This window comes from Mytilus trossulus, chromosome 5 (genome assembly GCF_036588685.1).
Source record: "Mytilus trossulus isolate FHL-02 chromosome 5, PNRI_Mtr1.1.1.hap1, whole genome shotgun sequence".
Taxonomy (NCBI): Eukaryota; Metazoa; Mollusca; class Bivalvia; order Mytilida; family Mytilidae; genus Mytilus; species Mytilus trossulus.
The window spans coordinates 42,237,596-42,309,684 of record NC_086377.1 but is presented as its reverse complement, the minus strand read 5'-3'; the positions used below and the strand labels follow the sequence as shown (position 1 = coordinate 42,309,684).

General features: G+C 33.0%; 1 protein-coding gene across 1 annotated transcript; it reads right to left on the bottom strand.

Annotated features, from left to right (window-relative positions):
* Window positions 1-16,600: 16,600 nt before the first annotated feature.
* LOC134717960 (uncharacterized) lies at window positions 16,601-56,384 on the bottom strand. Its single transcript, XM_063580461.1, has 9 exons — window positions 56,134-56,384; window positions 31,083-31,309; window positions 30,208-30,327; window positions 28,981-29,159; window positions 25,658-26,587; window positions 22,065-23,561; window positions 21,342-21,502; window positions 19,574-19,683; window positions 16,601-19,235 (listed from the first exon to the last, which is right to left on the bottom strand). Exons 1-9 carry the CDS (start codon window positions 56,382-56,384, stop codon window positions 18,628-18,630), a joined length of 4,083 nt encoding a protein of 1,360 aa, XP_063436531.1. The 3' UTR covers window positions 16,601-18,627.
* Between the last annotated feature and the right edge of the window lie 15,705 nt (window positions 56,385-72,089).

The window sequence follows — 72,089 nt, the reverse complement described above, 5'->3', positions numbered from 1 at the left end:
TTATTAATGAACTATTCCTTATACAACTGCGGGTAAAGTGAATAAAGTGAACGAACAAACATTAATCAAGGACAGATTATGAGCTGACACAAAGAACACTTATATAAAGTCTAAAAAACGATATAAATTCAGATTATGCAAATATATTTCGGTTTCATGTACTTTTATTATCACATTCAATCCATGTTATTCTCCTTATGTTTCATATTGTTTAATACTATCAACTGTAATTATAGAAATAAATTTCAGAAGGTAATCTTTAAAATAATTTTCTTTCTCTTTATTGTAATTGGAGATCTTTTTTAATAGTCATTACACAATATGTTGCAATAAAATGTTAAGACAAATTGTCGAATGCTTTAGACTGAGATAACCGTTTCCTGATTTATTAAAGCTTTGAACTTTTCATATTGTTTCTTTCAAGGCAATATGATCATTACAAATCAAAGAAAGATTCTATGGATCTGATCGGTTAAATACATTCATTTGATATTTTATTTGAGAACTATTGTTCTATAAACCAAACATGCTTAATTCTAATATCAATTGCAGAATGTTTCTTGTTTTATCATAAATTCATATGTCAATTTCATACAGATTTAAGTTGTATAAAACAGGCTAGTTTTGACTTTTAGTCATTGATTCTTATGTCCTTATTTTAGTACATTCAATAAACCTTCAAGCATTTGTACTGGCTATACTGTCAAATAACTGTAAGCAATCTTCACAATAAAAAGATGTCAGAAAAACATCTCTTTTGACGTTTTATCATCCTTTTAACTTTTATACCATTAAGTGCGAGGTTTGGCATGCCTTAAAACCAGGTTCAACCCACCACTTTTATTCCCCTTTAAAAGTGTCCTGTACCAAGTCAGGAAGATGGCCATTGTTATAATATTGTTCGTTTCTGTGTGTGTGTTGCATTTTAACGTTGAGTCGTTTCTGTTTTCTCTTATTTTTGAGATAAGACGTGGCACGGTACTTGTCTATCCCATATTCATGTATTTGGTTTGATGTTATATTTGTTATTCTCGTGGTGTATTGTCTGTTGCTTGGTCCGTTTCTGTGTGCTGTTGCGTTTCGGTGTTGTGTCGTTGTTCTCCTCTTATATTTTATGCGTTTCCCTCGGTTTTGGTTTGTTGCCCCGATTTTGTTTTTTGTCCATGGATTTATGAGTTTTGAACAGCGGTATACTACTGTTGCCTTTATTTATAGACATCAATTATACAGTTTTGCTGCACTCATCTAAACTTTAGTTTTACACTTCAATGATACACTAATTAAGTTTATCGTAAGGAGTTGTAATCTTATTAAGTCATAAATATATATTTTAATTTTTGTAATCAATTATTCCATTTTCAATAATATGTATTATATTATATACAATGTATTTTAGTTTTATAGTCATATCATGTTGAAAATATCAATGTATTTTAGTTTTATAGTCATATCATGTTGAAAATATCAATGTATTTTAGTTTTATAGTCATATCATGTTGAACATATCAATGTATTTACTGAATTTATTGTTTTGACATTTTGGTTGGATACCTAGCTATAATACATTTGTTAACTGGCCTACTGTAGCTTTCCTTTTCATTTCAATTTAGTATGTAGAAATACTCATGTCGTGAATTCCTAGCGAAATAGTATTTCGTGGATTATTATTTTGTAGCTTTCAACTAATGAAATTTATAACGCGTTGTTTTATATTTTTGGAAATCTTGAAATATTTTGGAACGATAAAACCAAAATATATATGTCTTTGTTTTCTGTGTTTGTTTTTAGTTTTTTTGCTATGAGGAAATTAAGATGCCCAAGTGGAACAGTCTTGATAATTTCGGAAAAGTAGTATATTCATTCGTATACCTGAAAATGAACTCATCTATAGTAAGTGCCAACTACAAGGTATATGATACAATCCATAGGATGGAAAAAAGAGGTTCCTACAATTCAAAAATTTTTAAAAGACCAATACTTATGAAGATATATGATTGTTATGTTCACACAAAATGCTCTTTGTTTACTGAATGTAGATTCAAATATTGTGTAATGCATGTATACCAAGCAAAGTGTATCTTTCGATACATCCAATATCTTAATAAAATAGTTATTAGAATATTGGTATAAGTTAAAAAGCGACAACTTTCCATCAAAGTCCCAGTGTGTAAAAAAAAAAACACAATTTTAAGTTAAAAAACGGCCTTCAACACGGGACACTATTTTAACCGAGTTTTTAAATTACGTTTTTGACAAAGAAAATATGAGTCATGTATTTAGGGTAGCTGTGCGTTATACTAGTTTTTCGTAACTGCGAGTTATGTAGCACGTGAAGGGGACTGAGTTCTTACACACATGTGAGTGCGCATGGTAATGTATTCTTGTCACTTTTTGTTTTACCTTATATTCCAATCGTTGATAAAACCAATCAAGTTTTCTTGTTGTCAACATTTTAAAAACCTATAAGGTTTATTCAGGAAATTATTTATCATTCAAGCTGCTATTGAAAGGGTCAAATATGTTTTTAATTATCCTAAAAGCTACATGTTTTACTGAATTCTCAATGACAGCGTTAAATTCAAAACAAATGATTTGTTATGTAACCATAAATTGGTTTACAGCATAGGTGAGACTTGTACTTTAATGTTGCGTGCTGTTTTCTTTGGCTTCAATTCGTAATGTCGCGTATGCCATTTATTATTCTTAAAGAGCTATATAATATTACAAGTGTTATCTTTATAGTTCAGCCCGTTACACTAAAATACCATGATCTTTGATGTTTATAAAAGACATTTTTATATAACGTACAGTGAGTTAAAACGTTGCAATTATAATTTATCAAAAACTTGTGATTCTGATATCCATCTAACGAAACATATACATAATGTTCGTCTAGACTTAGAGCGTTACTTGTTTAACTTTGATGAATTCATATATTCATATACTTGATATATTTTTGAGAAGTACTTATTGAAAATAACCGATATTTGTACAAATATATATATATATAGATTCTACCACTGCATAGAGTTTAATATGATATTTATTTTACTACAGACACTTATGTCTTAAACTTTTAAATGTGAGGCTCGGCGAGGATTATACATGTTTGAATATAACTGTCACGATTGAATAAATATTGTATCGTGCTCTATGTAGTGTTAATATCTAAATATATGTTTACATTTTGACGTCATCAGATAGGTTCATACTTTCATGACGTTAACACAGGAAATTTTCGAGATAAGCATTAAAACTTAACGTCACAATCAAATTTAGCCTAAGACAATCTGTGTTCAAATGCGCAACACGTTGAATAAATAAAACAACTGGAAATGATAAGGATCAATCAAGTATATAATCAATGTAAATAACATGGCCTGGTGTGATTATTTAAATGTTCGATTAAAAAATCAATGATGAAGCTTCTGATTAATTTATAGTGCTAATAGGTTTTGATGTGTATACTTGACTATCTACGTGCTAGAATTATACGACATGTTTGTCTCAATTCTTAATCAATAATGTGTCTAAACTTTATATTTGTAACATATTTGTAGGCATTATGCATGTGGTATTTATTTGAAAATATGCACCAATTTAATAATTTTATGTAATGCTTAATATCCGAACATGTGCTATCGAAAATCATGTACAAACAAATGGAGATCAACATAACTATATCCAGGACAACATGTCATCTATTTTCAAATCCTTCCATACGTAACCAATTCAGCGCAATTTAAAAACAGTTTTTTTTTAACTTCTAAGCTTCATATTTATGACAGCAAAATATCATGGATAGCAGTCGAAAAAGTAGATATGCAATTTGAATGAATACTGAGAATATTTAAACTAAGATACGAAAATAATCTGATAGATAAATGCAGACTTCCAGACAACATTACATTTCTCTTTTTGGTACATCTATTCTAGTTAAAACCCAAATTAACTTCATTATTGGTAACATTTCAAAAATCAAAAGGTTAATAATGATTTATTTTCAAATTATCATCTTGAATGAGGACATTTGCTATAGTTATATTAACAAATGAGAATGTTCTGTTCAATACAGATAATAATGTCTTATTAATTATTAATAAATCGTAGTCACTAGAATAAAAGAAAACAAATAACCCTAAAATATCAAAGAATATCCTATGGAAAAGTTCGTGTAACAGAAAAAGACATGGAAATATTATTAATGATAATTATGAAACGTAAATGATTACTAGGAGACATCTTTTCGTCAGTGCCAAAAGGACGAACATTTTTAGTTACATACTGTGTTAGTGACCTAATATGTTATATACAGTGTCAGTAAATTCCATATGGGGTGAAAGCGAAGTTCGAACTCCATATGCAATTTATTTACCCTGTATATATCATATTAGGTCACTAGCACACTATGTTACGAATTTATCTTACCGACTATCTTTATTTGTTGAATTTAGACTAAAGTTGTCTTCTTTGCTATCATAACACATCTTTTTATTTCTGTATAAAAGTGTTCAGGTGTTCAGTTTTAGGAACCTTCTTCAATTTATCTGCACTAAAACAAACTAATGTAAACGATAAATATCTATAATAAACAACCTTGATATAACAACATTAAACCGAGAACTTTTAATATTTTAAATATTCAAACAGTGCCTAAGTCGCAAATTCACTACTAACCATGTATTGAAATAAGCCCCGCCTCCCTTCTAACCTAAAATTGAATATACACGATATCCACGAGGTCGCTTCCTAAAAATGTATATCACATAAGCATAAGATAAATAAATATCTACATATAACCAGACTGCCTACGACATGAAAATAACTCTCAACGTGGAAAATATAAACACACAGACAAGACAACATCAAAAAGCATCAGGCTGATTTAGTCTTATACAAAAAACGAACAGTGAAAAAAAAGCTTGGGTGTGTATCTAAACATTTCCCCAGTGTTAATATTTTAATATGTAGGAAAATGAAGCTGTTGTAGTGTTGAAATTCAACTGACAAAAGGAAAATCATCTTTTGAGGTTAAAGTAAAAGGCTTTGAATTTAATGCTTAGCATCTTTGAAAAACTTTTATTTCTAAATCGCATATCGACATAAAACACATGTTAACGGTGAAAATAAATGAGTCAATTAAATAAACTTGTGGAAGCATGTGATTTTTGTTCAGTAATATTTCTTTTGAGATTCCTCAAATTCTAATAATGAGTTAAAACTAAATCATATAAGAGGAAACAATTTCACTATTTTAAAGATTTGTATTTTTAAATTGGCTTTTAAAGACTTTATTTATATTTCATTTCCAACTATCTCTTTTGGAGAAGGTAGTTAAGTCCTACTTTTATTTCAAATAATGTTACCAGAAAAATGCAAAATTGACAAAAAAATAACATTTAAGATTGAAATTTAGAAACCTCGTACATGTAATGTAATTATTACCGCAATTTATATTTTAGTTTCTTTTTATCAATAAATGATATTGCAAAAATGTTTCGTTAACTTTACTATGATGAAGTACATATGCCGTATTACGAAATATTGCATTACGTTTTGGTTTTATCAATTCTTCTTAAGCCTCCATTTTACACAACAACAGGTTACAAATTAATATGCCTATTTAATTAATCATTGTTTATCATGTTTATTATTCATATTGCTCTGATTTTTTTTCTGTCAATTTTTATTTTTGCAAGTAATTTGTTTGCTTTTATCAGCATGGAAAGACTAATCTACTTATTTTACATTTGTAATTTTAAACTTGACAGCCACAGTTTGAAATTACCGTAAAGTAGGACCATTGATTGCATATTCTTTAAAAGAGCTGATCTCAGAGAAAACCATGCAAAATGGTCCAGAAGCAAGGTTGTCCAAATTTTATATAATTTGCACAGTAAGTTGTTGCATGGATAAGCTTTCAAATGACAAATTATTTTTTCTCAAAAATTAAAAATGGCTGTCTCATGGCGTCCATCTTGGAAATCCAGGTTTTCTTAAAATGGCCTCAAAATAACAGGAAAATGTAGGCAAATAAAAACAATATACTCTTTTACACTGAATTAACTCATACAAATACTATATATTATTTGATACACAAACATAGTACAATTTGTTTTTACCTTATTTCAAACATTAATTAAATTGTCATGGAAGGGAGGCAACTTTTTAAAAATGGCAATTTGCCAAAAAAAATGAAAACAACCAAAATTTCCAATTTTTAAAAGTATGTAGCGCCTAAAATAACACTTTATTTTTCAAATCACTTTTATGAATTGATAAAACTACAACTCCATACTGCTTTCATTTAATATTGTGCTGGGGATTTGAGAACGAAAAATATTTTGCCACTTCAAAATTTGCTGATTTGGGAAAAAATGATGTTCTTTAAAAAATGGTGGGCTCAATAGATATAGGAAGATGTGGTGTGAGTGCCAATGAGACAACTCTCCACCCAAATAACAATTTAAAAATTAAACCATTATAGGTTAAAGTACGGCCTTCAACACGGAGCCCTGGCTCACACCGAACAACAAGCTATAAAGGGCCCCAAAATTACTAGTGTAAAACCATTCAAACGGGAAAACCAACGGTCTAATGTCTATACCTTAACTGATCCACTGAATATGACTTATCTTAAATGGTACTATGATAAAGACACATTTATGTATGTTATCTAGTTCATTTTCCTTTTAAAATGATTTATTCGGAAATAAGCAACAACCAAAAAAAAAAAAAAAAGGGGGGGGGGGTCGAATACACATGAATTTTCTGTATGCAACACCTTTTTCTTTTTAAGAATATTTATATTTTTCTTGTTGTAAGAAATGAATATTAATCATTTTGTACAGTTTAATATCAGATTTATCATAAACTATTCATTTGCCATTGTAATAAATAGTTATAAATATATTCCAAAAATGGATAACGAAAAGACCATAGTGACACTTGAGTGAAAACTGAGATTTTGTTGAAACTTTTCAAAAGATAATCAAAATTTACAGTCTCTTAAAAAAAATCTGGCACTGACTTTGAATAAAGTTATAATTTCAGTTATACATTGTACCATTATTGTCCCAGTCAGAAAAATATTTGTATCCAATTTATATATAATGTGTTAAAGTTTCTATGTACTTGTTCAAACTGAACTCCTAATGAAATGTTAAACTAAAAACCACCTTAATCATGATAATATTTTCATCAGGGTGCATATTTAAATAAAATGCAAATGCAAATGCAAAGTTTAAAATAATTAACTTGAACAATCAACATGATTAATTCTTGCATCCATGTAAATTCAAATTGACAATATACCCTTGGTTTTTGAGATCAAAGGAGAAAAAAATCTGGTTGTATTTCTTTTTCATGAATAATTGTGTTTAATAAAAAAAACGTATCCTTCATAATTATGTTTTTAACATATTATAATCAACAAATGATCTAAAAAAAAAAGAAAATGTTTTCTAACTTTTAGTGAAAATTGATTTGTAAAAATGCATATAAAGACAAAGTCCTGTTTTGTCGTCAACATCTTAGTATAAATAAGTCTTCTAACAAAGACTTTTGGCATACATGTACATTGTATAACACTCATATTCAGGAGATAATAATTTTTATAGATCATTAAACATATCTTTTTCTGTCACAAATTCAAACAACTTATAGACAAAATGATAGAAGGAGATGTGGGATACATTTCCACAAGACAGCATACCAACAACACAAAATAAACATTTTTTTTAAAACTTCATTTTTTATGGGATCATCAAAACTTCATCTACAGTAATAAAAGCAGAACTTTCTAGATATTTATAGCAGAAAAAACCTCTATTACAATACCAACAGCATTTTCATTATAATCATTCATTTCTAACATAGATATAACTTCTGATAGTTTTTCATCATCATCTACATTAACCTCCTGAAGGTCTGTTCGTGGTTTCTTTACTGGCAAAGACGACTTAGATTTTGAAATTATGTTTGCAATTAATCCTTTAATTTGTGGTGGGTTAAGCCATTCTTGTTTTGTAAAAAGCTTGTTGCCATTTTCATCTGTTGTCTTCCTTAGCTCTTCTGACAAAGCAATAAAATCAGGACGTGAGCCAGTTTTTTCACATGATGCACAAATTTCTTGCAAGTAAGTTTTCACTTTATCTGAAAACCGTACATTTGCTCTCTTTGATTTCAAACCCCAACCTCTTCTTGACTTTTCTCTCAAATGTACTGAAATTTCAACTTCATGACTTGCTTCCTGAATGACATGTTCATGGTACTTTTGCAAATCAATACATGAGGAAGAGTATATCTGACCTGCTGTATCCATAGAAGATATGGTATTTTTCCGGTAATTATGATTTCCTAAGAGTAAATGACGGTCAAGGTTATTTGATGAAGCAAACACTTTATCACATGAAAAGTCAGGGCAAGAGAAATATGCACTGGATGCAGAACTATTCATGCTGTTTTCTGACATAGGTTGATCCTCCTCTAAGGAAGGCTCCTGATCATGGGTATCTTCAATTCTGCTATCTAGAAATTTGTTAAGTTTGCCACAGAGAGGTTGATCTTGTGCAAAAGGTTCCAAAACCTGAAATGATAGAAAAATATTATCATGTGAATAATTTTAGTATGATAAATTTATTGTACAGAATTGGTTATTAATCTCAGTATTTTTTTGAGCGTTAAATTTATTTAAAGATAAAAGATACAGGTTTTTAATTACAGTTAGATTAACAAATGGAAATCAAGATTTTGAATTAAACTACATTAAAATTAAAAAAAAATAATAAGAAGAAAATTCTCAAATCTATCATTGTCTATCAGAAAAGTATTGTTTTTGTCCAATTGTGGTCACTTATTAGAAATTTCATTAACAGTAAGGATAATAAATAAATCTGCCTACTCCTCATTTGGTACAATTTCATTGCAGATTACAGTTACAGATTCAAGTTATTGTCTGGACCATATTGTGTAAAAATCCAATTATTTTTTTTAGGTTCTTAGACCACATTCATTCTAGTTCAGAAACCTATTCTTTGTCAACTATTTAATCACAATACATGTACATGTATAGCTGTATCAAGCTTGAATGTTGTGTCCTTACTTGCCAAACTTTGCAGGGTTTGACCTCTGCGGTCGTATAAAGCTGCACCCTGCAGAGCATCTGGTTTGAATTAGAATGAATAAACTGTCCCTAGTGTTATTTATTGTTATATGTTAATTAAGAGATAACTGTATTGTATTTGAAGCTTTAATGACCTCCATCGGTAGTTTTACTGTCGCAAATTTAGTTTACCTGGCCATACATTGACATATAATTGTTTATTGTAACCATAACATCATTTGGTATTTGGGGGGGGGAGTGGTCTGATTGGCAATCATTCCACATCCTCCCATGTTTAAATTCAACATTAGCTGTAGACATATACCGACCTACAGTATAGGTTGGAATATAAATTTAACATTTTCTAAAAATATCAATAAAATATATTACCTATATCTCTCTGTATGATTTTTTTGCCTTCTTCAGATCTTGGCAATTAAGTACAATATTTGTTTAAACAAGTTATTGTAATTTGTCAATTTCTACATTAATTAAAATTAATCTAAACACCACCATTTCATAAATTTTCTAATAATACATTTGTGTAAAAATAACAAGGAAAGGGGAAGGGGGAGGGGAATAAGTAAAAAAGAAATTAGGGAAGCAAGTGTGTAACAAGAATGGAAATAATTTGTTGTTGCTATTGCCACTTGAAATACATGTATATAAGCTGGACTATTCAAACACGTTAAACATTGTTGAAAAGGAATATTAATTTTCAATATATACCCCTTCACTCAATGCCTGAATCAACCCCAAACCCTAATCCATGGAGGAGGATCAAGATACTTAAGTCAGTGGTCTATTCCTTATTGTTATCATACATAGTAACATTTACATGTATATTGAAAATACAAAAATAATTGAAAATAAAAAAATGGATTATACAAGTATTATTTTTTAATTTTAGTTTCTTGTGTACAATTTGGAGTTTAGTTTGACCTACATTTATAATTCTGACATCTGACTTAGACTTCTCTTGAAATGAATTATAATGTGTGTATAGTTATGCGTTTACATTGGCCAGAGGTATAGGGGAGTGTTGACCGAGATCTCATAAACATGTTTAGCCACGCCCCATTTTAGTACCTGTTCCAAGCCAGGAGCCTCTGATAAACATAGATCAAAGTATGTATTCTTCTTCAAATATCAAAATAACAGTTTTAACTGTTTTATATCACATTTACAAGTAAATAAAAGTAAATAATTTACAGCTAATTTCCTACGGCATATATAGAGCAAGACTTTAGATAGCTTGCTTGCTTTGTTTTTATAATGTGCAATCATTAGGATAACACCAAATTAAACTCAAATATTATATATATATACAGGTTAAACTAATCCTATATCATTGTACATGTATTGTTTAAAGATGTCAATCTTATTTACAAATCTTGTTCAAAGAATTTTACAAACAAAGCAAGCAAGCCAACCAAAGTTTTGCTTTACATGCATTAGAAAACTAGCTGTAATAACAGATGCATATACATGTATAAACATCTGTAATGTAACTTTTTATTTGGGGAATCCATTATTTTTATGGTTGTGCACCAGGCTCTGATTATAACCTATGATAATACATGTATACTAAATATACATGTACATTGTACACGTTTATTGTGGTAATTATCAGCTGCCAGTCTGTAACTGATTTTTATAAATCCCTTGGCTTTAACAGGGCTGTGTCATTTGTGAAATAATAATATTATTGTTTGTTGTGTTCTGTCCAGTTTAAAAATACACAACTACATTGTACAATGTATCTATTAAAGTCACAACTACAAAATATATGGGTGAATCTCACTTCTAAATAATAATTATGATAGATACAGAGCTAGCCTACATGAATAAAATTTGCAAGGTTAACAGTATACTGTTCCAAAATCACATTCATGACATTTAAGGTTAAATAAAAAAAAAACGGTTACATTTCAAATCTACTATGTTATACATGTTTTATGCCTCATAGGCCTAGTTATCATGGTTATTCTTTTATTCTGATTGCACCTTTGATTATAAACATTTGTATTTACATGTAGCAATTTAGCATTTTTAGCTTGACAAGAGTGCAGATCTGTCAATTAATTTGTTACAAAAATGTACACTCCTCATATAACATAAATAATAAAACAGCAAAAGAAGAAAGACAATCATTCTGGGAGGAAGTCTTTACACATGACATTCTATATTTTTTGTGCTTAGTCTATGTATACAACTTTTGCATGCTATTTATATATAATAGAGACATACATGTACATGTACATAGTCCAAATAATTATGACGTCTGGCAAGGCTATTTTAATTTTTTTCTAGGACGCCTTCCTACGACAGAGGCGTCCCAGAAAAAAATTTAAGATAGACTTGCCAGCCGTCAGAATTATTTGGACTAATATATACACCGAGGTCATCACCTGTTCACTGAGTGATGTTCATATAATTCACATGAAAATATTTATCCTTACCTGCACCAATAGGAATATGTATAGACTCCACTTTCCATCCGTATTTCTTTTGCAACTTGAACCTGGATACCTCTTTCAACTTTAGCATGGCTATTTGTTGGATGGAATGTTGACTGGCATTTTCTTTGTTGTCTTCTCCAATAAATCCTCCCAGATTGTCCCTATGCTTGGGACAAATATACTTCTCTAGTGTAGAGGAATCCAGTGAAAAACCCATATCTATACAAGATAAGAAGGCCCTCTGGTATCTGTAAATCTGTATCACAGGATAACCCACGAAGATGCTGTGATACTGGCTTCTCACATTTCAAAATGTGTATGACCTCCTCAGATGAAGCATAATATTGGGAGCTACCACAGGGAGAATTATTTTTGAAGGAACATTGTTGTGACATATTAGTATAATACCATTATCTATATTTTACTGTGTAGATAGTCTCTCTATATGTATAATTGTATATACTTTCATCATCTGTGATAACTTTGGCTTTCTCAACTAATCTGCTTTACGTTACTTCTTTTTTGAAGAAGTCATATTAGGGGAGATAACTCTAAGATAACTTTCTTTTTTAAAAGATCCCCCATGTAGTTGGGATATCTTTAAGGTTCGATCGTGAGGAAAGTATTTAAACAAAGAGTAAACCCTTTTAACAATCCTTTGTCATTAATTAACATTTCTAATGAAAAGATTTGATAAAATGGATGAAAAATGTGTTTTTTCCCACAAACCGTAAAATTTTAATGGCAATTTTTTTCTTAAATTTTTTTTTTCTGATTTAAAGAAAAAAAATCCTAGTCTAATGTTTATGGGATTATATTTTGAATCATTTTGACACGCATGGCAAAAAAAAAATCAGCTAATATCATAGATTGTGTAAAAAACATCCTTTAAATTTCATGTATTTCGCATCAATTCCCTTGAAACTTAAACTGTACAAAATACAGCCTATAATTAAATCACACGCAAAAGCTATTAAACATCAATAATTTATCTTATAATGACCCCTTCTAGCCAAAAATATTAATATTTAAAGCGTTACTTTGACAGAAACGAGTCTCAGAAAACACCTCTGGTATTCACTTCTCTAAACTGACACAACTTCCAAATATTAGCAAAGTTCCAATTTTTACACAACAGACAAAACAATGAGTTTTTATTAATCTGTAACATACATTTTGTGATTCTATCATAGAATATATCATTATAATATGTCAAAATAATATTTTTTCTAAGTTCAAAAATTGTGCGATTTCGATGAAATTTCAAAGATTTTCGGATTTCACATTTGCTAAAAATAGAAACACGTGTTACTAAAAAATAGCACAAACAGGTATAATTTGAAACACTTTCAAAGTGTTGCTGAGTCATTTTACATTCCAACAAACAACACAAAAAAAATCAAAAAATCTCAATAGTTGCTTCTGGACAATTTTTCAAATTATGCATGGTTTTCTCTGAGATCAGCTCTTAAAATAAACATTCATTAAAGTCAGTCAAACAACAAAAGGTTCAATGAGAGTAAATGACATAAAGGCAATTGCTTTCTTCAGAAATGTTTATTATTATCAGAACAATGCTAAAACAATATGTAGCCAGCGTGGTTCGAAAAGGGGGGGGGGGGGGGGGGGGGTTCGGACGAAACAAAATAAATTTGAAAATAAATAAGCACTGTTAAAGTCAACGTTCTGTTCGAATTGTGACTGTTAAGTCGAGTTTTTGAGTCCAAATAACCCCTCCTTGGAAATTTCTAGCTACGGGCCTGGTGTTTCTGGCAATCCGTCTTTGAAAAGATGCCTTTTAATGTTATCAAAGACACTCAATGTGATAAAGAAAGATACTGTCACATTTCTGTTGTCTTGAGAATATAACCATTTTATAGAAATCTTAGAATTTTTGTCAAAACACTTTATATATGGTTCATTACACTGTAATCTTTGGACAAATGTTAATGAATGAAAGATAAAAGTGGAGGTTAATGTTTAATTAATGAATTGTGAATAACATTCGTTTAACAATACCTTGGGAAATATCTGGATGAGTTTTTTCTTTTAAATTTTTGCAGTGTTGTTGCTTTAATTAGAATTTGATTGGTTGACTTTTTTTTACGTTTTTAAGCGTGTTTTTTTTATATTCAGAAGAAAATACATAAAATAAAAAGTAAATCTGTCCATTTTATCAATAAATCGCGACAAATAAGCCGACGAAGAAATGATACGCGGTAATTATTGTATGATATCATAATGCTACTATTCTAAAATAATTTCGAGATAATGTAATGGAATTTTAAGCGTTGTATAACATGTCAGTTGTTTCATGTTTCGTCAAATTAATATCGCTTGTTTCATGTTTCGTCATATAAATATTGATTGTTTCATGTTTCGTCATATAAATATTGATTGTTTCATGTTTCGTAATATAAATATTGCTTGTTCCATGTTTCGTCATATAAATATCAGATGTTTCATGTTTCGTCACCTAAATATCGGCTGTATCATGTTTCGTCCCCTAAATATCGGCTGTATCATGTTTCGTCACCTAAATATTGCGTGTTTGATGCTTCGTCACATAAATATCGTCTGTTTCATGTTTCGTCACATACTCAATTCTTTATTACTTTAAGCACATTATGCTTATCAGTGCAATAAATACAAATACATTTTTATAACACCACATGACATAATACATCAGAGAAGCAAATAAATATCAAGTATTGACCAATAACAGTTTGGTCCTATGATTAAATGCATTAAACAGGAATTTACACAAATTACGCAAATCTTTTACATTTTCAGTGCTGAGAAGTTGCACTAATTTACATATCGGCTATTTTATGTTTCGTGAAATAGTAAAGTGATATTGTGATAACCTATGTGCTGAAGCCTATTTTGACTCTTGGTAATGAGGTTGTATATCCTATTCTTAACATTTCTTATTTTCAAATTACTCGCATTGTTTTCAATATGTCATATCTTAGTTTTTATTATATATTTTTTCGCTTTTTTATAGTGAGTGAATACACTACTTTGATAAAGGTCATAGCTATCTTAGATAAGAGCAATAGCTTTATGTGGGTCTCAATTTCTTGTTTACGTCACCCACCTTAAGATAATCATTATTTTACCAAAATAAGAAAGTTCCTCCCTAAGACTATTTAATGTTTTTGAAATCAGCGAAGGTATACGTGAACTTTTATAACGCTGAACATACTTTTCTAAACAAAATTAATTTATTGCATTTGAACAAATATGGACCATTTGAACCGTACTGAGTGGAAATATATGTATATGATGTGGCATAATTGCTATATTACTCAATGTCATGAATAGTTGTTTCTGAATTTGATGGATAAAAAGGAAAACAGTCACTAAAAGGTATAAGATCTTACTCAGTTAAAACATAAATATATATATGAAATGTTTACGTCTACTTCGACTTCTTTACAAACAAATTAAAACACCAATGTCATGCTTTCTTTTATCAAGTCTCATGAATAACGTTCAAAAACAAATATGAGATAGCTAATTACCAACACAGTTGGATCCATTTAAGACTAATTTTGACTAATGGAATTTCAGCATTAGTTTCTTTATCTTTTTTGTTTTGTTTATAATATAGTTTGCATTTCATAATTCTGTTACTCGTAAATAGTATATAAACACGTGTAACGTTAACGGCCATAACTCTAGAAAAAAGTAGATAAAGCATAACGTCAACTCTAATATTATATCAGTGAATGCACATACACATCAAAGACCTATCACGTGACCATGATGAGGAAGTAAATGGCATTTAATTCTTATACAGTTAGTTCGTAATGTTCTTTGTACATTCGTGCATAAACACTCTATCATATCTTTTGATTTATTTTTCTTTTGTTTGCTTTAGGTAATGGCTAATCCGTTTAATGACTTTTTGTCCGATATTTCCCTTAACTTAATATTTTGCCATTGAATTATTGTATGGTTTTGTATAATGGTAGTTGGTGCTGTTTCCTAAGCATTCGTATTAACACATTACACGTCATAATACAGCGGATAAAATATTGTCAGTCATTGTTTCTGATCAGTGATTCTGCTACTATTGGTAATAGATGGCAGATATTTTTGGCTTTAACGATCCATACATCCGTTTTTGATTATAAATGAATTCATAATGTTCCCTAAGATGAAGTTTCAAAATAGTTTTTATGACACACTGGAAATGTTGTGTCAATGTTTCATCAAGTACCATATCTATATTGATCTTTTTACATTACCGACATACATACGTACTTTTTACAAATTAAAACTATAAACAAACTAAAGTATGTAAACAAGGTAAATAGTTGATAAAGTGATATATACATTACTTTTACGTTTAAGTCAGGAATCTGATGTTCAGTAGTTATCGTTTGTTAATGCGGTTTATAAGTGCTTCTCCTTTCTCGTTTTTTTATAATTAAGATCGTTGTTTTTTTCGTTTGAATAGTTTTCCACTAGTAATGTTTGGAACCTTTTATAGCTTTCTTTGTGGTGTGCTCCGTATAGAAGACCGTATCCTGACCTATAACGATTTACTTTTATAAATTGTCACTTCGATGGAGAGATTCGAACTGGGTGTTATATATAACATGAATAATCTCGCAAATTAAACAATAATGCACGGTGATAAACATATGCACAGTTTTAACCCCGGCCCCAAAATCATCCATGCATTAATGTCTATATGTGTTGTTCGAGATCTTCTCATACAATTAAATATTATACATTGTTATATATGTATTATAAAATTCATCAGTTCAAAATTCAGTGCACCAGATTCGCTTTTCGCCATTTTTAGCCAATTTTTTAAAGTTTTTGTCAGTGATGCTCGACGCCTTATTATTTTTAAATTCGAAACTTATCTTAGATTGTATGAGTCGATAAAACCGAAATGGTTAAAAGGCATCATTGAATTGCCAAAGACATTTATATTTAATGCATTCCGTGTATCAGGAAAAGTCTATAATATACTATAAAAGAAAGAACTGTCCATGTATACTTTTTTTTTATAAACACTGCATATATACAAATAATCATAATAATGTAGGCGACATGTACTCCAGGTTAACAGTGTCGGATCCTGAACTTTTCAAAAGGGGCACCTTTTCAGAAATCTCAGCCCCATCCCATGGATCCGCCTATGGACAATAATAATAATACAAAAATCGTATACACATAATATTTTCCAAAGGAGGGCACAACATGATTTGCTCTGGCAGTGCTCTCGAAAGATCTTATAAAAAAAGCCGGAATATGCTACAAAACTTTTAGATCTTGGACAGACCACTTTTATTCTGTCGAGGACAGAATATACATGCTTATCTTTTTCTTATTAGAGGCCCGTTTATTCCCTTCTTTGGATACAATAATTATCTGCAATTGACGCATTCTGAGTTGCTGAATATTAATTGTCACCGGTCATAGGCAAGATTAACCAGCTGGAATCATGCCATTTTTCAAAGTTAAACAGCACCAACATTAGTCCAAATAATTATGATGTCTGGCAAGGCTAATTTTTTTCTGAGACACCTCCCTATGACGTCGTAGGGAGGCGTTCCAGAAAATAATAAAATGGCCTTGCCAGACGTTACATCAAGATTACACCATCAACTTTGTCTCGATCTTATATCTTGTCTTTATAGTTAGATGTTTTTAAATATTTTCATATTTTGACACGCTTAAAAGTTGAATTAAAAAATAGTGCCAATTAAAGTCGTTTTTCTCAACGTCTCAATGTTATAAAAAAATATAAAATTAATAGACATCATCAAAATTAAATGTTGATATCAATGCAATATGACCTACATTTAGACCTTTGTTGTTATTTTACACGTCCTATTTCTTGACCTTTAAAAAGGAAAACAGCCAAATAATAGTGCAGTAGTTATCAAAGGTAGCAGGATTTTAATTTAATACGCAAGACGCACGTTTCGTCTACATGAGACTCATTAGTGCCACCCATATCAAAACAATTGAAATGCCGAAGAAGTACAAAGTTAAAGAACATTGATGACAAAAAAATCCAAAAAAAGTTTGACACAAACATAGAAAACTAAAACTAAGCAACAGAAACCCCATCACAAATTGGGGATGATCACAGGTGCTCCGGAAGGGTCAGCAGATCCTGCTTCACAGGTGGGACCGGTAGACTATTGGAGTGTTTCGTAATCTATAATTACGTCTAGTATGTGTATTACCTATTGAAGCATGTTCTATAACTACGTCTGGTAGGTGTATACGTTATTTTTGCATGTTCTATAACTACTTCTTAGAAGTGTTTGAACTATTGGAGTATTTGTATAACTAAGTGTAGGAGATGTATGAACTATTGGAGAATGTTGTATAACTACGTCTAGTAGGGGTATAAGCTCCTGGAGCATGTTGTATAACTACGTCTATAAGGGGTATAAGCTATTTGCGCATGTTGTATAATTACGTCTTTTAGGGCTATACGCTATTTGAGCATGTTATCTATTAACTACTTCTAGTAGGGGTATAAGCTATTTGAGCATGTTCTGGTATGTGAAATGGTGATGTGTGAGTGAGTTGAAACCATACAAAGACAAAACGTTTGTGTCTAGCATTTTCAAAATATAAATTAATAGATCAAACTTATTTAAACTGCTGTCAATATATTGGTGTATGAACGGCTGTTATTCAAGTGTAAGGTTAAACTAGCTATTTAACTAGATTTTATCAACCAATTTCCTACATAAGGAAATGCATGTACTTAGTCAGGAATATGGCATTTTTGTTTGTTTGATGTGTTTGGGCTTTTAATTGTGCCCTTTGATAAGCGACTTTCAGTTTGGAGTTTTCCTGGGATTTCGATATTTTTGCAATTTCACTCATTTGATAAAATAAAAGTTGTCTTCCTATAAGTCAACTGTTATTATTCACATATTGCATGTATGAAACATATATCTCAAAACGATCGAAATGTTGAATGTACAAACATAATATACATGTATCACAAAACTACCAAAATGGTTAATGTCCTTATATTTCCAGTTTTACACAACATTCCACTTAACATTCGATTTATGTCTTTGGAATACCCGAAACTACTGCTACCTGCTGAAGTCCTGTATGTGATGGAGCTAACGGTGGTGAGTTCTGTACTTTTGATATAGGAGTAACATGATGGACATGGGATGAATGGGAAGTAGGCGGTGGAGATGAATCATCTGAAGTTCCTGTATTGTCGCCTGATGGCAAAGTTGATTCTGAATATTCCAGTGTATTGGCTGAAGGCCTTGTTGGTAAGGCTGGTATACCACGTGTCAGATCTTTACTGCTTTTCGATCCTCCCAGATTTTTCAACTCAGTTTCACTCTTATAAGACATGTCAGCTCTCCCTGGTTCAGAGCTACTTGCATATGCAAGCTCTACCTTTTTAAGATCAGTATCACTTTTGTTAGATTGATCGTCATTAGGAATGAGATAGGTATCTCTTGTTATACTACTCGGACTTAGATAGGACTCGGTATTTCGTGGTGGAGGACCCCTAGTGTCGATTGTAGTATCCTCTACAGAATATGCCCCGTTACTACGACCTTCACGATTATGATTAGTCACATTTGTCACGTGTCTATACTTTGGATCATCAATTACATTGAGGTAATTGTAGTCCTCCCTTACCGTTTCGCCTATAATAAAAAGGAAATAAGTAAGGTAGAAAATAAATTGAATATTAGATCAGTTACTCCCTAAAAGCAACAATAAAATCATATACTGAATAAAAAAAAATAATAAATCAACACCCCATAAAAGTGAAAAAAATAATATTGCCACACCCCTGCACACAAACAAACGAAACACATTTTAGGTTGGTACTAAAAGTAAGTTAACCTTACTTTATAAGCATCTAATTTATGGATTATATTTATTTTCAAAATAAATAAACATGGCAAATAAATCTTAGAGCAAAATCTAATTAAAATGAAACCGCAAACATTTTTTTATATAGTGGCTTAGATTACCTTACCTTTCATTTTACGATAACACAATAACAGGGCAACCGTGGCAACCACTAGACTCAGCACTAAGATTCCAACCACAACACCTAATGCTATGACAGTACCGCCATCCTCATCACTGTAAAGTACAAAATGAAGTATGCAGTAAACATATTTGAATATAGATATAAGATGGGGTATGATGGCCAATCAGATAACTCTCAATCCAAGTCACAATTTGAAAAAAACAACCATTATAGGTCAAAGTACGGTCATCATCTCAGAGCCTTGGCTCACACTGAAAAGCAAACTATCAAGGTCCCCACAATGACTAATGTAAAATCATTCCAACAGGATAACCAACAGCCGTATCTATATGAGAAACGAGAAAGGATAAACACTTATGAACCACATCAACAAACGACAACTACTGAACATACTGAACTTACTGAACTTACTGAACATACTGAACTTAATCAAACATGTCTGTTTATGACTATAAATATTTCGATATATCAAACAAATCGGTGGTTCTTGTCAAAATTATCTTTATCATAGTGCGCTATAAGTAGAAATGTTAAGTTGTTTTCATTTTATGTTTTTTCAAAGCAATTATGTGAACGCGATATTGGTACGAACAATTAATACTTTTATCCGGATTAACCATGTGACTTTAAACTATTCTGAGCATAAATCTAGCGTAGATGTATCCTAAAATATCAATTAGATGACATCAAAACAAAAAGAAGTAAACATACTCTGAACGAGTAAGTTTGATCTGTGACATAATTTACACAAAACATGAATACAGAAGATGTCAAAAAGAAACCGATACAGAATGGTGTAAAAAGTAAAAACACAAAAATATTGAACTCCGAGGAAAATTCAAAAAGGAAAGTCCAAACTCAAAAGGCAAAAATCAAAAGTCCAAACACATCAAACGAATGGATAACAACTGTTATATTTCTGACTTGGTACAGGCGTTTTCTAATGTAAAACATGGTGGATTGAACCTGGTTTTATAGCTAGCTAAACTTCTCACTTGTATGACAGTCGTATCAAATTCCATTACATTCTCAACGATGTATGGACAAAACAAACATACTCAAAGAGTCAAAATGTCAAAAATAGGGGTACAGTAGTCACTATTGTGTTATCATCTTAATCACTGTAAAAACAACAAATGTAACGTAGAAGCACACAAAGGCATACATCAAATTTAACATACTCATTTTGATTATCTTATACGACTGTGTTAGATATTGAAAGTTATACATAATAATGTTGCTGTTAGAAGTATTAAAGAAGGTTACATGGCTGATACTAGAAGGCGGTAGTACATTAGCATGTGACTCATAGAATGACGACATGAATTGGTTTAACTAATACAGAAGAGAAATTTGATACAGGATAATGGACAACAAATTAAAATAAAGAAAAATGCCGTAAATGTGTAAAAATAAAGACCTATATGAAATTTCCTAATCTTTGTAGAATGCACAAGAGAAAAAAAAGTCCCAAATCGACATTCAAACTCACAAGTTGAAAATAAACTGACAAAGATATGGCTTAAAAAGAAAAAGACCACTAGACAAACAAACGTAGACAAAACAAACAACAACATATCAAACTAAAGACTTTTCAACACGAACCTCACCAAAACCTGGGATGAGAAACGTGCTGATCGTACTTACCTGGCAAGAGCAGGGAATGGCGTCAAAATAAATTGAAATGTTTAAAATATACTACACGCTCTTTTGTTTGAACAGACAGACGGCAGATCTATTTAATATTTACCTGACAAAAGCAGGGGATGGCGTTGTATCAATTCCCGTTGTTTTACACATACTACACGCCCTTTCGTTTGGACAGACAGACGGCAGATCTATTTCATCTGGTTCTACTATTCTGTCTACATCCAGGTCAAAAGTTGAACCATCTAAAGGATAAGTCCCTACCTGTAAAAGATTTTATATCTGTATACTTGTTAAAATCTATAATAGTGAGAAATACCACAATTTGTAAGAATCATATAATTTGGAGTTCACACAAAAACATGGCTGAAAGACCAGCAGACTTAACCATTTCAAAGTTTCACTTGAGTAAGAAATGGTAGGCTCTTGCATCTGCGTGACTGGTAATTCGGGAAATCTTTAAATAACTTTTGGATTATCACCAAATTACGAAGTAAGCTCCCATTCATTTCAACAATATTCGATCTTGAAATAACAGAACATAGAGAGGACATTCTGATCTATTAATCACATACTATTTTATAAGATTTAAAAAATCCCTTATCAAACTATATGTTATTAACCGATATAATGAAAAGTAGGGGTTAGGGTTCAAAATTTAAAGGCACCAAATGGATAAAACCTGAGGAGCCGGACAATCTGATAATCAGAAAAGAAAACCAAACATCCTTAAACTGCGCTTTTCCTACTCCGCATTCAAGACATGCTTTATAACTTACCTTTTGCTAAACTACTTTGTGTGCTTTAGTTATTATAATAAACTTACTTTTTGGTACTCTATTTTATTTGCGTCATTTTTATTGCGTTGTAAGTTGTAGATTGTGTAACCTACGTTACCATCACCGTTTTCGTCAAATAAACTGACAAGATTTCCACTTCCGTCGACATCAAGCTTCTGTTTGATAACTTTATTCCGAACAGTGTTTGGATTAAGTAAGTATTGGTCACACAAGGTAGCAGAAGCGGATCCGCATAACTCTTGAAACGCTTCACTAGTTCCGGAAAGTAGTGCCAGCATTGCGCTGAGCACAAACGGTGTCCATATCTCCTGTTCGTACGTTGAAGAACTTGCTAATTTTATATTTGACCCACACGATGTAGTAAATGTCTTGTCGAAACTAGTATCTACATGACAGTTGTATTTAGCAGCGATATATTCTAGTAACCACGGATTATTTTTGTCAGTTAAGACGTCTTTATTTCTTAAAAAGTTGGTAAAGTTGTTATTTGTAGGTAGTTGTAATGCCAAAATGATACTACCTACCAGTTTCGGTTTATTTGTGAACTCATTCGGCCTAAACCCCCATGCCTCAGATCCTATAAACAAGAATTCGCCGTATACAATATTGTCGTTAAGTACTGATGTTATTGGTTCTACTTGGTGGGAACGAAGAAACAAAATGACAATTTTAGCAAATGGATATTTCCGCAGTTTCTCTGTAATAAGATTGAAATTTTCTCCGTCATCAACTTCTATTTCCTGTGCAATACATACTTCCACTTTTACTGCTTCCTGTCGGAGCGCGTCACGACCGGCTTCACCATATGTGCCTTTACTGTAGACGAATTGAATGTATTCAGAGTTGTATTTTGAATGTTTGATGATGCGCATCATAGCCTGAGCTTGTCTATTATCTGGTGTAGAGACTCGGGTGAAGTAAGGGTATTTATTCCGGTCACTTAAGTCGACAGCAGTCGACGCATACGCTACTTGTACGTACCCAAACTTTGATAACACATCTGAAACCGCGCCACTTACACTGCTTGAATAAGGACCTGCTAATCCAATCAGTTTGCTTTTTACATTGACACTTGTATTGTTATCCAATAACAGTCCGTTGTTCAAAATTGACAGCAATTTATGTTGAGCGAGTAAAGGCTGATCACAGCTATTTAGAATTAAAAGTCCAATAGATTTACCCGGAAACAGTTGTCCGTACGGTGATGTTTTATTGTTTATCAGGGTAACAGCATATTCCATGGCCTCAACTAATTCATTCCCTAACGACGTCCTTATCACCCCACATGCTAATGGGTCGTCAGTGCCACCATCATTAACTGGAACTATACCGGCCACAATAAGATCGCCATCCCTGAAGTAGACTTTATCATAAACTTCCTGTAAGATGCACGAGCTGCAACGTCTGGACTCTTTACACTGCGCATAGTTAATATTTGGCCATAGAAGTTCATTTCCGGTGTTATCATACTCTCTTATCTTTGATTTATCCATCATAAGTTCAGTGTTGTTAAAAGTCCCGATCTAAAGAGAGTTAAAACATACCATTGAATAGAAACGATATAGGAGAAGGACAAATTTCCGAACATTTATAACGTTGAAGTAAATACGTGTGGTAATACATTTCATTATATTTGTATTCTATTATTTCGATATCTTTTTTTTATTTCAAATAGTGAGATAAACCAGTTAAATGTTTTCTTGAAGCCTATACTTTGGTGGGTTCATTATTGTATTCTGTCATATATTTTGTTTGTCAAGTATAGTCTACATGTATATATTATGCCAAATATTGTATTTTATCTATATTTTAGCAGCCCTTTTTTTCTCTCTCTTTTTTTCATTTTTTCGACAACATTTTGTGTAATTGTTTGTCTATTTTTCAGGATATACATGTTTACCAAATCCGGATTAGAGAACGTGATATTCCCATCTCGACCCAAGAGTTTTTTGTGGTTAATATGTAGCACAATCAGACGTGCTTCAATATAATAGGAGTCTCCATTCTTATTGCTTCGTCATTTGGTTAGCTATCTGCCTAGAAACATGAATATATCTTTATTGAGCGTGATTGCATAACTAATTTGAAGTTGAGAAATAAAATACAAATTGCTTGAACATATCTATTTTCTTATTGTACTCAGAGCTTAAAACTGAAAACGATTATTAACAAAACAAAACTGTTATCGAAAGAAATATCAGGCAATCATAAACCATGTCACTGTACTATATCAAAAGGAATATCATGCTCTCCTAAAACATGTCACCGTGCTATATCAAAGGGACTATCAGGCAATCATAACACATGTCACCGTACTATGTCAAAAGGAATATCAGGCAATCATTAAACATGTCAACGTACTATGTCAAAAGGAATATCATGCACTTCTAAAACATGTCACCGTGCTATATCAAAAGGAATATCAGGCAATCATAACACATGTCACCGTACTATGTCAAAAGGAATATCAGGCAATCATAAAACACGTCACCGTACTATGTCAAAAGGAATACCAGGCAATCATAAAATATGTCACCGTACTATGTCAAAAGGAATATCAGGCAATCATAAAAAATGTCACCGTCCTATGTCAAAAAAAAAATCAGGCAATCATAAACCATTTCACTGCACTTTGTCAAAAGGAATATTATACACTCCTAAAACATGTCACCGTACTATGTCAAGAGGAATATCAGGCACTCCTAAAACATGTCACCATACTATGTCAATAGGAATATCAGGCACTCCTACAACATGTCACAATACTATGTCAACAGGAATAATATGCAATCATAAACCATGTTACTGTACTATGTAAAAAAAACCAAGGCTATTTTAAAACATGTCAACGTACTTTGACAAAAGAAATATCAAGCAATCCTAAAGCATGTCACCGTACTATGTCATCAGGAATATAAGGCAATCCTAAAATATGTAACTGTTCTATGTCAGAAGGAATATGAGGCAAGCATGAAACATGTCACCGTTCTATGTCAAATTGAATATTAGGCAATCCTAAAACATGTCACTGTTCTATGTCAAAAAGAATATGAGGCAAGCATGAAATATGTTACTGTACTATGTCAAAATGAATACTAGGCAATCATAAACTATGTCACTGTACTTTGTCAAAAGGAATATTAGACGATTCTTAAACATGTCACCGCGTACGATGTCAAAAGGTATACCAGGCAATCCTAATGCATATCATCGTACTATGCACTAGTTAAAAAATACGACTGAAAATATACAAAATGGTTCAAACTAGAGTGAGGCCTGATAGAAACCTGCTAGGCATAGACAAGTTGTATCTTTGTCTGCCTAGAAACTCATCCTCGTCACGACTTTTCCTTTTATCATAGTCAACATTTCCCAAAACTCTGTATGTACTATCATTCGATATCGCTTCCATCTTTTCTACCTAAAGAATAGAATACCTTAGCTGAATTTTGACAAATATTTTTAGAATATATGGTCCTCTTTGGTCTTCATCTTCGTACTTTATTTGGGATTTTTTTTTTCATGCGAACGTCACTGATGAGCCTTTCGTAGACGAAACGCGCGTCTGGCGCAAATACATAATTCCAATCTTGCTATCTATGATGAGTTTATTTCTTACCTTCTCAAAACAGAATGTAGACGGGTTTGATATACATGTTCTATACTGATATACTTGGTAATCAGGAAATCCTGCAGTAAACTGAGCATCACTTGTATCAGTAAAAGAAAGAGAAATATTATGTAATGCTGCTGGAACATTCGTAAAATCTGCGTTAAAATTAACTGACAAACCATTCATTTCTTCTATAAGAGATCCTTTATTCTTGTATAATTGGTATTTCATGTTACTGCACATTCCTTGATGTCCTGAACATAAGCTATCGTGAACTTTTTTTAAAACCTTTGCTGTGACATAAGCGGCTTTGATTGCATAGCTTGTCCAGGAGGACATTTGTGAAGCTTTCTCTATTTGTTCCGAATTAAGTTCTGAACACATTGATAGTGAAGATGAACAACTCGAATATTCTTTAAAGACATTCTCTAACCAAATATTAGTTTTAGATTCTTCGACAACTCTCGAAACATTCCGAAAGGTATATAACCAGTAATCTTCAAATTCATCTATACGAATCTGCGGTGGGGAAACAACGTATGCACCTGTTGATGCTTTAAATACATCACCTGTATTACTAGTAAAGTAACTATCGGAAAGTCCCATGGCTTCCGAAAAGATGAAAGAAATTGGGTCCGATAATGTATCTTTTAAAGCGGATGCAGCTGTAACTATGGCATTCGCATGCGCACCGCTGGTTAACACAACGACTCCACTTATTGGACTCTCTCCGTTTGTAATAATCTTCTGAAGAATGTCTCTGACTTGAATTAAGCTTACCGCACCAATCGGAAGAACGAACGAAGTGGCTACACATATGGAGCTTTTAGCCGCTCTTGTCATCAATGCATCTTTGCCTTCTATTCCGTATATATCATCATCGTATAAGATAGCAATATAGTTCCACTTAAGTTCTGTCATCAAGGAAATCATAACCTGAATGAAACATGAAATATAGACAAAATAGATAATATCGTTAAATTGCTGTTTATGTCTAAATCTAGACAAGACAAGTACATTCGAATCGCTGTTTATTTCCCCTATCTTTACACGTACAATCAACTCACTGTTTATTATTATCTATCTTGACAAGTATCATCTGTGTATTTCTCTGGCTGGATGTTTACACTGCATGTTCTATTTTATTTGTAAACTGAGCGGAGCGAGGCAAATTTTTTTTGGAACCTTTTGGGGCTAAAAAACATAAAATAAGTGTAAAATGCTTTTTTTTAAACGGTTCCTGGCGTGGAGCACGTATATTCTATAGTTGCTGTAAAGTGTTAGGATTGGACATTTTTTATTATGATTCTCCCCATTGATTGTCTATCTTAAATGACAGTATGGATCCAAAGCTATGTACTGATATATTTGATGTGGGACTTGTCAGTAAAAAATAGACATAGCAATTTTGTTGTTGTTGTATGTTAAGTTATTATAACCTCACAGATTTCTTGTTGTAAACAAGAAATAAGCCGGGCTATTCGATGAAATTTACAAAACGAACAAAACGAGGTAAAAAGTCAAACAAGCAATTTTTATCCAAATGTTTGGTTGATATGTTTCACAAAACAAATTTAATGGAGGTTAGGGGTTCCAAATCAACAAAAGGCTACATATGAGTCTGAATTTATGAATGACGGTCGACAAATGGAGACACAAAGTCCACACTCAGCAGTTAGGTTGCAGTCTGTTCTTGAAAAAAGTATTCAATATATCAGCTCTGCGAAACAAACATTCCGGTCAGGTATGCAAACCTCGACCTTAAACAAATACGCCCATTTTTTATTCACCATGTTCATTTAATGCTAAATAATTATGTTGGAAATTTTCTTTTCTAATCGCAAAAAAGTGGACATGATTATAGTTTTCCATTCAGATACGGACATAATTTTCATGTAATGCAAAAATCAGTCAGATTTTTTACTCTCTCAAATACCTTAGACTTCCTCCTCAAATGAAATGGTTTGTACCTTAGCCTTTATATCAATCTAGAGCGTATACTGGCTTGGGATCATTACTCAGCTATCATGTTATTTTAAAATAGGCTGGGACGTTTGGGGTTAAACATGTTTTCGTAGGTAAATAATATTGCTCAATGCTGAGGATGTTTTTCTCTCATAAAAGTATAATAGAGTATTATACTTTCTGTTTGGTTCAATTGTAAAACAGAAGTCACTACGTTCTTGCTCAAACATGTGTCGCTTTGAAGGTATCATGGTTGTCATTCTCAGTCTAAGCAATGTTTTACTGTAATTTTAATTTCAAAATGACTGAGTAACGATTTTTGACGCACTGGTCAACTCCACCATAGCGAATCACATGACATTGACAAATTCAATTAAAAACAGCGAAAAATATCTTTATAGGAAAATAATTGTCACATAAAAAATAAATACACGGGAAATGGCAAAGTTCACGAAATTTAGTCTGATTAACAATTTTACAAGAAAAAGTATAAGCAAAAGGGGGAGAGGGGCGTACGCTCTCTACGCCCCCTCTGGATCCGCCTCTGTCGATTGTAAGCTTGATAATACTTATTTTCTTTTTTTTCTCTAAAATAATATCTTTATTGTACTCTTCTTTGCTGTAATGACACATTACGGCCAAGTATTTCTGTGCTGCTGCATAACAAGGGAAGTTATTCAGTGAATTCATATGTATAGCTAGTTTGTTAGTTTTACAACTCAAAGTTATTACAAACATGTATGCAAAACATATTGTCTGATGATTACGGAAAGTGTACAGTTTTGTCCAGTTTTGTTTCTTAACATTAGAACTTTGTGATCATTGACCTGAACCTTTTGTTGCAACCCGCTTTATAGTTCTTTATTCGGTTGCTCACACTTAACCGAGTACCAGAATGTCTTATAACAATATAGGCAACGTGTTGAAAAATAGTAATCTCCGGAACGAAAAGTCAATAACAAGAATATAGCACTTTTGACAATACGCTTAAAAAAAATAGACTAGATACCCGCATAATCGTGGTACGATTTGGAATATGGCAGTGTTGAAACAACGAGTCTTTAAACTTGGAGGGAAGTACTTGGACTGATCATGCACGAAAGCGTATAAGACACGGATCGATAACGGTCTCCGAAAATGTTTTTTTTTCTTCTCAAAAATTGGTCTTTTCCGTAGGAAAAAGATTGTGTCAAAGACAAAATTAAGAAGTACAAAACACTACCTTTATACGTCATATATCTCATATATTTCCTACTTTGTACGGGTTGCAAAGAAGATGCGGCTCAAGGAAACCTGCCTCTTCCCTCAGTAGTATATATGTTCCGCCATTTTATATTACTATAAACCCTGAATTAAAGATTTACCTCGATTTGTACGGCATCACTTGCAACAACTCTGAAGAAATTGCTGTAAATGTTGGTGTTGCTTAGCGACGCAGCAGTCGAGGAGAATCCAATTTGTAATAATCTATCGTTTGCTCTTTGGGAACTTAATAAGTTCGACGTTTTCTGTACTTCGCTACTATAACCAGGACCGATCAGAGCTGAAAGTAATATCAATAATTTATGAAGATATATATTTTACAGAACTAAAAAAATACAGGGAAAATTTAAAAAGAAAACTTAAAGAGTACAATAAAGAAAAAAAAACAAACATAAAAAACAATATTGCTAAAAAAAAAATTCAGCATACGAACACTACGTATACATGCACTACTACACATATTAATGCACTATTTAAGGGTAGCAAGCGTAGGAATAGATTTCAAAAACTGTAAGTTTTTTTTGGGTTGTGTTTTGTGTTGATGGGGTGAGTCAATCCCTTTTCAATTTGATTTTTACTTTTAGTTTTTCGGAATTTAATGCTTATCAAGGTTGGCAAAGGACTGTGCAGTCGCAATCTATTGTAATCCCGTTACCGTCTTTATGAAAATAATAGACATCTCCATAGTAAATACGAATTAAGATAGCATGAGCAAGTAGTCCCTGCATATTCAAAAATAAAGAGATTCAGCGAATTCCTTTTTATTATGATAACTTTCTAGTTATGTTAAAATACAAAATTTCTAGATGGATGACTCCGATATTTACTTGAAAAGACACGAAACTAGCATCCTTTAAGATAACGCGAGAACTCTTCAGATTGAGTAAAAAAAGTATAATGGCTTTGGGAACCAGTCATTTTTCAACTGATTTTTATAATTCGTTCTTATGTTATATTGTTATACCACTGTCCGCGGTTAAGGGAGAGTTAGGATCCAGCTAACATGTTCAACCCCGCCACATTATTTATGTGTCTGTCCCAAATCAGGAACCTGTAATTCAGTGGTTGTCGTTTGTTTATGTGTTACATATTTGTTTTTCGTTCATTTTCTTTTAGATGAATAAGGCAGTTTTTATAGCTGACTATGCGGTATGGGCATTGCTCATTATTGAAGGCCGTACGGTGACCTATATTGTTAATGTCTGTATCATTTTGGTCTCTTGTGGACAGTTGTCTTATTGACAATCATACCGCATCTTCTTTTTTATAGTATATACCGTAACAACTTAATTACGTTCTACTCAAACCTACTGTAAAGAACTACTTACCTACAAGTGGTGGCTCTGTGAAGGAAGAGTCTTGTTTGTCTTGTCGGATTTTATAAATTAAATCAACAGCCCTGTCGCTGGCTTCTTCAACCATATCACATGTTGGGTAAGCCTCTAGACCTTAAATAAAAGTAAAGCTATAAATAGAAGTAAGAATTTTCATAATAATAATGCTGTATAAATAGAAGTAAAACTATAAACAATAGCAACGATATTAATAGGAGTTTTTTTTGTGTAGTTTAACAAAAACCTTAGATGATCCACCAGACGTGCGAAAGTTTAAATGAAAACACACCTTCACTCTAAAAGAGGGGTGAAAGATGTCCAACTCCGAGATCAAAAACAAACTGACAACCACGTTTCCCCATTCAAATGTATTGATCGTCCAAATACGGGGTTTCCGGTATTTTGGGGGTTACAACTACTGGAATTCCCCTGGATCCGCAACTGTGAATTGATATAACGTTAGTCTCTACACTTAAATACCTGAATGTTGGCATTTGTTCATTTAAAGCTGTAACCTTTACCCATGTTAATTACTAACTGTGTTTTTTGTTTATACCTGTGTACGTTTGGCTTATGCTAATCAATAAGTGTAATTGTAGTACATGTACTAAGTCGGGAAGATGACAGTTGTTATCAAGTGGTTCGTTTCTATATGTTGCGTTGCCATTGATTTTGTTGCACTTCTGTGTTTCTGTTGTTGCCGTGTATTCCTCATGTGGTTGATGTGTTTCCCTCGGTTTATATTTGTAAACTGTCTTTGTTTTCTCTCAATCAATTGATGACTTTTGAACAATGGTATACTATAGGTGTAATAGAAAACACTCATACTATTTGTTTCAGCCATATAAGAATTTCATAAGTTTTCTTACCAATAGAAACTCCTGGAATATAGTTGTTTTCATTTAAATGTCTAAAAGTCCATTTGACAGCTTCTAGACTTTTCACAGAGAGTGGAGAAATACCGTCACATTTGTTATTAACCGCATTCTGTATTTGGAATAAGGCAGCGACAGTTACCTCCCCTGGTAATAATCTTTCACTAAGAGCATAAGTCGACAATATGATAACGAGTAGATATTTGTTCATTAAAATCATGCTGAAAAAATAGAAATATAGTTATCTCCCCTGTTATAGTGTAGTCGAGAATATGATAACGAGGAGAAATCTGTTCAGATCATCAGAATCATGCTGAAAAATATAGATATAGTTATCTCCCCTTGTAATAATGTTTCACTAAGAGCATAAGTCGACAATATGATAACAAGGAGATATCTGTTCACCAGAATCATGCTGAAAAGTATAAATATAGTTATCTCCCCTGTTATAATGTAGTCGAGAATATGATAACGAGGAGATATCTGTTCATCAGAATCAAGCTGTAAAAGAGCAATATAAAATTAGTCAGTTTACTTGGTGAACAGATGGAACACGGCACCATTAATCATAACATGCCATTAAAGACCGTCGGAGCCAGTTCTTTAAGACTTTTTTTCTCTATTCTTTATTCATTTTGTCAAAAAATATTCTTTATATTTTATTTAGTTTGTCCTTTATCTAATAATATTCTTTATTGTTTAATTTGTTAGTCCTTAATCTAACAATATTTTTTATTGTTTTACTTTGTTTGTCCTTGATTTAGCAATATTGTTTATTTTTGTCGTTGTTTGTCCTTTATTTAGCATAATGTTTATTTTTTTTACTTTGTGTGGCCGTTTTTCACCATCGTTTTTTGTGTGTGTGTCCTATATTAAGCAATAGTTTTATTTTATACTTTGTTAGTCCTCTTTTTTAACAATATTGTTTATTTGTTTTACTTTGTATGTACTTCTTTTAACAATATTCTTCTTTTTTTTATTTGTTGTCTTTTATTTAGCACAATTATTACTTGTTAAGTAAACAAGTCTACACAGACCCTCACCTATAACCTCAAACCTCTGTTAGTATCCTTGGTATTTTATTGACATGACGACCTAAAATGGCTTTATATTTCCATAGTTTTTTTCCTACCACACCCCCTTTCCCCCAAAAAAAATAAATAAAAAATAAAATAGAAATATAAATTTGAAAAACTACATCCTTTAGATACTTTAATTTCCTTGTAACCGTCTACATTACATCAATTTGAATCTCAAAGATCCTTTTTTTTTTAGATTTATTTTATATAGAATAACTTCATATAATTCTTTTTATTTGCTTTGTTAAGGCAATTGACTAGTAAAATATTTTTGTAAATCTTATTCTTTTATATAGGATAAAACATTAAATTTCAATTTCAAGTTTTAGTAAACACCAGTATTCATTAACGCATATTTCACCTGTAAACTATCGTTCCTAATTTACCTATAACTATATTTTGTGAACCCTCGTTATATATATATTTTGTAAGTTAAACATTTCATTCATATTCAAAGCTTTATAATGTAATGCTTTATTTAATGATGGTCTATACGAGGTCGTGTTCATTATTGATTCTCAAGTGTTGAGATCAGTGCCCGCCCGTTATTTGACAAGTGTGACAAAACCGATGTTTTACTAAATATTGAACGGTGTGAACTAACCTTTTTCTCTATATTTATTTTGTTGGCTTGAAGGGTAAGCAATGTGCCCCCTGATTTCTGTGTTCATACCTTCCAACTTTTACTTTAACATAATGCAACATGGACAACTTAATTAATAAATCGGTAACATCATACTAGTATATGCGAATATTTTAGTGTACGGACTTCACAGTTGGTATGTGTGTTTTTTTTTATCACAGTAACCTGTTAATTTATACACTGCAATAACAAAAAGTGGGTAGTTACGTTAAAAATTATTGATGGATACTTTATAAACGTCCAGTGACACACATTTCACGCATATTTAAGTATGGAATTCAAAGTTGTTCTGTGTTGTTTTAAATTTTATCACAATAACCCTTTACCTTATACACTGCCATAACAAAAAGTGGATAATAACGTTAAAACGTATTGGTGGTTGTTTATAAACGTCCAATGACAAATAGTTCATGCATATTCAGTATGGACTTCAAAGTTGTTTGGTGTTTTTGTTTTTATCACAAAAACCCTTAACCTTATACACTGCCAAAAAAACCGAAAGTGGGTAATTACGTTAAAACTTATTGGTGATTGCTTTATAAGCGTCCAGTAGCATATATTTCAACCATATTCAAGTATAACAACTAGTTAACAAAATATAGTATGAGGTTTTAGTGAAGGGATTTGGGGTGACACTGCTACATGAGGGTCAGAAATGTGGCCTACGGACCCACTAGAGAGATTGGGATGACACTAAAAATAGCTTACACAGCGATGAAAGAAAACAAAAATAATGAAATAGTTTCTATCTTTAATATGCGACATTCAAGTTTTTCATCTGTTTAATTATAACGGTTAAAACATTGACTTCATTTATATGTATCTTTCAAAAACAAAATAACGCGAAAATCTAACCTCGGTTCATGAAAAATAAGCTTTAATTGTACCATAGGAACAGGCAAGATACACACAAAATTAATAACACGTGTACACCAATACATATACTTACATATAGGAAACACTGTACACACCTTTTAGGTAAAACGTTTGACATAAATGATCATTTATACCAATAAAATGTCAAGTGAATCATTATATTATACATTTTAATAATTAAACAAAACACCTACCTGTTACCTGTAAGAAATTTTACTGTTTATCCTTTAAGGAGATACTATTATAGTAACAAAACTTAATTTTTTAAATGTAAACATTGAAAATGTTTAAGACGTATTAAAATGATTATGGTCATGCTTGATCAATGATATACAATGTTTCTTTATCATTAAACTATATAGAGTAACATTGTACATTACATCTTTTGTGTGGATATTGTCAAACACATTCATTTCGCTTAAATACAATAGTATATCTAAAAAAATTATACACAAACTAGTCAGACCGTGAAATCGTATAAAATAAGGACGACACCTGACATTACTATTTTTTTTAATTCTCCCTCGCGATGCTCGTCCGTATTATAAATATTTTGTACTGAATTCCTTCGTACATGTATTAATAGGACAACACTCTAAAATAATCTTATTATAGGTTTTGAGACTAGTAATGCAATTGTTCTTTTCTTTTTCAAACAATGTTTAAGAACATAATATTTTACACGATTTAATAATAATTTGTGTATGGTAAAATTGAGAATAGAAATAGTGAATTTGCCAAAGAGACATCAACCCGACCCAAAAGCAGAAAACAGTTAACGGCCACCAAAGGGTCTTCACAGCGAGAACATCAATCACCCGAAATCGGACTTTATACCTTCAGTTATGAATTTTCCTCGCAGCTACGTATTTTTGTGGTTTACCTTTTTCATTAATTGTGTAGTAATCCATCAAAAAGTAAAATAACAAACTCAAAAGAAAATTCAAAAAGGAAAGTCCCTTTTCAATTGGCAAAAATCAAAAGCACAAACACGTCAAACGAATGGATTACAACTGTCATAATTTTTACTTAGTACAAGCATTTCTTTATGCAGAAACTGATGGATAAAATCTTGATTTATGGCTAAACATTTCTCTTGTAGGACAAACAATCTCACAGAATATGCTAAACCCCGCCAAATATTTGTGCCAAGTCAGGACCCCCGGCCTTTGTTGTCTTGTCTGTCTTTGGTTCATCTTTAATATTATGGAGTTTATAGTGACGTCCCTTCGCTTTGAACTGTTGAATCACGTTTTTCTTGAGGGGTCAGTTGAAGCCTGCCCCCAGTTGTGGTGGTTTCTTGCTGTTAGGAAAAAAACAATTAGTGGCTGTGGGCTGTTTTCTTTTCTTTCATCGGATTGATATCTCTTTGGCACACTCACAGTTTCCATTCTAAATGTTAAGAAAGTAGATGTCCTGTTTATGAAAAATGCTTAAAAGATATGGTGGATGAATTTAAGATTATAAAAAATATATATACACTAGCCCCACTAAGTCTTTTAGCACTGCATGTTAGTGAATGGAGAGGACTCGTGATGGTGTAATGTAAAATGATAATCTTGGATGCTCAATTAATTTGATTTATGGATTCCACGAAAGACAAATATCCGAATAACTGGATAGTTAAAAAAAAATCCAAACTCCAAGGAAAATTAAAATCTGAACGCCACTTATCAAATGGCATATCAAAAGTGCAACCACATCAAACGAACGGAAAACAACTGACTGATATAAATTGTAAATTGTATGTTTTGACTAAATCTATTGGAATAAAATGAATTTCTTGTTATTGATATGAGTTAACCATTGAACGATATATAACCTTTCAAGTCTTGATTCAGTTAAAATACTGATCAGTTAACCTGTTTTTCTATGGTACCCTGATTTCTGTTTTTGGAGTCTAGATAAAGGCTATATTTCTTTATCAATAGTGATTTACTTTGGTTACATGTTTATTCTGAAGGGAAATTATTATTGTTTATAAAAATTAGTAAAATCACAAAAATACTAAACTCCGAGGAAAATTCAAAACGGAAAGTCCCTAATCTGATGGCAAAATCATAATACAAAACACATCAAACTAATGGACAACAACTGTCATATTCCTGACTCGGTACAGGAATTTTTAAATAAAGAAAATGGTGGATTGAACCTGGTTTTATGAAACTTCAAGTTACTGATGGATGCAGTCGAGAACTATGCAAGAACATGGATAAAACTTGAACCAGACGAACCAGAACTGGACATTTTGTCTTAATGGTTTAATGCTATTCGATCATGCATTCAGGAGTGCATTCAAAAACTAACATGAACTATAAGCACAGGAATAACTAAACCTTTCCATAATCCGAATGTTGTGGATGCTTTATCCTCTTTGCATTACAAATGTGTCGTTGTTCCAGCAGATAAAGCCTCCAATAATATTGTCTTCATATGTTAAAACCAGTATTTACACTGACACACAACATATCTAGAGCTTGGTATTAAATAGAACTACTGGTAATACAACATATTTCTAAAAATCCTCTACCAAATTTAGCTAAATCACAAATCTGTCCTACTTTCTTTTGGTATCAACATCAAATAAAACGAAGAAAACTTACCATCATTATACTGGATGCCAAAACTAAACAAAAACTTCATATAAGGAACGCTACATAGCTGGATCATGAAACTGAATCCAAAAAAGTTGAAAAAAGCCAAATAAAGTACGAAGTTGAAGAGCATTGAGATCCACAATTCCTAAAAGTGTTACCAAATACAGCTAAGATAATCTATGTATGAGTTAGAAAAGCCTTAGTATTTCAAAACATTCAAAATTACTGACTACTATTCTTTAAACAGTTAAAGTTGGACTTCAAAAATTTTGGCTTATGTACCTGTAAGTAACATCTAAATAATATTGTCAATTGATTAAGTCAGATATACCTATGGGAAAGGATGATTCATTATGTTACCGTGACAGTTATTTGTTGATAATTTACATACCAAAATTTGCATAATATCTGGAGTCAAGGATTGCGCTGTGTCTACTTATTATCAAGTAAATTTATAATAAAATAAAAACACCTTTTACATTTTACTTGGTAAGTGGTTAACGCCACTTTCAATGTCCTTGACTGCATCATGGCAGCAAAACTTTATTATAAGAGAAAACTGACGATTACCTAATCTACGGAAACACATACTATTTAGCTATTCATATACATCCGACTATAAGTTTAACAATACTTGTGAGTTTGTCTTCATATGCATGACGGACTCTAGTTTTGTATATTGGAGGACGTGTGTATGTATACTCCATTTCTAGATCTAGTAAATAGTGGTCAATGCATTTGAGTATGTCATTAAGTATACTTTGGTGATGGCTGAAGATTAAAAATTGATTTCAACAGCTTGTTTCTATTACGTTTTACTCAAAATACATAAAGCACAGTCGACAAAAGACTGACAACACCATGACAAAACATATCTCAGGCGTCCAATTAATCTTGGTCTGATTTATATACGATCCTAGTTTAATAAACTGACTTGTTTCATTGATAACTTAAAGTGATGTACTTCAGGAAGGACATTCTAGACCAGAAATAACTTTGTAAGAAGTATATCTTGAATGAAGATTGGTGTGCTATGGAAGTACGAATCCAGGTACTTATGACCGAATTATACCATTAAGATTTTTTTTAATGTTTTTTCAGTTGCTTTATCAAACACTCTCAACTTAGGTCTCCTTCTACTTGTAATAATTATTCAAAATGATTATCGGTATTATAGTAGTCATAAATCATTTCAAAAGCCAAGGCCAACAATACACCTACAACTTCCCAAAGCTCCTTTATTACATAACATAACGTAATTGTCGTTAACTTAGAGTTGTAACATATAAAGATTGATGCAAGCACGACATGATTGGCATATTTAGAGTTTAACTACATTAGACTTCATTCAGTTACTACATTAGACTTCATTCAGTAACGATGACTTTTATGTAATCTTCTAAGATAACATGTATTAGTGAAGGGCTTTCAATGTTGGTTTTGTATCTATCAAACCGCTATTTGAGAGTTAATTTTTTGTATGCATTTTTTAAATTGACTTTAAGTCCAATGTTCCATGTCAAAATATTGAGGGTACATAACTTTTGTTATACTCCATCAATGATATTAAGTATAAAACATATCCAGCATATATACATTATTGGTTGTTATTTTCCGACTATTATACGAACTTTAAAGTGTTTTCGTATTACCTATGTCTTATTTAAATCAATAGTTCTTACACATTAAAACATGATTTCAGTTGTCAGAGCTTTTATGTACTTGCACGTTAAGGTGGTACCTTACACTACAGGGAGATAACTCTGTTAAGTCAGCTAAACGTTTTAATTACGTTGTGTTGTAAAATGAATGTTAAGCTTCTTAATGATAAAAATTGGTGTTTGTCAAATTGCTATATAACCAGTGTAATTTTCTGACAAAACGGTTGGTTCAAATTTAGAATTTTTTATATTAATGTTAAAGGGTCAAAGTAAGTACTTTGACAAAATTTTATGAAAATTAAACAAGCCGGATTAATTTTAGTGCAAGTGTTGGGTAACACCTCAAGTGCTTCATTCTGTCAGGCTCATATGCGTTTTTCTATCTATTTGATCATAATGTGTATTATATAATTTATTATCTATAATCTAAGACGTGTTAATTCATACATTTGTATCTTTGTCTGAAAACGCTATTGGTTAACTTTACTTTTACTTGCTCAAATCACTAGTTATTTTGAACTGTGATTGTTTTTACATTGTCAATCTTCACTGTGTACCGATATAAAAAGAAAGGTGAAGGCAACACACAGGGTAATTCTAACTGATAAATTGATAATTTACTAACCACTACCCGGACACAAACCAAAAAGCCCAACTCACACTAAAACAAACTTAAGAATTAACAACACGAATTCAACAAAACCTGTAGACATTCAGACTGGTTAACAGATTCTAATCCTCATCTGAACTCAATGTTTTGCTCATGTGGTGCAATCCCGGTGATAAAAGAAGAACGAAAGACACCAGATGCATATACAAACCCATTAATCGAAAATAATGTTCAGACATCCCTGTCATTAATTAAGAAATAATTCATGGGGGCTTGACATATATCGTGATTTTACCACAGGTTGGCCCTTTATGACAAATATTTTATCCTGAGCGATAGAGAGTGGTAAAATATCTGCACAAAGGACATCCCGTGCTGAAATCACGATATATTCAAGCCCCCATGAATTAATTTCATTCTAATAGGACAAATACGACAATTGTTTTGAATTGAAGCGATCTAGGTGAAGGCATCAATTGCCGTTCCATAAATAAACGCACCATTAAATTGACGTAAAAGAACGGAGCAAACTGAAGAAGTGACATGCTTAAACTATTTCCAATTACATATCAAGAAAGGTTTGGATGAATCTTAATTTTAATTGTACTTAAATGTCTTATATGTATAAAACAAAACGGCTTATAAAACACATTTTAGCCTCGTTTGCCAACGTTTGCATGTTGTGATGACTTTCGGTTTTACAAGCATGTATGTTCCTGTAAAATGTCTATACTCTGACGTCAACGTCCTATGAAGTCGGGTAGTTCATTCATAAAAAAGAATATGACGTGGGAGAACGATCAGAACAGCCCAAACAATATATTCATATTTTACCACGGTTGTGTACTAAAAGAGTTTGAAGGACGTCATTTTAGAATTGTCTTTAATTTTTAAGTGACCGTGATAAGTAATTTTTTGTAAAGTCCTAATCATTACATAATTGTGTTATTTTCATTCATTTGTGCTAGGCCAATACCACTGCTGGTGACCTGTCGACTTCAAGAGTTTCATAAACAGTTTTTCATCTGTCAATAACATTTTATGTAACAGCTTTTAGATAACTCGGCGTTGAGAAATCAAGTAATTATTACGGTTCTAATATCTAAGTTAACCTTAGACCTAGCTGTCAGTACAGTGAATATACCCAGTCATGTCCGGTCTGGTAGATAATTTTCTGCTTCGTAACGGTCTGATTAGTTAAGTCCTTTTCTACGATATGTTTTAATGATGTATTGATACACCACGTTAAGGTGAGGGATGTTTGACCCGAGAAACATCAGTGGAGGAAAATACAAATCCTGAATTATGAATTCTAATACAACAATTTCCATGTTGAAAAATGAAAGTACTGACTTCTGGAAGGTGATCACAGGGTATTCTAGAAATATTAGGGAAAGAAAACCATTCGAGAATAGGAAGTTTTATTTACAATCTAATGATATCGAACCATACACCGAAAGGGAAAAGTCGAATTGAGAACTGGTTGATGAATAGTAATACTATACAGTGGTACAATTCTCTTACACAGGATGCTGAGAATCCTAAATACCAACAAATGTGCATCACTGGATGTCATGATCAATTATGGTGAGGGTAAGATGCTGATGCTTGTAAGGCTGCCAATAACTTAATGTAGTGTATATACTTGAACATCCGGTGTGTTTTAAGTTTTTTCGGCATACTACACTGCTTTTTGTTAATTCAAAGGTGTCAGGTCGTTATTGATTTCATATCAAAAACATATGTCTTTGACATTAAAACGTTGTTGTTCAATTAAACTATTTGTTTTACAAATCATTTGCCTCATTTAACGACCTTGTCTACGGCTAAATCAAAACAGAAGACAGACTAATTTGTATTCTTACTCTATCAGAAATATGACAGCATGTTATGACGAGGTCTTTGAAAAAATGATGTCAAAGAATTCATTGCTGGTACATCATATATTACAAGGCTATAAGATTTGAACTAGTTGGGATTTTTTTTAAGTCATGAGTTAAATAATAATTTATTGATAAACTTTAAGAACTTTAACCAGTGGATATGAAAAAAAAATATCATAATACACCCAGATCAAAACAATGATTAGCATTTTCATGTTTGTCACAGTATTGTAGACAACGTCACAGAGAGGCACAAATATACTACAAGATACCGTATGATCAAATTATCGATGCTCTCAGTAACGGTTTGAGAATAAAAAAAGCACAACAAACGTTTTTTTTTCTTCTTTTATCCTCACGTGTAATGCAACAACATGTATCTCTTTATATCAAATAATGCACATTTCTCAATATTGTTATAAAAATCATTCTGTCCCTTCACCTACACTTCGACGACTGCTTTAAGGAATACGTAGATACAATGTAATAAAATCAACGGTACCAATTTCCTTGCACCAGATGCGCATTTCGAAAATACATGTCTCTTCAGTGATGCTCGTGGCCAAAATATTTGAAATCCAAAGCTTATATAAAAGATGAAGAGCTTTAATCCAAAAATGTTGATGTACAATGAAGATCAGATCGTTGTTTTTTCTGTTTAAATGATCTTCCTCTTGTCATTGTTTGGAAAGCTGTATATGGCATTTGGTCCAATGTGCCCAAAATTCAGACAAACAATGGTACCAGGAAAATGCAGAAAACATAATCAAATCAAATTTATTTGCTTACACCATGTATAAGTATGTTAATAAAAAGATACAGTGTTTGGTACGAACACATGAGTGCGATTATTCATTTCGTTTGACTATATTCAGAAAGCGTTTTGGGACATATGACCTTGAATTCTTTATCAGTCAGACAAATTGTTACATTGAACTTCATTCTAAAAAAGTTTCGTTTTTTTCAGATGAAAAGGACAATAAATATGTTGATTAGTTACTTTTAATCGCATAAAATGGCATCGCAAATTAATTTGTGTTTTACGAATTAGTTAATTTGTTAAGCTGAATGAATATCATTTAAATAATTTAAAGAAATATTTTCATACTCAATTAAGTAGAATTCGTGTAGCCTCTTAAAGGAATGACAACTTCAAAAGGAACGGTCTAGTAATTTTAATTAAAATTTATAAGATGGCGTCAACAGGCCAAAGACATGTCTGGTTTTCAATGATCCACTAGATTAAATAAGTTATGAATACAGATAAGTGTTGGGTAACTATTGTAAAGTTTATTTCCATACATGGGAATAGAACTTACATTCCTTATAAATAAAACGACATTTGCATAATTGATAAGAAAAGTTTGAATAGATTTTCATTAAAAAAATGTTTCTCGTCTTTCCCTAGTACAGGGTTAATGACCTGTATACAATTTATGTGTTATTCTTGTTGTGAGTAACTTAGACCGTGTATGTCTATATATAACATTTCAGATTCTGTATATCAAATGTTCTTTGCCAAATTCTTTCTATAAAGGCATTCAAACCCATACATAAAATTGAGAATGGAAATGGGGAATGTGTCAAAGAGACAACAACCCGACCAAATAAAAAACAACAGCAGAACGTCACCAACAGGTCTTCAATGTAGCGAGAAATTCCCGCACCCGGATGCGTCCTTCAGCTGGGCCCTAAACAAATATATACTATGTATCATATTAGGATGAAGGTTGACGTCTGTTAAAACACAAGGCGTTTATATGCACCTGTTCTAAGTTAGAATCGTGCTTTTCAAAGCTTGTCGTTTGTCGATGTGCTTCATTGGTGGTTGTCGTATTTTTATTCAGATTATACTGTTGGTTTTTGTGTTTCAATTGTTTCATGATTTTAATTAAGGGGCCCTCAATAGCATTTTTTACGAAGTGATCTAAGACTCCATGTAGAAGGCCATACATTTACCAATAACTGCTAATGTGCTTACACATTGTAACCTGGATGGAGAGTTGTCTTAAACATTGTTAAAGGCACTCATTTCAAATCTTCCAAAGTAAATGTGAACACCAGGGATATACAAATGTCCGGAAACCTGGGAACTATTCAACAAACGAGGTACAGCTTTGCCTTACAATATCAAACACTTCAATATCGTACTTTTCGTGTTTTCGTATTTTCGTTGCATTTTTTTCCCTTTGTTTTTCTTGATATTTAAAACACTGGCAGGTATATGTATTTGATTAAACTGATGCCAGTGCGTTTTAAACGAAAGCATTTGACGATGAAACAAAAATAAGAACAGAAACCTATGAAATATAGAATAGTATACAGTACAGTTAAACATGTATGTATGTAATTGAATAAATAATACAAGCCAATGAATAGGAAAAATTTTTGAAGTTTATATTTCCATTTTAATAAATTATAAATACATTTTCGATTTTCCTTACCAAAGAAAAAACAAATCAAATCCAAAAGATGTTTTTTAGTTATCATTTCCATATTTGTTACTCATTAATAAGTACTTGTAGCTTTTTGAATAAAAATCTTTTACTAATGATTACATCATGTTTTTTTATGTCCTTATCGTGTCAATGTCTAAATGGTCGGAAATACTATGGACACTACATCAGTTTACCACTGATTACTATCATCTTGCCACGTCTCCACATATTTTTATACTTTCTTTTCTCTTTTTCCCATTGAACGAATTCAAATATTGAAAAACAACAAGACCGATTAAGTTTACATATTTATTCTTCAATGTTTTCCAATTTGTACTACAATATATATTATCGTTTTGACGATGCAATTTAAATTCTCTTTACCGAACAATAGATAAACATATGACGTCAATTATCAATAATTAGTCTTTAGTATTTGACTAAAAACGTTCAACAATTCTCAGTAACCATGAAGTATTGAATAAACACGGATATGCACAAAAAGACATAATACTTTGAAATTTTGGACTATAAGACATTATCATCCAAATTCAGGAATCCAATCAGAACAAAAATAGATTAGAAACGCGACAAAGTCATGATAGATTTCTGTCATTTTATTTATTATACAACTTTGTGTTTGTCTTTTTCAAATATTTGTCCGAACATACACTTCCTTCTTAACAGGGACATATATGAATACAAATGACTATGATAACATGAAGTAAAATGATAAAATGTATGATTGCAAGATTATATAATTGTTACTAAAACGTGTTACATAAGATAGCGCTACATCGTAATATTGCGTATATCAAAAACCATTTTTATTGAAGGAGGCAAACTACTTCAGCAAGGAAACGATGTATAGGTGACATATTTGCTATCTGTGCTGTTATACTATTCATTGACATTATTCAGTAATATGTTGAAGTGCTCGACATTTGACTATGCTACTTCAACTTCGATAGTTATCAGTATTCAACAGCACCTATCCACATCTAGAAACGTAATTGATAATGGTCAAATGATGATATGACACCAAAGGGAAGAAATCAAGAAGAAAACCAAATGATAATCATATTTTAACTCCTAAGGTTTTGTTGTTATAAAATAGGTGTAACTTACATTATAGGTCTTTTTCAACATTTGAATCATATGGAAATGATCTGAATATACCAAGAAAAAATTATTATAATGTATCAATAGAAATGTGTCGCAAGTATTTAGTCAATTGATTACAAAAGTTCTGACAATTCATAAATTTAAACCCGTTCATTTTTAGCAAGTCTTTTAGGAAATTGTGGTGTATTTCTAAATTCGTGCTTTATTTTACCTTTTTAAAAATTTTGATTCGAGCGTCAATTTTACCATGGTGATGTTAATTGAAGTCTTTAATTTTAGATGCTTCAGAAATAACTGGCATGACAGAATCAAAAGTGCATGGATGTTCTAACTTTTATTGAAGTTTAGAATCTGTATATACACAACCATAAATATCATCACTATACATACAATTTGAATACATATTTATATATTTAGAAATGAATGAACTATATGTTACACTTTGGACAATGTCATACTAACGTTTTGCAAAATTGTAATAAAAACTCATCCAAAGATACCATGGCTAAAAATAAAAAGACAAACAATACAGAAGTACAGACGACGTAAAAAAAAACAGAAAACAAAAGACTAAGCAACACACATCCCACAAAAAGCTGCGGGTGATCTCAAGTTCTCCAGAAGTGTACGCAGAGTCTGAGCCAAAGTGGCACCTGTTGTGTTGTTTATAAAATAAGAATGTAGGATAAATTATATTGAGCATCAAGTCCGTTTCTATGTATATTTAGGATTACTTTTGTTGTAGTTATGAATTATGTTATTCTAATTCATTGACCTTTGATTTTTTGTAAAAGTGAACATTCAATGTTATGGCAATATGATTGCAATAAAACACTTATCAATAGTAAAATATACTGACTTAATGATTGATTATCTCAGAACCTATACCGAGTATAAATATCAGTAAAGGTAAATCGTCAAAATAGAGGCAAAAGATACCAGACGGATCTTCAAACTCAGAGATCGAAAACAAACAGACAAATAATAGTACACAAGACACAACATAGAAAACCAAGAAACACCAACTTCACCAAAAGTGGTGCTCCTTTTTGTATACAAAATAATATCTTGTGCAAAATTGTTACAAACGTGACATTCACCATCCACGAATTCCTATCAATTTAAATACTTAAATATACTGGTTATTGCTTTTTGAAGAAAAATATTCTATGAGCTATGTGATCTTATTTACATGATTAAATTTTGAACTGCATGGAATAATATAAAGAAAGAGAATGACTTTGAATTAAATGTTTATGGTTTGGTATGAGAGTTCCTGATGATATCATATTACAATGTATTAAGAGAAGCGCGTTTGGTACACCAATCCTTCAAACCATATCTTTAATTTGAAGCCTTTGTCTTTGTTTTTCTAAAATAATGTTATTCATAAACATATGCATGCTTATAGTAACACATGTGTATACGAGCCGTGGTTTTGTATATAGTTTTATGATTTCGATATATTTTTGAAACCAATTTATAACTAGTCATATTACATGTATAAGTAGTATGAACTAGATAAAAGATTTCATTTCAATAATAAAACAACATTTACAGCTTACATTCATAGCAAAATAAAGAAAAACGTGTTAGCAAAAACTAATAAAACTGCGTCATAAATATAGTTCAACAAATAAACCATTCATTTCTTAATTTGTATACCTCTAAGAAGTTACGACACTCAATAAACCACAAAGAAAGCTATTAAAAGTATTCTATTTGTAGATCATTCAGCATGAAAACTTTGTATTTATTTAGCATTATATTGTTTCCTGGTGCCTTTCTTCATCACCGATTTGCTGTTATACAAGTAAAGCAAAAAAAGTTAAATATCAAATTTTAAGAAAACAGATCTGTGTATCAGTTGCGACATTTGTATATTCAAACGCACAAACATACAAACACAAACAGAAGTCTGCAAAAGTTTGTCAGTGATTATTAGGAAAATCAAAAGTTATCAGGAATAATCCACCAATCTTCTTTATCTTTTTTTTTTTAAATCAACAGGAGAAATCTTAGAAAATTAAGAGTTCTCCATGCTTTCAATAGTTATCAAAGGTACCAGGATTATAATTTAGTACGCCAGACGCGCGTTTCGTCTACATATATAAGACCCATCAGTGACGCTCATATCAAAATATTTATAAAGCCAAACAAGTAAAAAGTTGAAGAGCATTGAGGATCCCAAATTCCAAAAAGTTGTGCCAAACACGGCTAAGGTAATATATGCCTTGGATAAGAAAATCCTTAGTTTTTCGTAAAAATCAATGTTTTGTTAACAGGAAATTTATAAAAATGACCACATTATTGATATTCATGTCAACACCGAAATGTTGACTACTGGGCTGGTAATACCCTCGGGAACGAAACGTCCACCAGCAGTGGCTTCGACCCAGTGGTGTAAATAGTTATCAAACGTCATGCTCTATTTGATCTTTTTCTTGTTTTAAAGATTTGTCTTTTGTAGGTCAATAAAGCATCTGTCGAATAACATTTTATCATGTTGAGTTGTGACATTGTTCCATACTGCGAATTATTTTGATTGTGATAATTTCTAACCAATTGAATTGATTAAATGCATGGTAATGTGATAGATTATATATATAAATTAGCTGTAGATGCACTATTCATCTCATGATGCAGTGTTCGCATGCATATTTTTATTTCAGAATTTCTCATAATAGGTCTTTTAACAGTTTTATTAAACACTTGTCAAGCTGGATGATGAAGTTGTTTCATTTATTTATAAATGATGATGTTTTCCTCGTTTATGTCTTATTGACCTTTTCGTATAATTGGTTTTCCCTTAATAAATTGTTGAATTTAACAAATGAAAATATTTTTTTGTTAAAATGAAAAAATACCACATTTTGAATTGACATATAACACATGTGATTTTCAAAATACGTCATTTATTTATACGTGTAAAATAGTGAACATTTAAGTTCACTGTAACCATTTTGTTTTGTGTGTATAAACATTAACCGACAACAACTACATGAAAACAGATATTATTTGGTAGACATTTGTTTTTTTTTATTTTTTTGAAAAACCTTTAAAATTAAAGATTATATCTTTCTCATGCAAAATTCTGATTCTTTAAATTTACTTGCTATACCTTAGGTACATTTGTGTGTTATTAGCTCCTCAATGCTTGTTGATGTTTGTGTTTTAAAACAGTTAGGCCCTGAGCATCAATAATTCATCATGATGGTTACTAAAAATGTATAATGCAATTGTTCCTGTATTCTTATTGCATGACAATGAATATAGTATAACACTTACTCAAATATCCTCCAATAGGTTCCCGTTAGAGTACATATCACTTACTATTATCACGATATCTTTCAAGTTCAGATGTGTATTTATCTTATGGATGTTATGAAACGGCGATAAAATAAAACAAAAAATAAATTAGAACAAATCCCATAGTACTAAATGGAATTACATCTAACTGATTAAATGCTACATTCTGTTTAATTAAATTAAAATTCTTCAACATGGGAATTCAGTTCTTAGGATAATTTTACATCCAACTCAGATCTTAAAACATCTTAATGAGTCAATACATATTAATCCTCATAACCACAAATTTAGTTTTCAGATTTGTATTATACAACAATTATGTAACATTTATGACAGATACATAGACGTAGAGGATTTTAAGCACGCGAAGTTTTATGACGAATGTTTACTTGGTGTTTGGCTTTCTCCAGGGGATCTGGTGCATTGTCTTGTAATTGTCAGTTAACAACTGGTTTTTCTGTATTTTGGGGAAGATTAACATTAAAGAGAATGAAGTCGTTTACCTGACTTCACCGAAAGTAACATTCACAACAGTAGCGTGTATCGTAAAAGTATACAACGAAAATTTATGTTTGACAGTGTTCACAATATTCCCCTTAATGAAAATTTAAAGTTTTTTTGGGAATTTTATGTTTTAATCTTTATATGCCTGTCTTGAGAAGATGAAAAGATTGGAGAGAATATATCAAATATGAAAATTGATTTGATTTTATGGTTCAATTGCTAATGTTACATTTGCATGCAGGTTTGTATGTCATAATATTTTGAATTGTCGTTTCATTATTTATTACGCTCCTGTCCAACTGGATGATAAAATAGTTTCATTTAATTGCAAATGATGACGTTTTCCTTCAGACGTAGAAATGACCTTTGCATAGAGTTGTACTATTTTGTTAGGTAGTTGTTTCGAAATAAGCATATGTTGATTTGGTCTTAACTTGTACATGTTGTAATTAAAATACAACCTATGTATAACTGATAGAATTTAAAAAACCTGAATTGAGTATGCAATAAATAAGGCAGAAACAACAATGCAATGATACAACAACATGGGCAACTGAAACAAAAAAAATAACTGGATGACAATATATCTTATCGAATAAGGTTATCCCAATGGAATTCAGTGACAACGTACATTACCGATTTAATAACTAATACATAGCTATGTATCGTGGGAATTTATCTCTATCGTTTAAACCAACGAAGTGATTTTAACTTTCTTATTGTAAATTTCCCAGTTCTATGTATCAACATTACAGCAGCACCTGAATACGGAGAATTTATCTTCCAATTGATACGAGATACCCGTGGTGTAATTCCTATTACTATTTTACTGATAGAAGGTTTCTGCTCACAAGAAAGCTATTTAACCAAGAGTTTAAAATGCTGAAGTTAAAATTATCCCTTCGTAAATTTTACGGACGCCATCACGAGTAGTTTGACCGCAATGGAATACAGATGATATCGGATACGTTTTTTCGCACGTCTGCTGTTCAAAATATAATCAATTTCTTACTACATTCCCCTCCCCTGTTCATGAATGTGATCTTCCGAATAAGTCATTGTAACGCGTTTGTGATAACAAGAGCAACATGAAGGGTGCCACATATGGAGCAGGATCTTCAAACCTTTTTAGAACACAGTATAAATACTAGTTTTTGGTGGGGTTCGTGTTGCTCGGTCTTAAGTTTTCTATGTTGTTTTTTGTGTACTAGAATTTGTCTATTTTTTTCTTTCATTTGCAGCCATGGCGTTGAAAGTTTAGTGTCGATTTATGAAATTGACTGTTCCTCTGGTATATATCTTTCGCCCTTCTTTTATAATTCATATCCGTATGTAAAGGCTACTTAATATGTCAATTAATATGGTTTTGATCTCGTGATAAGGAGATATGACCGCATTCATTATGCAACAAGGATATATATATAACGTTTTACTGAAAGAGTTCATTTGATATCAAATTCTAGTATTCATTACCTATCTGTCAGTGCTGCTGTAAAGTGTTGATTTTGATTTTCTCTAGTAATTTTGACATTTCCTGACCGGTGTGAGAAAAATATTTCTAATCTCGAGTGGAGAGATATTGTAACACACTTGTTGCAGTTGTGGAATCTATATCTCTTCATGTAAACGTTTTGTTGTTTTATGTGTGTGAAATCTTCGCGTTTTGTGTTTTTCATCTTTTATTGCTATTTCTTATCAATCGCCAGTTCTCGTAATAGTCTAAATAACCATTAAGACAATTGCAAAAGTTTCAATAACATGTATAATCACAGGAATGATTTGCGCATGTTTCGTTAAATGCAAACTATCAAAAATAATTATGGCGAAGTAAAACACAATTTTAATCTATACAAAAACCTTTTAAAACGTTATTTAACGACACATTTTTGTCAGTAATGAATTCGAACAATATCTTTTAGAAAATAAACCTGTTGAACTAAGATTCCAGTAATATATTACAATAGCTGTATTTTGCAAAGTTTGTGGAATTTTGGATCCTCAATGCATCCACTTTGTACCTTACTTTACCTAACTTTGCATTTAATTTTATTTGCATTCAAACGATATGTTTCGCAGATGATACTTCACAATTTCCAACCGTATTTACTTCGAATTGTTTAACTAAAAGCAGTAGCAAGTAAGAGCTCAATCCAAAATTCTCTATGTTGACAGTCATGACAGTAATTTGAAGACAAATTTTGATCTATTTGAAATTTTTAAACATTTTCTCTTTGATCTTACTGACTGATTCTTTTCTTAATCATGTACAGGACCCAACACTCGACAATAAAAGGCATTGACGTCACATACCATTTAAGATCGTGAAGTTTTTATGTCCATTCAAGACACAATGACAGGCACGCAACTTATTTAAACAATCGAACAACTATCGAAACGTTGTGTACACGTAAAAGTAGTTTTACTCACAAAATCATTTTATGTCATTTATCAATCAATATAACCAACATGTTGTTAACACAAATATGCTTAATGTATCAGCTCAAATAGTGACTCGTGGGCTTGTTTGGTATTCTTGGTGTTAAAGTCACTGTCAAAAACAAACATCCCATTATTCTATATAAATATATTCCTTTCGGCTACTTTTTGGTTTTGTTGCACTGTCTAAAGTTATTATATAAATTGTCAAAGAGACACGACTGCCATTCCTTAAGCAAAAAAGAATGATCAATAAAAGTACAAACACTTTATTGTCAAGCTGGTAATAGACAAAGCAATGTATGATCTCTCTAGGGTGGTTTACACCTGCAGCAAACGTAGTCAGACAAATTAATTTATACATAATAACGAGATGTGTGGTTAAATTAGCTACTTCTGATGCATAGACAGTCGTTTGGAAACTAGTTTGGCTGCAATATATATATTATGACCACTGTTCAGAATTCATTACGACTCTATTTCTGTGGTGCAAAATCAAGTTAATGCTATTATTTAAATGATTACCTTTTATGATTCACTCCACAGATTGTATAGTCTGATCCCGGAAGTAACCTGAGACATTTATCTGTTTATTATTATAAGTGAGTTTATTGTCCACTCAGATTAACTCAAAAGTACAATTCTCTTACATTCTGTTGTTATACTAAAGAATCCAACTCAGAAAAGAGAAAAGAAATATATTCATAATTATCTGTTCAATTAAACTTAAGAGAACACACAAATCAATTACCAATAGTCACTAATATGTTTGTTTTCGATGAGACATAAAAAGTTGCGTTACCTACAATAAAACGTAGATGAAGATTTTTTAAGGATGTTCGCTCCTCTGTTAAAAAATAACAAGTTTTCCAAAAAACTATTATAAATTGATAGTATATAAATATAGTAATTAAAAAAGTAAAAAAAAAAAAAGGGTCCGTGAGCTCGTTTTGAGATATAAGCCATTGAAGATTTGGCGGGAAATAATTCTCTCTGGACTGTTCATATATTTAACATTGACACCTTATTCGTTTCAAAAACTATGAGATAAACCCCAATAACATAATTTTATAAAATTTTGAAATATGACTTTATAAACTTTGTGTAATAAAATTATGAAAAAAAAGTAGGGGTTAGTTTGCAAAATGTTTTAATGGTAATAAATGGATAAAACCAGAGGATTCCGAAAATCTTGCAGAAAATAAAAAAAATGGAGGAGCAAACATCCTTAATGTCAACGACAGACTAATGTTTTATAAAAATCTGATGCAAGTTACTCGGCAGATAACTGTGGATTCTTTTATTTTCGCTTGGATTGAGGAAAACGTACATGTTCGTGGATATTTGATTTCGTGGATTTGCCGGAGTCTGCATACAAGCCTATTGAACATTTGTCATTCGTTGAACATTTAATTTCGTGGTTTCAACTGTTCCCACGAAATCCACGAAAATTGGTATTAAACGAATAATAATGCATTCACACCGGTATGATTTCCGGTATTGAAATAATTGGAGCAACAACATTTATATATATATTTACAAAAGAGTGACGAACGATACCAAAGGGACAGTCCAAAACAAACTGACAAATTAGACGATATCAAGCTGTTTATCAATTCATCGACATTGTCCATGAAGAAAGATGCATTTTTATTTCTAAAACGTTTGGTGTCAAATGTTTATAAACATATCGTTTCATTTTCAAGTCTATTGTCTTTGTCAAAATGGAGGATGGTTATTTTTTAACTATAACATTTATTTTGTAATTCAATTGTCTCGTTTACATATATATAGACGCAAAAAATGGAACTATAAAGTTAAGCCTAATAAAGATCTTCATCAGTTAGTCATGAAGCGTAGGCATGAATCACCTTAAAGATATCAAATCTGAAAAGATAACGCAAATGTACACTGTAATTGACGGAATGTTCTCACTTCCCAGTTAAACATCGAAGCTAATTTTATCATTGTCAAAAACAACTTTTAACATTGACAGTTTTATTGACCTTATTATTTTTGTTATCCTTTTTTAATAAAACTAAGATAGATGTTCAAATACAAACAAAAAAATATAACCCTACCGGTATTGAAACTATTGGATTATTGTATGAACACAAAGTATTTTTTTAGCATATAACATTAAATGTCAGATTAACGTTATTATATCCTATTCTATTAGTATACTCGTACTTATCAAATGTAACTAGTTCAAACAAATGAGTTTATACTTAATAAAAGTGAAACGGAAAGGAATATTTGTAAAAATTGAAGCAAAAAAAAAAACCCTGAAAAAACCCAAAATAAACCGTACGAATATAATAATTAAAATGTTTCGTAATGAAATAGATAGAATAAGCATCAAAAGAAAAAGAAAAAAACAACTAACTAAAACAGTTAACTAATATTACACCAAATTGCTCTGCATGTAAAAAAGGATTTGCCGTTTTATTTTTAAATATTAGTTTTTCTGAGTAAGGTACTTATAAGGTCGTATATGGGGAATATCGTCAATCATATGTTACAGACAAAAAGAAAAGCATAAAACATGCGTACATTAGCTTATGTGTTTTAGTACCCCTAGGAAGCCTCAAATGTTCGAGTTGCAGCTGGTTTTCGCATCCTATTTTCGAAAAGATTGCTGATTAAATCTCTTGTGTAGGAACTTTATTATAACAAATAGGACATTTATCACATGACATAAAAGTCTAAGCAGTACGTATTTAGTTTTATGACACGTGGGTGTTGAGTCAGCACTTTTTCGAAATACGAATTCCGTCATCTCTGGAAAAGAATAATTTTTATTTCGTTTTATTTGTATTAGGTTTAGTTAATTCTAGGAAATTCACATACACTTTTGAATATAATTGCATAATGAATGTTAGCTGGATAAATATCAAATCACTAAATAGAAACTTATTTTTTAAAGTTGCATATGTCAATGTTATTTCTAGGATTCAAGGATTCAATTAATGCATAGTAACATGGTTTGGTTAGGATATTATTTCGTCTTTTGATGAAGTTGTTTATGAATATATTAGATGTTATCAGGCATACAAAGGTCTGCCGTTATTTGAAACTTAATGTTTGATTTAAATGTTCTTTTTTTTAATTTTACCTTCTATCTTTTTTTTTTTAGTAAATTCGTCTCATATATACGAAACGGGAGATTAATGTAATACATTCCCAGACTTCTTTTAGGATTTTTTAACTATAAAAACCTATTTAAAGGTGTAAAAAATGTAAAATCACAAAAAATACTGAACTAAGAGGAAAATCAAATCAGAAGGTCCCTAATCATGGCAAAATTCAAATGACAAAACACATAAAAAACGAATGGACAACAACTTTCATATTCCTGACTTGGTACAGGCATTTTCAAATGTAGAAAATGGTGGATTAAACCTGGTTTTATAGCGCTAAACCTCTCACTTTGTATGACACTCTCATCAAGTTCAGTAATGATATAGTGATGCGTGGATTAAACGACATAATAAAAACAAGTCAAAATATGGGTACAACAGTCATCATAAACGACTCTATTACATTGGATGCTATAATTCCTGGATTTAACAACTGTATATAACTTACTGACAATCATGTCAATAATGGTGAAAGAAATATGCTGATGTTGTCAATGTTGTCAATCACTTAAATGTAGTGTATATACCATGTTTACATTTGTTGTACTAACATATCCGGATATTTCTCTGTTTCTAAGTCAACAAAACTGGAATGCATTGGTTTTTTTTTATATTCCAACGTGACAGGTCGTTATATTCCGATGTATAAAAAAATATCCTTGACATTTTAACCTTCAATTCAATTATTTGTTTTTTCAAGTCTGATCTCAACTAATAACCTTGTCTACTGCTAAAACCAAACACAAGACCGATTACTTTATATTGTCAATGTATCATAAATATGACAGCATGCTTTAACTAGGTCTTCTAAAAATAATGTCAATGAATTCAATGCTGGCACATCATATGTTACAAGGCTGTAAGGTTTGAACTTGTTCTATACCATATGACAGGAAATCTAAAATCTCGGAAATGTCTTAAACAATAAGTAAAATAGTATCAACGCATTCAATGTTGGTAAATCATGTTACAAGGATGTAAGGTTTGAACTTGTTATATATCATATGACAGGAAATCTGAAATCTAGGTAAATTCTTAAAGCAATAAGTAAAGTATTTGAAAATTTTTTAATACATCACATTCAGCAATAGATATGAAAAAAATCATAATTACAGAAAATACAATGTCATGGCAAAGCCCACATACTACACGTTATCGTATCTACGAATTGATGATGCTATCAGTAACGGATGGAGAGTAAAAGAAAGACAGCAAGAGAAACGTATTTTTGAACAATTTATAGCTTGTTGTCTTGTGTTGGTTAAGGCTCCGTGTTGAATGTCGTATTTTGATCTAAAATGGTTTACTTTAACAAATTGTGACTTGGATGGAGAGTTGTCTCATGGGCATCTATACCATTGTAGCGTTGTCGTTTTTGTATAGATTCGTGTTTGTCGATGTGTTATTTTGGTAGCGTAAATTACGTAAAATCCATATTCAAATGAAACAAAGAAAACAAACCACAACACAAAGTTTCAGATCAAATAAGTATTTAATCTGTTAAATGTATATCAGTTTGACATAATAAAACATTTGAACAATAATCCTAATTCACTAAAACAATATTACTCTCAACACTTCTAACAATATCAAATATCGCACTCTCTATATTCTCTCTCGCATCCCCTTATATAAATATTTACAGGCGGTACCCCGACGGTTCCAAAGATGGGGTACCGGGCGGTTCTTAAGATACCGGGCGGTGAATTTAAATAGTATAGAAACCGTTCAAATAAATAAAAATACTGGGCATTGCCCTGTAGAAATGTAATTTAACCCAAACGTATTAATAAAAAGATATGTTACATAATAATAAATTATACAGTCAAACTAAAATCGCTACAATCCCCCCAACTAGCAATTGAAATTCCCATTTCAATGTCGTATTAAACAAAACTAGTCTACTCACTGTAGAATTACATATATATCCAAAAACACAATCAATATAGTTCAACTCAAGTCAATGTTATATGTTCACTTCAACATGCATTATAAAGTTATGATAGCAGTTCCTAGCTTCACTTTCAAATCACCAACATTAGCTGTGACTAACCTTGTATTCAATGTTTTATGAAAATAATTTCCAAGACTTTCCAATGTTTTATTTTGAAGAATTGTCTTATCGATAGCGCAAAGGTTTTCTGACCATTCTCCCGCGCTTTGTCGTTATTATAGATGGTGTAACTGGGTTTGAACGGTTCCCGGTACCGTCCGGGGGTTCCGGGGGTACCGGGGGTTCCGGGTCAATGAGGGGTTCCGGGGGTTCCAATGTTTTATTTAAAGAACCGTTTGGGGGTTCCAATATTATATTTGGGTAACTGTCCGACGGTTCCAATGTTTTATACACACAATTTTCCGGCGGTTCCACTGTTTCATCTGTTTGATAATCATCGGATTGTATGAGGGTCGGCTCAGTGTCTTGCGTATTTTCCGATGCATCATTATTCCGTAGTTCATGGTCACTGTCGAAATAATTTATTAATGGTGGTTGGGCGTGTAAGATTGTCTTCTCCGGTTTAAACCACGAAACAGACTTCCCTCCTGTATTCTTTTTCAAATTGTCTGAATGCACAACCACATTAGGCGAATTCTTTGAATGTTTAATTTTAAACAGGACATCCGTTAATTTTTCGATAATTACCCATGGGCCAGTCCAGTTTCTGTACAACTTTTTCTTTCCTCCTTTCACTACTTGAGGCTGCCATCTTCTCACCAAATCGCCATTAGCATAATTTATTTCTTACACATTTCTGTCATAATAATCCATTTGGCGGATTGCAGTCCTTTTCAATTTTTCACGGGCTATCTCGTGAGCTTTTTCTAACACCTCTCTTATTTTAGCTACAAAACTATGCTCATTCTTAAAATGAGTCTCCTCGTCATCATCTGACGGTGATCCAGCAATCAAATCTAACGGCATTTTCATTTCGTCACCAAACATCATTCTATACGGCGTAATACCAGTACTGTCATGGGGTGTTGAGTTATATGCCATCACCATATAGTGATGTATTTATCCCAATCGGACTGATTTCGGTCAATGTACTTAGATAACATTTCTTTTATTGTTCTATTTCCTCTCTCCACCATACCATCAGATCTTGGATGCATAGCTGTAGTCCGCGTCTTTGAAATATGCAAAAGTTTGCAAATACCTTGAAACAACTGACTCTCATATTGAGTACCCTGATCTGAATGGATCTCCACTGGACATCCGTATCTTTTAATCCATCCTTTTAGAAACACATTAGCTACGGTTTCTGAATTTATGTCACACAACGGATAAACTTCCATAAACTTTGTAAAATAGTCTTGAATAACCAATATGTATCGATTACCTTGTTCAGTAGTGGGAAGTGGGCCTGCAATATCGCTTGCGAGTCTCTGAAATCTTGTACCCATGACATAACTTTTCATTTTATGTCTTTTTGATCGTGCAGGTTGTTTTCTTTCTTCACATATATCACAGGTTGTAACGTAATCTTGAATATTTCGATTCATATGTGGCCAGAAAAATGGGCATAGGGCAGCTCGCTTTTTAGTTCTGTCGATAGCTTGGTGCCCACCAGTTGGGGAATCATGTAGATGCCAAAGCACATATCCCTGTAAAACTTTAGGTGTACAAATTTTCCATCTTTTAGCTCCAGTTTGGTCTTCCCAATAGTAACATAATATGTCATCCTGAACAGATAAGAGTTCCCATTTTTGAATCCAATTTTTAAATAACGTACTTTTACTTGTAAAATTATCGAATGTAGGTTTCTCTGCACTATCCAACTTTAATTTCAGTACATCACCTAGTTCTGTATCTTTGCGTTGCATTACGTGTCTCTTTATTGGCACATTAAATGAATTGTCAACTTCTGTATTCGTTCTATTTACTGGTGCAATAACAACTGGTTCTTCAGTTTCATCTTGTTTAGGCGGTGCCTCAAACTCATAGTCCCATGGCACTTTACACTGAGTACAAAAGTCCTGCTCTTTTATCTTGATTCTTGATAGAGCGTCAGCATTACTATGTTTCTTGCCAGGTCTGTGCACTATCTTAAAGTGATATGCGCTTATTTGTTGTATCCAGCGACTTATCTGACCGTCTGGTTCTCGAAATCGGTAAAGCCATGTTGAGGATCCATGGTCCGTCCTGATTGTAAATTTACGTCCCAATAGGTAATGCTTACAGTACTTCATGAAATACACAACTGCTAGTAATTCCTTTCTAGTAACACAATAGTTTATTTCCGGTTTATTCAAAGTTCTACTTCCATACGCTTTAACGTGTTCTTGTCCTTGTTGAATTTGTGATAAAACGCAACCAATAGAAAAGTTACTCGCGTCAGTGTCTAAAATAAATTCCCCGCCGTTAACATCAGGGTAAGACAGAATCGGTGATGTCACTAATTTATCCTTCAATGTATGGAACGCCATATCACATTCTTTAGACCAGTTCCATGTCACACTAGGCTTTATTAATTCAAATAGACTCTTCGCTATCAATGAGAAATTCTTGATAAATTTTCTATAGTACGAAACCAATCCTAGAAATGAACGAAGTTCTTTCACATTTTCAGGTTTCTCCATCTTACTAACTGCTTCTACTTTCTTTGGATCTGTTTTAACCCCATTGGACGACACTATATGGCCAAAAAACTGTATTTCATGCCTGAAGAACGTACATTTCTTTGGTTTCAACTTCAACCTAGCCAGTTTAAGTCTGTCTATAATTTTACATATATTATCCAAATGTTCTTTAAATGTTTTCCCTATCACAATTATATCGTCCAGGTACAATACTGATATATGCCATTGTAACCCATGTAAGGCAGATTCTATTATCATTTGAAACGTTGAAGCAGCATTGCACAACCCGAAGGCATTGGTGTGCTCGAAAAAAAAGATTCATCCTTCCAATTACTGCTACCGTCGAAACCACCCCACCTGTAAGCTGTCGGCACCGTCAAAAATGGGGTTCCAGGGACCGTCCGGTGTGCGGTTCTGGCATCTCCGGATGTCATTGGAATGGAATCGGGTACCCTTGGAATTCTTGAGATGGTGAAAATAATCCTGGTGAATACTGACTTCTGTTCCTAAAGTTGTGTTCTCAAGAAACAGTTTGCTCTTCTCCAATGTTCGTAAAATCCATTGGATAAGTATTATAGTCAGTTCTATTTCGATCCATCTCCGTTAATAAAAAAACACAACTTGAACTGAAAATTGTAACATGTATCCAAATAGTTTATATTTAATCCATATTCACATGGCACAAAGAAAACAAACCACAACACAAAGTTTCAAATCAAATAAGTATGTAATCTGTTAAATGTATATCAGTTTGACATAATAAAACAGTTGAACAATAATCCTAATTCACTAAAACAATATTACTCTCAACACTTCTAACTAACAATATCAAATCCCGCACTCTCTATATTCTCTCTCGCATCCCCTTATATACATATTTACAGGCGGTACCCCGACGGTTCCAAAGATGGGGTACCGGGCGGTTCTTAAGATACCGGGCGGTGAATTTAAATTATATAGAAACCGTTCAAATAAATAAAAATACTGGGCATTGCCCTGTAGAAATGTAATTTAAGCCAAACGTATTAATAAAAAGATATGTTACATAATAATAAATTATACAGTCAAACTTAAATCGCTACAATCCCCCCAACTAGCAATTGAAATTCCCATTTCAATGTCGTATTAAACAAAACTAGTCTACTCACTGTAGAATTACATATATATCCAAAAACACAAAGCTTCACTTTCAAATCACCAACATTAGCTGTGACTAACCTTGTATTCAATGTTTTATGAAAATAATTTCCAAGACTTTCCAATGTTTTATTTTGAAGAATTGTCTTATCGATAGCGCAAAGGTTTTCTGACCATTCTCCCGCGCTTTGTCGTTATTATAGATGGTGTCACTGGTTTTGCACGGTTCCCGGTACCGTCCGGGGGTTCCGGGGGTACCGGGGGTTCTGGGTGTATGAGGGGTTCCGGGGGTTCCAATGTTTTATTTAAAGAACCGTTTGGGGGTTCCAATATTATATTTGGGTAACTGTCCGACGGTTCCAATGTTTTATACACACAATTTTCCGGCGGTTCCACTGTTTCATCTGTTTGATACTCATCGGATTGTATGAGGGTCGGCTCAGTGTCTTGCGTATTTTCCGATGCATCATTACTCCGTAGTTCATGGTCACTGTCGAAATAATTTATTAATGGTGGTTGGGCGTGTAAGATTGTCTTCTCCGGTTTAAACCGCGAAACAGACTTCCCTCCTGTATACTTTTTCAAATTGTCTGCATGCACAACCACATTAGGCGAATTCTTTGAATGTTTAATTTTAAACAGGACATCCGTTAATCTTTCGATAATTACCCATGGGCCAGTCCAGTTTCTGTACAACTTTTTCTTTCCTCCTTTCACTACTTGAGGCTGCCATCTTCTCATCAAATCGCCATTAGCATAATTTATTTCTTTCACATTTCTTTCATAATAATCCTTTTGGCGGATTGCATTCCTTTTCAATTTTTCACGGGCTATCTCGTGAGCTTTTTCTAACTCCTCTCTTTTTTTAGCTACAAAACTATGCTCATTCTTAAAATGAGTCTCCTCGTCATCATCTGACGGTGATCCAGCAATCAAATCTAACGGCATTTTCATTTCGTCACCAAACATCATTCTATACGGCGTAATACCAGTACTGTCATAGGGTGTTGAGTTATATGCCATCACCATATAGTCGATGTATTTATCCCAATCGGACTGATTTCGGTCAATGTACTTAGATAACATTTCTTTTATTGTTCTATTTCCTCTCTCCACCATACCATCAGATCTTGGATGTATAGCTGTAGTCCGCGTCTTTGAAATATGCAAAAGTTTGCAAATGCCTTGAAACAACTGACTTTCATATTGAGTACCCTGATCTGAATGGATCTCCACTGGATATCCGTATCTTTTAATCCATCCTTTTAGAAACACATTAGCTACGGTTTCTGAATTTATGTCACACAACGGATAAACTTCCGTAAACTTTGTAAAATAGTCTTGAATAACCAATATGTATCGATTCCCTTGTTCAGTAGTGGGAAGTGGGTCTGCAATATCGCTTGCGAGTCTCTGAAATCTTGTACCCATAACATAACTTTTCATTTTATGTCTTTTTGATCGTGCAGGTTGTTTTCTTTCTTCACAGATATCACAGGTGGTAAAGTAATCTTGAATATTTCGATTCATATGTGGCCAGAAAAATGGGCATAGGGCAGCTCGCTTTTTAGTTCTGTCGATACCTTGGTGCCCACCAGTTGGGGAATCATGTAGATGTCAAAGCACATATCCCTGTAAAACTTTAGGTGTGCAGATTTTCCATCTTTTAGCTCCAGTTTGGTCCTCCCAATAGTAACATAATATGTCATCCTGAACAGATAAGAGTTCCCATTTTTGAATCCAATTTTTAAATAACGTACTTTTACTTGTAAAATTATCGAATGTAGGTTTCTCTGCACTATCCAACTTTAATTTCAGTACATCACCTAGTTCTGTATCTTGGCGTTGCATTTCGTGTATCAAGGATGGCGTCAAACTAATATCTGGTTGCTTCTTAGCTTGTGCACGTTTAGGAGCATTTGGCTTACGACCCCTCTTTATTGGCACATTAAATGAATTGTCAACTTCTGTATTCATTCTATTTACTGGTGCAATAACAACTGGTTCTTCAGTTTCATCTTGTTTAGGCGGTGTCTCAAACTCATAGTCCCATGGCAATTTACACTGAGTACAAAAGTCCTGCTCTTTTATCTTGATTCTTGATAGAGCGTCAGCGTTACTATGTTTCTTGCCAGGTATGTGCACTATCTTAAAGTCATATGCGCTTATTTGTTGTATCCAGCGACTTATCTGACCGTCTGGTTCTCGAAATCGGTAAAGCCATGTTAAGGATCCATGGTCCGTGCTGATTGTAAATTTACGTCCCAATAGGTAATGCTTAAAGTACTTCATGAAATACACAACTGCTAGTAATTCCTTTCTAGTAACACAATAGTTTATTTCCGGTTTATCCAAAGTTCTACTTCCATACGCTATAACGTGTTCTTGTCCTTGTTGAATTTGTGATAAAACGCAACCTCGCGTCAGTGTCTAAAATAAATTCCCCGCCGTTAACATCAGGGTAAGACAGAATCGGTGATGTCACTAATTTATCCTTCAATGTATGGAACGCCATATCACATTCTTTAGACCAGTTCCATGTCACACTAGGCTTTGTTAATTCAAATAGACTCTTCGCTATCAATGAGAAATTCTTGATAAATTTTCTATAGTACGAAACCGATCCTAGAAATGAACGAAGTTCTTTCACATTTTCAGGTTTCTCCATCTTACTAACTGCTTCTACTTTCTTTGGATCTGTTTTAACCCCATTGGACGACACTATATGGCCAAAAAACTGTATTTCATGCCTGAAGAACGTACATTTCTTTGGTTTCAACTTCAACCCAGCCAGTTTAAGTCTGTCTATAATTTTACATATATTATCCAAATGTTCTTTAAATGTTTTCCCTATCACAATTATATCGTCCAGGTACAATACTGCTATATGCCATTGTAACCCATGTAAGGCAGATTCTATTATCCTTTGAAACGTTGAAGCAGTATTGCACAACCCGAAGGGCATGGCAGTATATTGGTACAATCATCCCATTGGTGTGGCAAACGCAGTCTTTTCTTTATCACACAGTTTCATTAGAATTTGATGGTACGTCATGTCTAAGTCTGAAGACGAAAACCACTTCGAACCGTTCAGTACATCTAAATTGTCCTCTATTCTCTGAATCGGATATGCATCTTTAATTGTTCTATCATTCAACTTTCGATAGTCAACACATAGTCTCCATGATGAATCCTTTTTCTGTACTAAAACAATTGGTGCTGACCAAGGACTGCACGATTTTTCAATAATTCCTTTCTTTTCCAGCTTTTCAATCTCTTCTTCTAATATATTCCTCTTAAATAACGGGACTCTTCTTGGGGGTTCCTTGATCGGTATCTCTTTCTCCAGTTTAATCTAATGCTTTCCCAATAATGTATGTCCAGTTTCTCCATCAGGGTCAGCAAACACACAACAATTTTGCAGCAATACCCTTTTAAATTCATCGGCTTCTTTAATTGTAAGATGCTGTATACCGCGTTGGTACATCTTTTCCATATATTGAGGCAACAATCTATTAGACGAATTACGATGCTCAGCAATCTCACAAACATCTTCATTTTCATCTTCCACCTCAACAGAATTGCCGATATTCACAACTGGTACAAACACAGCAATATGTGTCCCTTTGTACAATATAATGTCTGTACTGGTTGGGTTAAACAATCTTGCATACACCATGCCTTGTGATGCATTAACTAGTACTCTTGCTAGCGCTAGTCCATATTTCGTCATGAAATTTCTATCAGGAGATAAGACACCATTTATATTTGCAAAACTTGTACTAACTTTCCTCGTTAATCCCGATCTTACAACTTTTTCATGTTTAGCTGGTACTGTCATTGTTTCTAGTGATACAACTCTACTAGAACGAACGCATTCATTTTGTTCGTGAAACGGAATATTTCTACCACTTATTTCCAGAGATAAGGAATCCCAATCCCATTCACATCGAAAGGTTTGGAGAAAATTTTCACCAAGTAAATTATTTCTGACTCCTCAACAATAATTGGGAATGGAACACAAAACTCATCAAATGATAATGTCATCACAGCAGTTCCTAAAACTTTTAAATCACCACCACTAGCTGTGATGAATCTGGTATCTACTGGTCTTAGCATAGGTCTACTATCAGGCAAAATATTTCTGTAGCATTCTTCTGTTATGAAAGTACATCTTGCACCGGTATCAATCTTCCAACTAATTGATGATCCTTCTATTTGACCATCCACCATCATACCAACTTTTCCAGGTATTTTCGTTAACATAGCTACGTTGTTTTGCCCAATATTATCTGACAATAATTCATTGTCTATGTGTTCCCCTCGTAGATAAACAAACGCACCACCACTCAACCGCTTAGGTGTTATGTGATACTCTGGAGTTAAATCTTGGTCTAATAAGTGATCCAAGTCAATCTCCATATCACCCCTTTCAGTTTGAGAGGAACGTGTCGTCCTGTTTATCCAAGGAACACTCCTTTAAACTTCTGCTAGGCCACCAGGTACCGTCGGTCGGAGCAGGGCCTATTGCTAATCTGGGCGGTGTCTTCCTCTGGTACCGTCTGATTTGAAATGTTCTGATTGTTTGAATGTGTCTTACTCCAAGAGTACTCTCTTGTGTGTCCTCTTTTTCCACAATAGGTACACTGTCTATATATCTTATTTTGAAATCTTCGGTTGTTTATCGGACTTTCTGAATAATTGTTCTTCTTTGAACTCGGTTCATAAACATCCCTTTCTTTTTCCACTGTATAAACATTATTTCTCTTGTTAACCTTGTTCACATTTCCTTCATTCATTCGAATACATTCTTCTTGCATGGCACTTGCAACAGCTTCCTGGAGAGTCCTAGGCTTAGTTCGCCTTATAAACATGCGGAACTCCTCCGACTCACCGCAAGCGTCAAGAAACGATCTGATACTATTTTCTTGGACAAGTTCTGGATGAGATGGGTATGCACGCCTGTACAAATCTTCAATAGATTGCCCCAAATCTCTAAACGATTCCCCAGGTTTCCTTCTCCTTAGTTTTGCCTCTGCAAGGTAGCTTTCTTTCATGTTTGAATGTCCAAATCGTAACTCCATCTTATCTATCAAACTCTCCCATCTCATTTGGATATCTAAAGGCAATCCGTGCACAAATGTTTCTGCCTGTCCTCGCAAGGTTGTAAAGAACACTAACCTTTTCCACTCTTCATTCCACGCATTTAGTGTCGCAATGTTTTCAAAGTAACGTAGAAAGTCTGCTAACACATCATCGTTACTGCCAATAAATGTCCGCTTTACCTGAACTTCGGATCGGTTAACTTGCAGAGATGATAATGAGTTCATCGGTACATTCATTGCATTGTCTCGACTATGTGGAATGTTCTGGTCAAAGTTCAATTGCTTACGCACGGAATCTGTTGGTCTTCTACTGTACTCATTTTGGTAATCAAAGTGTTCCAGACGTTTTGTGGTTTCATTTATGAATAACTTTACAATTACCGAAACTAGAAATATTATCAGTAGAGTAATACCAATAATATAACATTTTGCTTCAGCCAACAAACAATGTCATGAAATGGAAATGTTACGGAAAAGAATCCGATCACAAGTATCAAACTTAAGATAAACCAAATCCATCTTAGAACAAATTTCTTCCAATTATGATCAATTCCGGCTGTATTAGCATTTTGTTGTCTCTGGTTCATATCAGAAATTGGTGTGCTCGAAATAAAAGATTCATCCTTCCAATTACTGCTATCGTCGAAACCACCCCACCTGTTAGCTATCGGCACCGTCGAAAATGGGGTTCCAGGGACCGTCCGGTGTGCGGTTCAGGCATCTCCGGGTGTCCTTGGAATGGAATCGGGTACCCTTTGGAATTCTTGAGATGGTGAAAATAATCCTGATGAATACTGACTTCTGTTCCTAAAGTTGTGTTCTCCAGAAACAGTTTGCTCTTCTCCAATGTTAGTAAAATCCATTGGATAAGTATTATAGTCAGTTCTATTTCGATCCATCTCCGTTAATAAAAAAACACAACTTGAACTGAAAATTGTAACATGTATCCAAATAGTTTATATTTAATCCATATTCAAATGGCACAAAGAAAACAAACCACAACACAAAGTTTCAAATCAAATAAGTATGTAATCTTTTAAATGTATATCAGTTTGACAGAATAAAACAGTTGAACAATAATCCTAATTCACTAAAACAATATTACTCTCAACACTTCTAACTAACAATATCAAATCTCGCACTCTCTATATTCTCTCTCGCATCCCCTTATATACATATTTACAGGCGGTACCCCGACGGTTCCAAAGATGGGGTACCGGGCGGTTCTTAAGATACCGGGCGGTGAATTTAAATTATATAGAAACCGTTCAAATAAATAAAAATACTGGGCATTGCCCTGTAGAAATGTAATTTTACCCAAAAGTATTAATAAAAAGATATGTTACATAATAATAAATTATACAGTCAAACTAAAATCGCTACAATCCCCCCAACTAGCAATTGAAATTCCCATTTCAATGTCGTATTAAACAAAACTAGTCTACTCACTGTAGATTTACATATATATATCCAAAAACACAATCAATATAGTTCAACTCAAGTCAATGTTATATGTTCACTTTAACATGCATTATAAAGTTATGATAGCAGTTCCTAGCTTCACTTTCAAATCACCAACATTAGCTGTGACTAACCTTGTATTCAATGTTTTATGAAAATAGAAGATGTGGTGTGAGTGCCAAAAAGTATACATTGAAATTCCTTTATAGTTATATTTCTTATATTCAACTTCAACTGTTTTATTGCATAATCAAATATGCACATGGTGTGTATTTCAAATTACTTGATGTAAGAATCTGTTTCATAATGAAAATAGTCATAACAATGACAAAGAGTAGAGACTTTCCAATGTTTTATTTTGAAGAATTGTCTTATCGGTAGCGCAAAGGTTTTCTGACCATTCTCCCGCGCTTTGTCGTTATTATAGATGGTGTCACTGGTTTTGCACGGTTCCCGGTACCGTCCGGGGGTTCCGGGGGTACCGGGGGTTCCGGGTGTATGAGGGGTTCCGGGGGTTCCAATGTTTTATTTAAAGAACCGTTTGGGGGTTCCAATATTATATTTGGGTAACTGTCCGACGGTTCCAATGTTTTATACACACAATTTTCCGGCGGTTCCACTGTTTCATCTGTTTGATACTCATCGGATTGTATGAGGGTCGGCTCAGTGTCTTGCGTATTTTCCGATGCATCATTACTCCGTAGTTCATGGTCACAGTCGAAATAATTTATTAATGGTGGTTGGGCGTGTAAAAGAGGGACGAAAGATACCTAAGGGACAGTCAAACTCGTAAATCTAAAACAAACTGACAACGCCATGGCTAAAAATGAAAAAGACAAACAGAAAAACAATAGTACACATGACACAACATAGAAAACTAAAGAATAAACAACACGAACCCCACCAAAAACTAGGTGTGATCTCAGGTGCTCCGGAAGGGTAAGCAGATCCTGCTCCACATGCGGCACCCGTCGTGTTGCTTATGTGATTACAAATCCGGTAAATAGTCTAACTCGGTAGGTCAAATTCATGAAAGGGAAGGGGATTGTAGTTACGACGTAAGGAACATATCCGATATCATTTGTGGGTTATTCCATAACGGTCAACCAACTCGTGATGGCGTCCGTAAAATTTACGAAGGGATGATTTCAACTTCACCATTTGGAACTCTTGGTTTAATAGCTTTCTTGTGAGCAGTAACCCTCTATCAAGAAAATCATGATAGGAAATGCAAGCACGGGAATATCGTATCAATTGGGAGATATATACCCCGTATGTAGGTGCTGCTGGAATGTTGCTACTTAGAAATGGAAAGTTCACAATTGGAAAGCTGAAATCATCTCTTTTGTCGTAAAGTTTTGTCTTCAACCGACCCTCATTGTCAATTTCTAGATGTAAGTCAAGATATGAAGCCGACTTAACTGTATCTGTAGTATCCTTTATCTCCAATTCGATGGGATAGATGCGATCCACATAGTCACCAAATTTTGAATTGTTTAGTGAAAGAACGTCATCTATATAGCGGAAAGTAGAGTTAAAGGATATTGCTAACTTCTTATCTTTCTTCCTAAGAAGTTCCTGCATGAAGTCAGCCTCATAATAATAAAGAAACAAGTCAGCAAGTAGAGGGGCACAGTTTGTTCCCATTGGGATGCCGACAGTCTGTTGAAAAACACGTCCTCCGAACGTAACAAATATGTTGTCAATCAAGAAATCAAGCATCTTGATAATATCGGTTTCAGAGAATTTTTTGTTTGAAACAGAATGATTCTTTACAAAGTATGATTTATCCCTCCCTAAGACAAGATGCTTGTATCTACGTTGGCCATTCTTTTTTATGAAGCAAAGTAATACCAACTCTTTTATTTTGTCTTTTAGTTTGGAATGTGGAATACTTGTGTAAAGAGTAGAATGTATGTGGTTGGGCGTGTAAGATTGTCTTCTCCGGTTTAAACCGCGAAACAGACTTCCCTCCTGTATACTTTTTCAAATTGTCTGCATGCACAACCACATTAGGCGAATTCTTTGAATGTTTAATTTTAAACAGGACATCCGTTAATTTTTCGATAATTACCCATGGGCCAGTCCAGTTTCTGTACAACTTTTTCTTTCCTCCTTTCACTACTTGAGGCTGCCATCTTCTCACCAAATCGCCATTAGGATAATTTATTTCTTTCACATTTCTGTCATAATAATCCTTTTAGCGGATTGCAGTCCTTTTCAATTTTTCACGGGCTATCTCGTGAGTTTTTTCTAACTCCTCTCTTATTTTAGCTACAAAACTATGCTCATTCTTAAAATGAGTCTCCTCGTCATCATCTGACGGTGATCCAGCAATCAAATCTAACGGCATTTTCATTTCGTCACCAAACATCATTCTATACGGCGTAATACCAGTACTGTCATGGGGTGTTGAGTTATATGCCATCACCATATAGTCGATGTATTTATCCCATTCGGACTGATTTCGGTCAATGTACTTAGATAACATTTCTTTTATTGTTCTATTTCCTCTCTCCACCATACCATCAGATCTTGGATGCATAGCTGTAGTCCGCGTCTTTGAAATATGCAAAAGTTTGCAAATACCTTGAAACAACTGACTCTCATATTGAGTACCCTGATCTGAATGGATCTCCACTGGACATCCGTATCTTTTAATCCATCCTTTTAGAAACACATTAGCTACGGTTTCTGAATTTATGTCACACAACGGATAAACTTCCGTAAACTTTGTAAAATAGTCTTGAATAACCAATATGTATCGATTCCCTTGTTCAGTAGTGGGAAGTGGGCCTGCAATATCGCTTGCGAGTCTCTGAAATCTTGTACCCATAACATAACTTTTCATTTTATGTCTTTTTGATCGTGCAGGTTGTTTTCTTTCTTCACAGATATCACAGGTTGTAACGTAATCTTGAATATTTCGATTCATATGTGGCCAGAAAAATGGGCATAGGGCAGCTCGCTTTTTAGTTCTGTCGATACCTTGGTGCCCACCATTTGGGGAATCATGTAGATGCCAAAGCACAAATCCCTGTTAAACTTTAGGTGTACAGATTTTCCATCTTTTAGCTCCAGTTTGGTCTTCCCAATAGTAACATAATATGTCATCCTGAACAGATAAGAGTTCCCATTTTTGAATCCAATTTTTAAATAACGTACTTTTGCTTGTAAAATTGTCGAATGTAGGTTTCTCTGCACTATCCAACTTTAATTTCAGTACATCACCTAGTTCTGTATCTTTGCGTTGCATTTCGTGTATCAAGGATGGCGTCAAAGTAATATCTGGTTGCTTCTTAGCTTGTGCACGTTTAGGAGCATTTGGCTTACGACCCCTCTTTATTGGCACATTAAACGAATTGTCAACTTCTGTATTCATTCTATTTACTGGTGCAATAACAACTGGTTCTTCAGTTTCATCATGTTTAGGCGGTGTCTCAACCTCATAGTCCCATGGCAATTTACACTGAGTACAAAAGTCCTGCTCTTTTATCTTGATTCTTGATAGAGCGTCAGCGTTATTATGTTTCTTGCCAGGTCTGTACACTATCTTAAAGTCATATGCGCTTATTTGTTGTATCCAGCGACTTATCTGACCGTCTGGTTCTTGAAATCGGTAAAGCCATGTTAAGGATCCATGGTCCGTCCTGATTGTAAATTTACGTCCCAATAGGTAATGCTTAAAGTACTTCATGAAATACACAACTGCTAGTAATTCCTTTCTAGTAACACAATAGTTTATTTCCGGTTTATTCAAAGTTCTACTTCCATACGCTATAACGTGTTCTTGTCCTTGTTGAATTTGTGATAAAACGCAACCAATAGAAAAGTTACTCGCGTCTGTGTCTAAAATAAATTCCCCGCCGTTAACATCAGGGTAAGACAGAATCGCTGATGTCACTAATTTATCCTTCAATGTATGGAACGCCATATCACATTCTTTAGACCAGTTCCATGTCACACTAGGCTTTGTTATTTCAAATAGACTCTTCGCTATCAATGAGAAATTCTTGATACATTTTCTATAGTACGAAACCAATCCTAGAAATGAACGAAGTTCTTTCACATTTTCAGGTTTCTCCATCTTACTAACTGCTTCTACTTTCTTTGGATCTGTTTTAACCCCATTGGACGACACTATATGGCCCAAAAACTGTATTTCATGCCTGAAGAACGTACATTTCTTTGGTTTCAACTTCAACCCAGCCAGTTTAAGTCTGTCTATAATTTTACATATATTATCCAAATGTAATGTTTTCCCTATCACAATTATATCGTCCAGGTACAATACTGCTATATGCCATTGTAACCCATGTAAGGCAGATTCTATTATCCTTTGAAACGTTGAAGCAGCATTGCACAACCCGAAGGGCATGGCAGTATATTGGTACAATCCTCCCATTGGTGTGGCAAACGCAGTCTTTTCTTTATCACACAGTTTCATTGGAATTTGATGGTACGCCATGTCTAAGTCTAAAGCCGAAATTACTTCGAACCGTTCAGTACATCTAAATTGTCCTCTATTCTCTGAATCGGATATGCATCTTTAATTGTTCTATCATTCAACTTTCGATAGTCAACACATAGTCTCCATGATGAATCCTTTTTCTGTACTAAAACAATTGGTGCTGACCAAGGACTGCACGATTTTTCAATAATTCCTTTCTTTTCCAGCTTTTCAATCTCTTCTTCTAATATATTCCTCTTAAATAACGGGACTCTTCTTGGGGGTTCCTTGATCGGTATCTTTTTCTCCAGTTTAATCTCATGCTTTCCCAATAATGTATGTCCAGTTTCTCCATCAGGGTCAGCAAACACACAACAATTTTGCAGCAATACCCTTTTAAATTCATCGGCTTCTTTAATTGAAAGATGCTGTATACCGCTTTGGTACATCTTTTCCATATATTGAGGCAACAAACTATTAGACGAATTACGATGCTCAACAATCTCACAAACATCTTCATTTTCAACTTCCACCTCAACAGAATTGCCGATATTCACAACTGGTTCAAACACAGCAATATGTGTTCCTTTGTTCAATATAATGTCTGTACTGGTTGGGTTAAACAATCTTGCATACACCATGCCTTGTGATGCATTAACTAATACTCTTGTTAGCGCTAGTCCATATTTCGTCATGAAATTTCTATCAGGAGATAAGACACCATTTATATTTGCAAAACTTGTACTAACTTTACTCGTTAATCCCGATCTTACAACTATTTCATGTTTAGCTGGTACTGTAATTGTTTCTAGTGATACAACTCTACTAGAACGAACGCATTCATTTTGTTCGTGAAACGGAATATTTCTACCACTTATTTCCAGAGATAAGGAATCCCAATCCCATTCACATCGAAAGGTTTGGAGTAAATTATTTCTGACTCCTCCAACAATAATTGGAAATTGAACACAAAACTCATCAAATGATAATGTCATCACAGCAGTTCCTAAAACTTTTAAATCACCACCACTAGCTGTGATGAATCTGGTATCTACTGGTCTTAGCATAGGTCTACTATCAGGCAAAATATTTCTGTAGCATTCTTCTGTTATGAAAAAGTACATATTGCACCGGTATCAATCTTCCAACTAATTAATGATCCTTCTATTTGACCATCCACCATCATACCAACTTTTTCAGGTATGTTCGTTAACATAGCTACGTTGTTTTGCCCAATATAATCTGACAATAATTCATTGTCTATGTGTTCCCCTCGTAGATAAACAAACGCACCACCACTCAACCGCTTAGGTGTTATGTGATACTCTGGAGTTAAATATTGGTCTAATAAGTGATCCAAGTCAATCTCCATATCACCCCTTTCAGTTTGAGTGGAACGTGTCGTCCTATGTGTATCCAAGGAACACTCCTTTAAACTTCTGCTAGGCCACCAGGTACCGTCGGTCGGAGCAGGGCCTATTGCTCCGACCGGTTGTTGTTTAACTGCTGAATGGTACCACCGCTAATCTGGGCGGTGTCTTCCTCTGGTACCGTCTGATTTGAAATGTTCTGATTGTTTGAATGTGTCTTACTCCAACAGTACTCTCTTGTGTGGCCCCTTTTCCCACAATTGGTACACTATCCATATATCTTATTTTGAAATCTTCGGTATTTTATCGGACTTTCTGAATAATTGTCCTTCTTTGAACTCGGTTCATAAACATCCCTTTCTTTTTCCACTGTATAAACATTATTTCTCTTGTTAACCTTGTTCACATTTCCTTCATTCATTCGAATACATTCTTCTTGCATGACACTTGCAACAGCTTCCTGGAGAGTCCTAGGCTTAGTTCGCCTTACAAACATGCAGAACTCCTCCGACTCACCGCAAGCGTCAAGAAACGATCTGATACTATTTTCTTGGACAAGTTCTGGATGAGATGGGTATGCACGCCTGTACAAATCTTCA

Coding starts and splice junctions, on each gene's coding strand:
- LOC134717960 (XM_063580461.1), bottom strand. CDS start 56,384: ATGGCATATAACTCAACACCCCATGACAGTACTGGTATTACGCCGTAT. Junction 29,160..30,207: donor CACAGAGCCACCACTTGTAG/GTAAGTAGTTCT, acceptor TATTACTTTCAG/CTCTGATCGGTCCTGGTTAT. Junction 19,684..21,341: donor CCATCCCCTGCTTTTGTCAG/GTAAATATTAAA, acceptor TGTACTTTACAG/TGATGAGGATGGCGGTACTG.